This window comes from Pteropus medius, unplaced genomic scaffold (assembly GCF_902729225.1).
Source record: "Pteropus medius unplaced genomic scaffold, Ma_sr-lr_union100, whole genome shotgun sequence".
In the NCBI taxonomy this organism is placed as follows: domain Eukaryota; kingdom Metazoa; phylum Chordata; class Mammalia; order Chiroptera; family Pteropodidae; genus Pteropus; species Pteropus medius.
In genome coordinates, this window is record NW_024354875.1 from 23,936,895 (window position 1) to 24,008,983 (window position 72,089).

The 72,089-nt window shown below is 37.4% G+C and overlaps 1 long non-coding RNA gene across 1 annotated transcript; it reads right to left on the minus strand.

Annotated features, from left to right (window-relative positions):
- Positions 1–31,547: 31,547 nt before the first annotated feature.
- LOC120596870 (uncharacterized) lies at positions 31,548–49,371 on the minus strand. The gene is made up of 3 exons (XR_005651244.1): positions 49,290–49,371; positions 46,026–46,149; positions 31,548–31,654 (listed from the first exon to the last, which is right to left on the minus strand). It is a non-coding gene; the product is annotated as an uncharacterized LOC120596870 (long non-coding RNA).
- Positions 49,372–72,089: the final 22,718 nt, after the last annotated feature.

Below are 72,089 nucleotides of genomic sequence, written 5' to 3' on the forward strand. Positions count from 1 at the left end.
ATGCATACTGAGGATAATGAATACTAGTGATTTTCTCCAAATATGTACCCCATTCAAGACACGACTTCAACGGGTAAACAGTGCTGATGCATGATGTATGACTCTTGTTTGTGTTATACGACATTCAAATCTTTGCCAACACTGCTAGGGATTATCACTCATAAATACTAAGTGAATGTTAACTGTGCTCAAGGGGATGAACTAGAAAAGAAATGTAGAGAAATAATATCCTAAGTTTATAATCTATTTATTTTAGCACATTAAATGCAAAAGCTTTCATGCTGATGTACTTAAACTCTTAACTCTAGAGCACACACCAAAATGTTGTTTTGTGAAAATAAGACTACAGTTAGAGATCTCTCCTAGGAAAGCAGAGACCCTCACCTGGGGACTATGCATTTCCCCAGGGTGTGCTCAGAAAAAAAGAAAAAAAAAAAGATGCTTTTCTCGTTGCACTTGTTACAGAGTTCTTTGTTTATGTTTAACTATCTCATCAGGACTTGTTTTGACCAAGAGTCTCAGTTTATATGACATGTGATAAAGGAACAAGATGGAGATATGTTCAGAATAAATGGAATACTGATTTATCGTACACATACATTCGTATATACCCCTACCACCAACAAAATGAAACTAGCATTTATTATTTTCTCACCACTTTAATAATTTGGGGCTGAGTTATATTTCTTTCATGTAAATTTTTCAGGGAAAATATTCAGCCGCTCCACAGAAATTATTATTTTCCAGTTGTCTGACTAAAATTCAACTTGATGTATTAAAAATATTATCATAAACTTGTGAGAAGCTCTTGTGGATAAGAGGAAGTCTGTGACTGATTGTTCCTTAATAAGGACTTTGAAAACCATTTCCCCTATCTCCTTCTTTCTGTGTGGATCCTGGCCAATTTGCTCCCATGTATTAGTCTTATAAACCTGGCACAGTCCTTTACTCTTTCTAAGATTTAGTTGGTTTCTTTCCATGCAAAATAAGAATGATAGTTTTCCAAAATGCCTTAGAAAGTTCTAGATATCTTTTCCTTATGTCAGTTCCCACCACTACCCACCCCCACCGCCCCACTAAAATGTGATATCTTTGGGGGCAGGAATTATGCCATTTTCAACTTTATCCCTAGGTACTCAATAAATGTTGGCTGGATGAGGTAGTAAAATATCCATGGCATAGTAATTAAGGTTGTATCCCAATATTTTTAAAGCATTTTCTTCCACCAACCTATTTTCTGATTGTTCATTTGAGTTATTGCTATTGAATCGCTTTTGTATTGTCCTCTATACTTGTCTTTCCCAATGGAGTATGTTGAGTGGGAAACTCTCAAAAAGACTGGTTTTGGATCTTGCTTTTGGTCACCATCTCTCACTTTTAGTTAAGATTCATTTAGGCATGAACAATACTACTAGATGAGGCTTGTACAGGGTAGGAGGTTGGGAACAAGTACTTACTGATGATTATATTTGATCCATATTGATAATGAATCACCACACCTTGCCTATCATGATATGGTGGTGATCTAGAAGTTTGAGTAAGAAGTTGAATATTTAATTAGGAAGACTAAGATTCCCTTGACAAAACTGCAAAAAGATGTTTACTTCATGCAGATCAATTGAATGTAGGAAAAGCAATGGTAAATGAAAGAAAGTTTTATTAATGCGAAAGATAAAAATTAAGCCCACGCACAAATACTTCCATTACACCAAAAGTAAATAGGCAGGAACAGTAGTAGGTGTATATTTTTAAGTGTGTGGTTTGAACAGAATAACCTTCTCTTTTCTGATTAGTTGAAAGGACTTCTAGAGGTGGTTAAATTATCAAGTGCCATTTTAATGAGATTTGGGAGAGTGCCTGATGCCCTGAACGTAGAACTAGGGCTGAAAAAGGCAATCCAGGACCAGGGAGGATATGTGAGACGGGGAGAGATGGCCACGGCATCACAGATGAAGAGAGGAGTGAGAAGAACTCAAGGACCAGGTGTGTAAAGGAGAAATGTAAGTAGCCCAGGTTCGACACCTGGGTACCTAAGGAAGGAGAAGAGGCTCATTTCATGGTGCCATCTGGAATTTACTTTTCAGAATTCCGAGCACATAGAGGCAGACTTAATGTCCTTAATTTAATTTTCTGTTAGTGACCAAAAGGATTAAAGTCTTATAACGCGATAATCATGTCCTTTTTGGTGAGTGTGCCTCTAAAAGTACAGAAGACAAGATAGAGGCTCTTAAGAGGTACTGATGCCACAAGAACTTTTTTTTTTTTGAGACTTCAGAAACCATAAAGGTCTCCTTGTCATTTTTCAAATCTGAAGTGAGAAACTTTACAAAAATGCAATGGTAGAGGGACAGGGAATATCTTTTAATTTACTAGACTATAAGGAAGCAGTAGATTATTTTTCTAGTAGTGTATTGTCTATTCAGAGAAGTTTAAACTATTTGGTTTCCTTAAAAATTGAGAACAGAGCTTTGCAATTGTGTGGGTGCAGTGATCCCTGAAGTGGGGAGGAGAGGACCCATCCAGAGAAGAATGGGGAGAGTAGAAATTCACCTGCCTTCTTTGCTTTGAGTTTGACTTCTAGATTATAATCACGGAATGCAGGCAGCCCTCAGCAAATTATTGTTTGAACTCACTGGAATTCAATAAGTACATACAAACCTGGTGCCAGAGTACACCTTGACATCTGTAAAGTTAGTCTGTATTTTTTCTAGGTTCCACGGGATTTGGAGTTCTGATCTCTAACCTCAGATTTCCATTTGTGGCATGAAATTATCAATCTTCAAAGGTGTTTGTAAGACAATTTTACTCCTTAAAACAAAGCCCAAATGAGTCACTCTAGGCATTATGTAATATTCTTCTATTGGGAGTGCTTGTGATAATATATGTGAGCATGCTTTATAAACTGTAAGGTACTATCTAAATATAAGTGTTGTGGCTATTTCATGGTTAAACTAAGTTTTGCAATGAAAGGGGAATTGTGATTGAACTGAAGTTCTCAGTTTCTGCAGCCCACTTTCAATTAGGTTTACAGTTTCGTCAGTTTGCTATTTAATTTTTAAGTCATCCCAGGGCCAGGCAATTTTCTTGTACTCTTTCTTCAATACAGCATTAGGACAAATACTCAAATAAATTTAACATAAAAGTTGACATAGACAGAGGCAATATTTTTGTTTTGAGGACATTACAAGTCAGTTATTTGGGGAAATGCTTTTAAAAGATTTTGGAATCTTGTTAAGTCCATGGCTCTCACCAGCCATCCCCCTAGTTTGTCTCTCTCCGCTTCCGCTCACATCTTCAAGGAACCTGTATTGAAACACTCCTCACTGACATCAGTAGCTCCAGCAGGTCCTATGTGTGGTCAAGGGTATTAGTAGCCTAGATAGGCCTATGGTAACTTTATTTTTAAACTCTTAGTGACTTAAAAAATTAAGAAATACAATATTAGGGTTAACAAAATTATAGAATTTTTAAAAAGTTTACATTTAACAAATGAGTGCCCTTAATACACACGAATAGATACATTAACAACGTAATTTGATGCACTTAAGTTTGATGCACTGGGCATAAAGATGAATAAGAAATAATACTCCCCCAAGAATTGTCAGCCCAGTAAACTGTGAAATATCATATAATAAATAATTGTACATAAGATTCGATAAGGTCATAACAACCAGAAAGCACTTAACAAATAGTCTTTTTTTTTTTCCAAAGAGAGTGTCAAAACCTTAAACTGAAGGTCCTTCCTGTGTGATAGCCAGAAACAGGTGGCTGTCCTGACCCCTTATGGGCCTGGCTGCCTGCCACCCCAGAGACCCACTATCTGGGCTATTGAGGTTGCCAGGCATATATGCAGCCGTGCCCTTGTTCATTGTTATTTTCAGGGTGACAGCGTGATTTGCCATTTCTGAGAAATGGGAAAGCCCCATTGTCTACTGGCCCATCAGCAGTTCTGAAGCTTTTTTCAAATTGGTTCCCTCGCTTTGAAAGCTCTTTTCATGTTTCAAAACACCAGAGAGAACAAACTGACACTAAATTAGGTAATCTGTAAAGCACTCCTTCAGACTTAAAAAAAAAAAGTTGGTATAGCTGTTTTGTTCCAGTCTGCACAGATAACACTCAACATCCTAATGGAACTAAAACACATTACTGTCTAGGAGAGAAAAAGGGGAGGTGGGGGGGAAAGGAGAGAGAGAGAGAGAGAGAGAGAGAGAGAGAGAGAGAGAGACAGAAACAAGTAGTCTGTTTTCCCTCCAGAAAAACTTCATTTTGAGAAGACATATTTTCTACACAGATGCTAGTTCCTGCTCGCACATTGTAATACCTAAGTATACCTGAGAATTCTTTGACCTAATGAGGTTCCTCTAAAACCCATAATTCACTCCACATGCCCTGTATATCTCCTGTCTCACCATCAACTCAGAGCAATTGGAAGAGACTAAGAGATTAAATTCTGTAAAACAACCCTCATCATAATGGAAAATCCAATTAACTTTAGCTATAGTAGCCGCGCACCAGCAACAACATTGTAATTTTACCTTCTATAAAAATGGTTTAGTTGTTCGCTAGGTAGCATGTCAAAAATTAAACAATGCCAATTATTTTCCTTGTCCTGAGATCTAGCATTACCTGGAGAGCTGGAAGACTGATTACTGATATACATTTTAACTAGATGTAATTCCTGGAATCTTTGTTTTTTACCGTTTTATCTTTTCTGGTATGTCTTGGTGTGAGGGAAAATAATTATCACCAGGGAACCCAGCCTGAACTTCTCTTCAATAGTTTATAGATTATGAAATGATGTTGTTGATAATGTTGATGTCATTTTTAGCTTTCCTAAGTGAAAAGTGATATTAAATAGTGATATTATCATGCTTACTCTCTAAGCTGCTTTGTGAGAGAATAAGAAAGTGATTGTTATCCCTGCTTACAGGGAGATAAACTGGGAGGCCACAGCACTTGCTGAAATGTTCACATGTGATTGTCGGTAGAGCTGAAAACGAAAGTCAGGTCTTGACACCAAGCTCAGTGTTCAGCCTCCAGACCACGCTTTTTCACACTGCAAAGCTGACAAACCCTAGTTCTCTATTGCAAGCTTTATTATTATTATATTTTTTTACAGATCTGATTTAGTTGCATTAAAAAAAAAAATCCATTCTTTACCATGAAATTGTGAAAGATAAAAATGTAGTAAAAGTCCTAACTCTTGTCCCCTAGAGGGTTAAAACAGTATCACAAATACAAAGCAGAGAAATAATAACTAGCATATTAGACATCTAAGCAAATTATATTAACGTTTTTCCAAAAGTAGGTAAAATATAAATATAGGTGTGTATATGCATGCTTATAAGGTGTGAGAGTGGTATAAAACTTTAAGGAGATCTCGTTGGTTGGAGGTAAAGGAAAATCAGAGAAAGCAAATGAGGAAAGAAGGGAGGAGGGTTGGGCTGTACATTCCCTGTGGTTTCTCTTGATTTAGCCAGCATGCCCTTCCCCAGGCAGAGTTTCTCCAACTTAATGGGGTGTATAAAACTTACCGGAGAACTTTTAAAAATGCAGAATCATGGGTTCCAGCCCAGACATCCAGATTCCATGGGTCTGCAGTGGGATGCTAAAATCTGCACTTTTAGCAAGATTCCTGTGGCTGAGAGTCAAGCTTTGGACGATTGAGTTGGGAAGCAGTGCTTTAAGATCATGCCAGTCGCCAGGTTTAAAAGAAAGAGAGCACAAACTTGGAAGATATGAACAACGTAGGAGTCCACAAAGGGTGGTCTCTGTAAACTCTTCTTACACTGTGATAAAGTAGGACTGAAAGAAAAAAGGAAGAGAGAGATCTAGATTTTTAACTAATTCAGCTTCTTCCTGCACAGTGTACTTGGGCACGGTCCCATTTGCATGCATCAGAGAAAGCCCACTCGTGACAGTGCTTCGATTTTCCCTGCCCACCTCCTACCTTTCCTCTGACCCTCGTATTATGCTCCATCTGGGGCACAACTACTCTCATTTTTCACTTATGAATAATTTGGAGCTATATTTAGGCATCATCAGTCATTAGGTATCCACATTTCTGTATATATCTTATAAGGTTTTTTTTTCTTTAGAATTCTAGAAATTCATGAGAAAGTAAGCTCTTAATATTAGGTCACTTAGTCAATTACCTCCTTTCCTTCCTAATGCAAGATTATTCCCAGTAGTCCTGTTTCTAGTGTTCTGTCGCCTATTTTTAAATGTACTAACTGATGGTGATTCTGCCACTCCCCTCAGGAGACCATTATCCTGGCTCACCATTCTCAGTGTCAGGGGGCTTTCCCTGGTAATTAGCTGCAACTTGCTATTTCTTCCCCTTCCCATTATCCTGGGTTATCAATTCCCTTGTAACAACATTATTTCTTTCACATTAGTTATATATTTTTAGATAGTTTCCACGGTTTCACAAGCCGCTGTTAAAGAGTTGAGCTACTTAATACCAGCCCACATCTTAATTAGTCGCACTGTTGGAGAATGAAGATGGAGCTAACGGAAACGGACACTGAGTTCTGCTGTGTCTCGCCACATGCTGCATTACCTTGTCCACATTGATTTTATCACTCTGAGGTCATTCTCCTCTACAAAGCAGTGTCTTTTTAAGCATAATGTGTCTAGGTCATATGAAGGTGTACAAGAAAGGGCTACCTTGTTTTTTAAAAATAGGGATGAGACTACCTACTTAGTTAGATTTCTATGAATGTTAAATGATACCAGGTATGCAAATAATTAAGAAAAAAATCTAGCATACAACAAACGTAAAATCCTGAGGCATATCTGCATATATATATATATATATATATATATATATGATATATACATATATACATACGTCTATATATATGTCGATATATGTCTATATATATATCTATATATATATATATATAGATATATAGACATATAGATATATATATATTCGGAAGTCAAATAAACCTCATTCCACCTTTAGCTTTGTCACTTACTGGTTGTATGACCTCATCGATGCTCATGTGCAATTATTTATTATATAACACGTCACAGTTTGCTGGACTGAGAATTCTTTGAGAGAAGGTATTGTGTCTTAGTCACCTTTATGTCCAGTGCTTCAAATTTAATTGCATCAATTTAAGTTGTTTAAACTACCTGAGCCTGGGTATTTCCTTCTATGAAATGAGAGCATATTATTTATCTCTGTGTCATACACATTTTACGTCCTGGCTTACATATTTTTAGCCCACTTTTTTGCTTCAGCCATGGTTGCAGCTAGCACATGTGCATACAAATAGACTGATGACACCTCACCTCAGCTGCACCCTGAAGAATCCTGCCATCACCCAAGTAACATCTGCAGGAGCCTGGAACCTATCATCCAAGCAGTTCTCACCAGGGAGATTTGCTATCACAACTGAGGGAGGGACATCTTGTATTAGAGGCCAGGGACGCTGTCAACAACTTATAAGGCACAGCCCAAATGCCAATAGTGTCACTGTTGAAAATCCTGACCAAGAGAACCTACGAAAACCTCATCTGAGGACTATATAGATGTCTAACCAATGTACTATATACTTGAAACTAATTTAAATAAATGAATTTAAAAACAAAAAACAAAAAACCTCATCTGAAGAAGATGTCTCCTAAGATGTGTTCTTTCCCATCATGTTCAGACTCCATCCCTTTCACTGCTCCAGACTGGACCCATCAGAGGTTATTCCTTTGTTCTGTAAGTGCATGCACTAAACAGTTAGCAGAATCGTTCATTGGTCCCCCTACCCTGGAATGAGAGCTATAATGACAGGAATGTTTAGGTCACAGCACCACTGCAGGGAATATATGCTTCCTGCTCTGGGAGGAAATAGCACAGCTAAAGAAATGCAAGACAGAAACCAAAGGAACAAGTGTAGTAGTAGATCCTGAGGCTAGAGAAGGGAGAATTTATTAACATTGGACCACTCTCCTGTGATATGGGGTTCAATGTCTTAGCAAGGACAAAGTCTTAGTACACTGCTGGAATCATTCCTTGAAGCTTGGACTTTACCAAAGTAAATCAGGTATAGAACTGCCTTGGCAGAGTTTGGGAGAGGGGATTAAAAGAGGCAGGGAGGTGGGAATGTTGTAATGACTTTATTATGTTAAATCGAAGAACCCAACACCTGACTATGTTCTCTGAGGAGGTCCAGAGAAAACTCTTCCACCCAGTCTAAGGAATGCATGGTGAAGGGAAGCACCAACAGTGTGAAGAGTCTTGATTGCAGCTGTTGACAGCAAGAGGTACTATATGAGAACTGATTTCCCTGGTGTTACTGGAATTGATAAAATTCCAAAAAGCAGAGGCTATTTTATTTCTACAGAAACAGTGTTGACATAATTATTGAAATGTGCAGCAAGGCCAGAGTGACAATCGGAGTACCTTGACCCAAAGAGATCTGTGGTACTTATTAATAGGTCATGGGAGCAAGATGGATGAACAGCCAACTAGAGTTTTGTTTAATCCATGTAACCAGAAGTTCAAATCTGGCAAGCAAAAATCTGGTGTCAGCCACCACAATGGAAAATGACAAGCACTCACCAATTTTCTAGATCTAAGTCAATTCTCAGACCAAGAGCACAGTCTCAAGTCCCAGAGTTCATTGACTAATGAAGAGCTTAGGTCTCTTTAAGGAAGTATTCTATAATGACACTACAAGTATATCTAATAAATATCCTTTGATCCTTCCTCAAAGGAATTTGAAACTAGTTTCCAGGATAAGTACACACTGGGGAAAAGAGAATACTCAGACCATTCAAGGGCTGGTAAGCACAGAGTCTGCATTTACTTCGATAGCCAGGAATCCAAAATGTCACATGACCTTTCATTAGAGAGAAGTTTATATAAGCCAGGCAATGAATGGAATCCTGGCCCACATCCATGTCATCGTGGCCCAAGGGGTTCACAGACCATCGTGCAGTTATTGCTGATTCCCTTAGTGCAATCAAGATTGGTTCCTTAGCCAATGGACTAAAAGCCACTGTGTTTGGAAGTGACAAGGGGAAGTCCCTAGAACCCCAGAGCTACATCTCAAAAAGAATTGCAGAAATTAGCACCACTATCAAAGATTTGAAAGAAAAAGGGATACTCCCATTCAGTTAACCTATTTGGCCTCTGCAAAAACTAAGGGGATCATGGTAAATGACAATGGACCAAAATAAACATAATCGAGCGGTAATCACAATCACAACTGCTATATGGTATTTTACTAGAACAGATTATCACAGCTTCTGAACCTTAACATGTACCTTTTTGAGCAGACAAATATATTTTTCTCGACCCCCATAAATAATAAGAATCACAAGCAGTTTGCTGTCTGTCATGTAGAAAAGACAGTAGCATACATTGATTGTCTTATCCCCAGAACAGTTTAAATTTCCTGCTCTCTGTCAAAATGTAGTCCAGACACCTTCATTGTCTCAATATTCCACAGAACCAGCAAGACTACTGGTTGATAACACTGATGTCATCATGGTCATTGAAACTGATGAACAGGAGATGGCAAGTGTAAGACACATACATGCCAGAGGGTAGGTGATAAAACCCTCAAAGTTTCAAGAACCTACCACATGGGTGATATTTTTAAAGATCTGGTTGGTACACTTGGAAAATCTCCTTTAATACAAATGACAAATTGTTGCACCTACACTTTCTACCACTAAGAAAGAGGCACTGCAGTTGGTAAGCTTATTTGGATATTGACACCAGCACATACCACACGTGGCAATATACTGTGAACCATTTTTTAGTGTCTTGGAAGGCACCCATTATTAGGTGTGGCATATGTTTCCAGAGGAACCTGTAACAGGTCCAGACTACAGTCTAAGCTGCACTGATGTTCAGGTAGTATGACCCAGAAGATGGATGGCGCTAGAGGTATCCTTAGTGGATTAGGATGCTGCATAGAGTCTCTGTATATAAGCCTCAATATGAGACTCATAGAACAGACTTCTGAGTTCTAAAACAAAGCCAAACCTTCAAAGGCAGAGAAACTCTCGTTATTTCAAAAATAGCTCCTGGCATGCTTCTGAGCCCTAGTAGAGGCTAAGACATCAAGTGTGACTGTTCAGCTGGAGCTGCCTATGATGAGTTGAAATTAGGAGATCTACAAAGTCATAAGGTCATCCAGGAACAGAAGCAATCCACTGTATGACATAAATAGTACATTTAGGGTTAGGCTGAGCAGATCCAGAGAGACCAGGTAAGTTGCATAAGCAGGCGACCTCAACTTCCATGTGACTTTCCTCTGTTGCACTGATGCTTTTCCTCTGACTTATATCCTAGCTCTTATGGAGGCTTCCTTATGACCAAATTACAGAGAAGGAAATACTTGAGCCTGGTTCATGGGTGAATTAGCTCAAAATATTTATGATAACTGAAAATGAACTGCCACTGCAATACAGCCCCACTCAAAGGTGGCCCTGAAGGGCAGTGAAAAAAGGAAGTTTTCTCAGTGGGTGTAACTCTGAGCAACACAATTGGTTATACACCTTGTATGCAGAAAGAAACTGCCTAAAGCACAAATATACACAGACTTCTGGGCTGACAGAGGGCTTTGCTTATTTTATTGGTCAGGATCCTGAAAGGAGCACAGTTAGAGGTTGGAGACAAGGATGTTTGAAAACAGGTTTGTGGATGAATTTTTGGCAGAAGGACCCAAGCATGTATGGATATTTTGTGCCCTGTGTTAATACCCACTGGAGAGCATTCAAAGAGTGTTCAAAGAGATACTGACTTGTCCAGTGGATATCAGTCAGCTCTGACTTTACCCACCTAATTCTGGTGCAGTAGTCCCAAGAATGAAACAGCCTTTGTGGCAGGGGCAGAGGCTGCGCATAGGCCCAACAACATTGGTGCTCGCTCGCTCTCTCTCTCTCTCTCTCTCTCCCTCACTATGGCTGATCTAGCTACTGCTACTGCTGAATTCCTAAGCAGCCAGCTGCAGAGACACAATATGGTGCCTCAGTATAGAAACATCCCTCAAGAAAGCCAATCACTTGGTGACAAGTTGTTGACATCCTAGAAGGGCAGCAATATATCTTTGCCAAAATTTACAACTGCTTCGATTATGAGTTCGCCTTTTCTATCCAAGGTGCTTCAGCCAGTATCATCTGAGGACTTGAAGCATGTGTGATTTACCAACATAAGATCCCAATAAAATTGTCTTAGAACAAAGGAAACACTTACAGTGATGGTAAATGAAATTATGTGTGACTAGAGAATCCTCAGATCCCACCATATACTATATCTCTCTGAAGAGGCTAGCTTAGTAGAATGAAGGAATTGCTCATTAAAAGCCCAGCTAAAAGGCCAGCTTGAGGACTACATTCTGCAAGTTTGGATGCTGTCCTCCAGGACTATGTACATGCAGTGAACCTGCAGCCAATATATGATGAAGTGTAATTAGAATAGATGGATCTGAAAATCAAGAGGTAGAAGTAGGATTGGCACTTCTCATCATCACTACTAATGACCTACTTTCGGAATGTGTGCTCCCTATCCCTATGTCCTTATGCTCAGCTGGATTCAAAGCCCTGAGTCCTGGCACTAGGGGGTAAAGATGGAGGGTGGAAGAGGAAGCTTCTGCCAGAGAGCACAGAAAGGCAGAAAGAGTTCTATTTTGTCATTTGGGTCTCCTCAAACTGATGGACCAACAAGCAAAGAAAGGAGCTGCCACTCTGGAGGAGCAACTGACCCTGTTCAGCATCAAGACAACCTCCAAAAGTATTATTGTGACTATCTATTGAAATAGCCTAGAGCTTGGGTAGAATATTGAAACAAAGTACAAGTACTTAAACATGTCCTGGTAAATTTTCTGAAGCCCAAGGATAAAGATAAAAATCCTTCAAGCTTCTAGGCAGAAAATAATGATAATAATAATAATGGGTCACCTGGAAAGGAAAAACAAAATCAGACTAGTATGGAAAATCGCATCTATGACACTAAAAACTAGAAAACAGTAATGTTTGTAAAGGACTTAAGCAAGAAGAATGTGACCCTATGAATCTATAGTCATACTATCCGTGTGTGACATCAAGAGACAGACATTTTCAGATATGTAAGGACTTCAGAAAGTCTTACAACAGCATAGACTCTCAGAAAGGAAAAAAAAAACAAAAAACAGAAAAAACTGAGGGGGGAAAAAAATTCAATGAAATGAAATACATGGTACATAAGAAATAATGGTAAATATTGAAACCAGTATAGGTAAATCTAACTATAAGGATGATGTATCATTAACTTTTATAATAATTAAGAAAAATTCTTAAAATAGAAGTCTAATACTAAAAACATGAGATTACATATTTAACAGGCCTACCACAGTGCCAGGGACATGGTAGGTATTAAAAACCAATTTGTTTTCTTCCCAATCTGTTATTTCTTATTGTCATCTCAAAACACAGACATATATAAAAGAGTGCGTGTAACATATGACATATGGATATAGTTTAAAACATAATAATGATAGGAAATAAAACTGTCCTTTCTCTACCTACTTTAAAATATATCTGCCCATTTTTTCAATGTGCTTATTTTTATAGAGAAATCTGTTTTCTACAATAAAAAAACTCTCAAGTTCTTATCTACTTTTTATTTATTTACTTCTATTAGTAATAGTGCGCTAGAACAAATACCTGCTACCAATGTGAGCTGTGTGAACTAGACCCAGGGATTAGCTCTCCTTGCGTGTCAATTTACCCTTTTGTAAAATGGTGACCAAAACCCTTACCTTCCCCCCAGGAACATCATCAGGATGGGAGGAGGAGGGAGAATATAATTATTGTGGAAGAATATAATTATTATGGATGATGTGGTATATAAATATAACTACTGTTAAGGTTTTGCCTAAAGTAGAGGACAAAAGAACATATACTTAAGAGAAGCACCTGGTTCAACATCATCAATCCGTAGTCTGTTCCCAAAACTAATGCATTAATCCAGCAGAAATGCTTACACAGGATTGGTTTTCTCTGGCTAAACTTTCCTTAGTCTCTATGATCTGACATGTCCTATTTCACTCTCTTTACCATTAAAAACTGCTCATCAATACACTATTTTACTCTGTACTCCTTTTAAAAATTCAATATATGAATGAATCATCAATGAGTTAGAAAAACTGCTTGAAGGAAAAGCTAAAATATACAAACATATCTGTTACAGGGTACTGGCAATAAATTTTCAAAATAACGCTATGCAACAGATAGAATTAACTTTCTTTTTATTATTCTGGCAGTATGTCTCTGTAGAATATGGCAATGACATTTAGCAGAACAGAACAAAACTTTATTTTCTCCTTGTACTGGTGTGATGCTGTCAGCCTGAGCATCTTTTGGAATGCCCTGGTGCACTCCAAATGGGCTCTGTGAGCTCAGAGGAGGCAGGAACCATGGCCTACAGACTGCTGAAGTGAGCAGTGCTACAACCTGGAGCCACACCAGCCCTGCTGGAAAGAAAGCCTGTCCGTTTATCACATTGACAGCAAGGTAGCAAAGGGAGCAGCTGAAGCATCCTTTGCCAAGGACGGGCATAATGCAAAAAAAAACACCTCATTGCTGCTAGTGAATGAATATATTTCTGGTTCAATTGTTACACCATATCACTAGTCATCTAAAGTAATGGACAGTAAAGAATGACCAAGAGTGACATTCTCCAAACAAAGCTGAAAATAGGTTTATCTAAAGTGAGTTATTGAATTAGAGTCAGACTTGCTGGCCTCTTATAAGGACTAGAACATTGACTAGTATCTTATTTCCATCCCAGAATCTATTGAAGGCCTCACCCTAAAAAACACCTAAGGTCCTGTAGCCTTTTCCAGATCATGAGTCAAGTTTACCTGGCTTTTCCATACGGTTCAAACTACACTGGCAAGAAGTTATTACTGTTTAGACAGATTTCAACTAAGCAAATTTTGCAAGACCATACTGGAGACATTTCTACTGCCTCTTGGGAAGGTAGCTTCCCATACATTTTTAAACAGCATGAGAAACATTTGCACTATTTTAGTTCCTATTTCAGCATCACTACACAAAGCCATTTTGCTTGAGAAAGCCAATGTTATACTAAAATATTGAAGGTAGAGTAATATATAATCATTCCTCTCCATATTATGTTTTCCTAAAATCAAACACCTTTGACTTACACCCCATCACTATTGCAATTTTACATGTATTTATGTGATTATTTGGTTGATGTTATCCCCACCACTAAACTATAAACTCCATGAAGCCAGACTATGTCTCTTTTTGTTCACGTATTACAGTCTCTGGTACACAGAACATAAACTAAACATACTTATTGAAAGAATATAATTTAGCAGGATCATTTTCAATTATATTATATTAATTATTCATGATGTGCTAAGAATTGGATGATGCATAAAGGAACCAAGAGTTTAGGCTCTAATCTTGAGAAATTTCCATTCTAAGATTGTTCTAAGTAACAATGAACTACTAAGCACCCACAAACCCCATCTCAGTATTCCCTGTCCATTCCCTTCCCATTACATTTATCACCTGCTAGCATATTATACAATTTACTTTTTTTTTTTAACTCTGTCTTCTCTCACTAGAATGTTAACTCCAGGAGCAGAAATTTGTTTGTTTGTTTGTTTGTTTGTTTTAATTTTGTTTTGTTCACAAGATGTTGTCCCTATGCCTCATGGTTATACTAATTGATCATTTCTTCCTCTTTAAAAGACTTGCATATTTCTGATCTGGCCACGTTTCCTCTCTTACCTTAACTCCTACTCCACTCATTCTACTCCAGCCATATAGACCTCTTCCTTCATTATTCCTCAGACAGGCCAGACAGCTCTAGATCTGGTGTCTTGGCATTTTCCTTCTCTTCTCAACTGGAGGCTCTTGCGTTAGTAATCCTCATGGCTCTACCCCTTACCTATTCAAATATTTGTTCAAAAGTTACCCAGAGACTAGACTTATCAGGGTGATCACTTTGTAAGGTATATGAATGTCTAATCACTATGTTTTACACCTGAAACTAATATAATATTGCATGTCAACTGTAATTGGAAAATAAGTTAATTTTAAAAATACTTTGACAAAAAAAAAAAGGAGATAGGTGGGACAAGTATGCAAAATAAATATTGGTTTTGGTTAAAGAAAAGGCACCCTGATAGCAGAGTCTTCTCTAGTAACCTTATTTAAATTTGAACTCCCACTCCCTGCAACACACACATGCACAAACTCTTGGAATTTCTCATCTACTTGCACTGCTTTTTTCCCATAACACTCATGGTCTAATACACAATATTAGTAATTTGTTGTCTGTCACTCTCCCTGCTCACTCCCCAGACACACTGGAATTCTAAGCTCCACAAGGGCAGACATTATTCTCTCCCTTTTCAGGGACATATCCCTAATATCTAGAAAACTATGTTACACTTGGTACTCAATAAGTATTTGTTGAATATATGAATTATCATAAAAGCAATTTTTATACATGAAATACCAGATTTTAGAATGTTCTGCTTCAGTTCAGAAAGCGTACACACGATTATAATAAAATGTTTGAATTTCAAATATAAAGGTGAATATGAAATAAAAAATATAATTCAAAGCAGGTGGCTTGGAAAGGTTAAGTAATACAAGATATACATCTTTGTTTTTTGATGAATACGCTGCTAGAATTTAGGTCATTGATAAATTTTGGCTTGAGAATCTTTAAGCAGTTGTTTGCTATCATAGGTGACTTTGAATGGAGCAATCAAAACACACACACACACACACACACACACACCAGCCTTCTTGTACAAGATTGCCTCTGGTGCCCAGGGAAAATGAGAGGAAATGACTTTTAAATGGCTAAGGAAAGTACTTATGATTTATTAGTTCAGTGAAACAGCAGAACAGGCACCTAGTTAACAAAGAAGGCAGAACCAGCTTTAACCAGGTAGATGTTGACATGGAGATTCATTGACCAAATGCCTCATTACAGCTGTGTGATTATGAATGACCCTGAGAATCAGAAACCTCAGAGTAACACTATAAAATCTTCCTTTCCCATCAGTCTGGAGATAGAAAATTTGCAGAGAATAATTCTCTCCATGTGAAACTGAACTCAAAGTATATATCCTCCCTTCCATGCAGGGACTCTGGATTTGGATGGTGGAAATGGTTGTTTGCTTTCTGTACGATCAGCATAGAATCACATCACTTCAGAGCATAAAGAGACTTTCATAATCATGCCCTCTCATGACAGTGTTTTATGAAAGAAAAAAACTGAGCTAAGTCAAAAGCTTCCCAGCTAACTTGGAGGAAATATCCTAACCAGCCTCAAGATCTCTGAAGCCCAATCCAGTGTCCTCTCCCCATGCTGAAATGTCATCACTGATGTCCTAGTTAGATCTCCAGAGCAAGCACTCATTTCAGCCTGAATTAATGCATACATTCAAATCTCTATATGTATGTAAAAGGAAAGAGAGAGAAGAATATATATATATATATATATATATATATATATATATATATATATATATATATATATATATATATACGGAGACACTACATGGAAAATTAATATCATAAACTTCATTGACCTTGTTTGTTTTTTAATAAAGAGAAGAATGACAGAGAAAACAAAGTTTTCCATATCTCATAGCCCAAATAATTTCTGTGGATATTTGAATCCTTCTAGTTTTATTGCTTTTATGTCTTCCATTTTAATAATATATAGTCACTATTTCTTGACCAGTTACCATATACCATAGGTCCTGTCATATGCGATATATTTATTTAAACCTCACAACAACCCGATGACATAGGTTTTCTTAGCCCCATTTTATAGAGGAAGAGATGGAAGTTCAAGAAGTTTACTCAGAAAGTAATTTGGCCAAAGCCGAACAACCTGGGTGTGGCTGAGTTCATCCTCAAACCCAAAACAGTCAATCTCCAAGGCCAGTGCATCTCCATCTCTCTTCTGGTAAGTGAAACCCCAGTTTCCTTCCTCTTCCAAGATAGGCACTTAAACCTTATATTTATGAGCACAACTAACATGATCCCAATATCCCAATTACACTCACTCTATTTAGATAAAGATAAAGTAATATCATTAATATTTAAATAACAAACTTGATTGCAGTTTTAAAACCATTTAAGATGATTTGATTTTTCAGCCATGCATGTCACAATCAAGGTGAGCAAAGCCCTTCGGGCAGGGAGCGGTGCTTCCCCTGCAGCCAGTTGAAGAGTTTAGCCTCATGTGGAGAAGGAAGCACCTTCATGATTTTTCTTGTCCATTGCCTGCCTAGAAAGCCTTATTTCAAACAGAACAGATTGTAGATTCGCAGGGGAAGGTTGGCTGAACCAGGCACGACATCATGTCTCCTTTTGGAATGAACGGGCAAAGCTTGGAGGAGACTTGGTTGTGTTCTTCCACAGAGGTGGCACAGGTAAATCACCAGGGCTTGGCCCAAAAATGCGGCTGGGATTCCAAGCACAGCACCTCCTAGGCAAGGGACTTAAGGGCAAGCCAAAATGTCCATGGCCTTCAGATAATACATTCCTGGCTTCTACATCCTGCCTCCAGGTCAAGGAAAGATTTCTTGTCAGGATCTTTGGCAGCGAAATCATCTGACTTAAAGAAGTTCCTGGAGTCTTTCCAGAAGTAGCCAGAGGGCCAGAGTGTGGCTGCGGATCAACCTCCTGGGATCCAAACTCTGAAAAAGTAGGAGGTGACTCTCCAGAGCTCCACCCTCCCAGCTCTGGTCTGCTTCCGCGCTCGCCTCTTGGGGAAACTCGAGGGGTGGAGGGCCGTGGGGAAAAGGAAATCTTTGGATCTGCTCTTTACCCATTGTCCCATCATTCTGGCGACTGCCAGTCTCAATTTTTTTTTTAACGTTAAACACGTAAACAGCACTACTTTATTTTTCTTTACAGGAGATAATGCTCCACTATGAAGTGGCGGGGCGGGGAGAGGGATACATGTTTGTTGCTTCCAAAGGAAACAAGATGTTTAGTTTTGACTTCGAACTGAGAGGTTTTAGAATGTGCAAAGTGACTTTTGCCTTTCTTACTTAAATAACTCTGTTTTTCATTTTCCTATCTTCTCACTGACAGAGAATACAATTATTACCACTCTTTTTTGCTAGCTAGCTGGCTCTTTCTTATGAAAATGTGAACCATAAGTTGAAAAGGCTACTTTGGCCTGTCTATGGTGAGCTCTTTCAAGCCATAGGTCACTAAAATGCTCTTGGCAAGATTTTCTTGTAATTTCTGTGTTGTATTCTTCTCAGAAACCACAATCTATTCGATTGCCCCTACTGGACTGCACAACATAATTCATCCCAGGAGACTTTCTTTTTAATAGTTTTCATTTCAACTTATTTTATTTCTACTAATTATTTTTGAATGTATACGTATATGTAACCCACTGTTGATTCTCAGCAACCAAGAAGTCTCAGAGGTGCCACCATTTTAGACATTTTCATGCATACATATGGATCTAGTAAGGTCAGTGCTCTCAATTTTGTGAGATCAATGATCTCTGTTTTGAGTAATTCAGAATGATATTTTTGGAATATTTTTATAAATGGAAACATAGATGACAGTTATTTTGTATTATACAAGATGTTATCTGTACTTACTGGAAGTACAATATGGATGCTAATAAATATAGTTCACTAAAGTTCAGCATTATTGATGTTCTTTTTTGTTGTTCATTTCTTCCTCAAATTAAAATGCTTTGCTAAATATGGTCTTGTTTGTCAGCTTGTTTCTTAATCATTTATAATGTGGGTGTACATGTTCCTGTTTCTTATTTATTGAATTCAACCATAAGAATTTAAACATATATAGAAGCTAAGAGAGAAGATAAAACCTGTTAGTATTCATAAACATGTTGTCCTTCGAGAACTCATTTTATCAAATAATACTTAGAGCTTTGTGGAACAGAAAATTTCTTCCTCTTTATAAAGAAAATGAGTCACAAAGAACTCAAGCAAGTTGTTACATGGTCATTGATAAGATAACAAATAGAACTCCAAAGTCTTATTACTGTCATATATTATTTTCCACATGCACACAGATGGAAAGCTGTAGCAAACTTGGGTCAAAATGTAAACTTTCAGGGAGAATAATTTTAAAAATTTTAAAGCCTACATCTGATACTTTGTTCAATATATCACTGTGCTTGATGCTAAGAAGAAACAAAATGTTCCTTTATGTGGATATATTCTATTTCATTCTAAATAATTCATGCTCCTTAAGACACATGTGGACCAAAATTTAACTTTCCTTATAAAGTACACAGTGTTCCCAAAGCAAGTTGGGAACTGGCTTTGTGAGGCCTTGAAAGTTTCTGGAAGATTTCATCTGTGACACCTGCATGCTATACTTGGCCATATGGAAGCATACAATTGCCAGTGAAGATGTTTGGGAAAGTAATTGTTCTACAGGCTCCAAGCTCTGCCCTTCATAACTCACTTCTGCTGGATGACTAGTGTGAAGAGAATAGAAATGCCAGAATCCTGAAAGAAATCACAGAATATATCTATAATATATGAGACCTTAAATTTCATCCAGTCCCACTACATCAAAGTATCTTGCAAGCATCCTTGATAAGCACTTTAAAGTAAGATAATATCAAAAATTCAGGAAAGATAATGGCAGACAAACCACCATGGCACCTATAGGTAAAATGTTTTAAGCGAACCAAAGAGAATGTGCTTGCTTGGAATTCAGAAAAAGAATGCGAAAAGGGTATTGTTCCTCTTTGAAATTTGATACATAACAATTCTTTCAATGCTTCCAGTACTTTTGCGATTCAAGGGCAACTGTTAACAGATTTTGGATAGTTTCTTTCTCATTCATTTATTCAGTAATATTTATGTAATGCCGACCATGTGAAAGGTAATCTATCAAAGTTAGGATTAGCATTTACGACCACTACAAAAGTAATTTCTGTTCCCAGAAGAATTTCACTCAAATCTTTTATTTACCACATCCCACATAGGTGACCACAGATCATATATGTACACTCACTCCCACTTTCCAGAAGAGAAAAATATTCTGTAATAACTGAGACTGAAGGACAAATCTCATGAAAAAATGATAATAAATTTTAGAAATTCTTAATAACTCACTAGTTATTGTTATTAAACAGGCAGTGAAATATGATAGATATCTGAGCCCCGATATAAAATACTAGAATATTGATTAGTATAGAATAAAGAGAGATAAGACTAAAGAGAATGAGGAAATGAAATCATATGAAAATGTTAAAGTAGATGCTGAGGAAAGTTTCATTTATTAACCTTTAGGAAGATAATGAAAGGGTAAAGAGTGGAGAGAGGGAATTTTGTGAGGAAGTTTTCTCTGGCACAAGCTAAATATGAGTCCCCATCATCCTCTCCTTCCCCAGCAGAAGAGGTTGCTGACAATTTTCTCTCAGAATAGAGCTAGGCGCTTCAACAGGACCTCTCAGAGGCATATGTTCCCTTAATTTAGAAGACTTAGACTGAGAGAAGACTCACCTGAACTTCAAGAATCCCATGGATGCACAGATTGGGCTGCAGTAGGGGCATAAATGTACTTCTCTCCAATGCCAGATCCCAAGGCACGTCCCAAGAGACCAGATGTAGAGTTTGTGATAGGAATGCCAAAGAGGGGGCATGAGAAATGGAATTCTGCCTAAGAGCAGACTGTCAAGGTGACAGATCCACAGGAATAAGAGGCTGAGAGCAGAACTTTGGGGTGTATACATCATGAGTTCTCTCAGTAAGTATACGAGCCATGAGTCTTGGACCTTTATCATGAATTCTCCATTACTCTAACTTCCAGCCATTAGAGCCAAGCTCATCCTCGCAGGTTGGCACCTCCAACAACTGTGGAATGTAGCAGTAATGAGATTATCGAGAATGTCAAGTCAATGTGGCAGACTGAACTGACAGAAAATCACTCTCCTTCATGGAAGAGTTAAACTCTAGAAAAGCAAAACTTGGACACACAGCCAAATTTCAAATGCAGAGTGTGAAATTTTTGAGTGTGAATAGAGGAGCCAAAGTCATGGACGTGGATAGGAACTTAAACCAAAGCAGCTCATGGCTTATACCCTTAACCAATACTGCAGAACTTCACAGGGGCGGGAGGTTTAGAGCCATCACAAGCAGAAGGGTCAAAATGTCATTTCGTGTGTGCAGAGAGATAACAGAGACTGAGAAGATGTCCCTTTAGTGGCGAGAGATGCCACAATGCAACCGAGTGATATTTTCAAAGGTAAAAGAAAGTTATTAGCTCCCAATTAAACGATGTCAGGTGGAAGTAAATAAATACAAATACCGAGTTTACTAGTCATAGAAGTTTGCTAAAAAAACAACAACAAAAAACACCAAATAACATTATGCAGCAAAAATAATGGTAAATATAGAAGAAAAGAGTGAGTACAGGGAATAACGAGGAAATGAAGCTTGTTAGCATGTTGGTAAATCTAAATGAACTTCAGATGTAAAATAATGATGATATTAACTAATTTGGTGGTTTAGATGCAAGAAAAAACTAAATGATACTAAATGATACTAAATGATAATTTGGAATACAGGAGAGAATAATCATTCTAAGTCCTCACGTTGTTCAGAAGAAAGATAGATGATTTGGTCAACTCTATATTTTGTTAAGTCAGATATACATGTTAGAAATTTAAAGTGTAACTACTAAAAAGGATAAAAATAAAATGTATAATTATCAAATGAGTTGAGAGAATAAAGAAGACTTGACCTATTCAGTAAAACCAAGCAAAGAAAAATAAACTCACAAAACATAAAACAAGTTAGTACAAATAGGCGTTAATATATTAGTAACCGTAATAAATACAAAAAGAATTTAAATCACCTCAAATTAAATTTTATATAAAGAGAAAATAGCATCCAGCTATTTTTAAGAGATATATATGCAAAATAAAATGATACAGAAAGAAAAGGCCTGGGCAAATGTCGATAAAAAAAAAAAAAGCTAATGCTGTGATATTCAAATCAAGCAATACAGAGTTTTAAGCCAAGGCACTGATAGAAAAAGATACATCAGATAAAACACAACTCAACAAGAAAATAAAAGTCATGAAATTGCATGTACTTAACAACATAGCCTCAAAATACATAAAGTAAAAAATGATATAATTATAAGGAGGAATTTACAAATGCACAATTAGAATGGAAAGTTTTCATACACCTCTCTCAGAAATTGATACATCAGGCAAAGAAAAAAGGATTAAGAATTTATATAATATTCGAACAACATAATTAAAGAGCTAATTTGAAAGACATATATGTAGAAGTCTACACACAATAAACAAAAAGAAAAATATGTATTTTTTCAAGCAGAAATGATACTGTCTAAAATCTAACTGCATAGGTCACAAAGGAAATTTCAAGAAATACCAAAGGATCTATCTCATATTGGTATCATAAAAATAATCTAGTAGTTAAAGAGGAAACCACATGGGAAAAGTAATTTTTAAAAATTTAACTTATACAATAAAAGTTCCATATGCCAAAATGTGGGGATGTCTCTAAAGCAATAACTTAGCCTTAAATGAATTTAATAGAACAGGAAAGACTGAAATAAATGAGCTAAAGTTTCCATTGATGATTAGGGGCAGGGGGGAAATAAGCACAAAGAAAGTGAAAAAAAAGATTTAATTAAAGATGAACAGAAATGAATGAAATTGAAAACAAAATCAGTAGAGACGATGAGGCCATTGAAACGTTCCATCTGGCTCCTAAGAGCACCTCATAGTCCATGATGAAGGATGAAGCTGTCTCATGCCTCAGCTGCCACTGGTGTAGAATACCTACCTGCACTGCCTGACTGAAATACAATGTGAGCCACATATGCGATTTGAATTATATGGTAGCCACCTTTTTAAAAGTAACAAGAAACAGGTGAAATTAATTTTAATAATATGTTTTATTTAAGCCAATATATCAAAAATGTTATTATTTCAACACACAGTCAATATAAAAAATTATTGAGATATTTTACATTCTTTTTCCATACTAAGTCTTTAAATCTGATTTATATTTTATACCTGTAGCACATCTGAATTCAGACTAGCCACAGTTTGGTTGCTCAGTAGCCACATGCTGCTGTCTAGTGGATATTAAATTGGACAGAACAAATGTGTACGCAACTGGCATGCCATGTAATTTCAGAATTCAGTGGCCTTCGCAGGTACTATTTTATCACATATGTTTCTTAATTCAGCCTTTGGAACAGGATACAGTCTTGTACAAGCATTCATCTGCATTCTAGGCCCCACAAGATGGTGGCAAAGCTTCAGTTATCTCATTGCAAGTTTCTGAGTAAGACTTTTCCAGCCAGATGTAGTAGCATCAATTTATCAGCCAAGGTTCTGGCTACATAGCTGATGGCATCTCAAAGAGTCATCTACTTACTTTTCATATCAGTGTTTGCACGACAGGGATTCTCTACAGTCACCTCTATTCTCCAGAGTTTCATGTTGAAATAACAAAATGGCCCAGATCCACTTGAAGATAAATCGCTTTAATTATTAGGCAGAATGTGAAGCTCACTATTTCAAATATCAGGTCAGTGCAGTGCCCAGCGTTGCCAGTGGTTTCACTGTGATATTTCTCCAGGTGCTACTAGTGAGCTTTAATATCAATGAAATGCCTCTATTTAGGACTCGCTTTCTCTGTGGGATTTGTTCACTTCTTCCACAGGAAAAAAAATATATATCAGTAATAGTTAGAGAATACTATTATTTCCCACATCACAATATTTGCTATTTGACATTTTAGTCTAATTGTCAGCATTGCTTCTAATATCTATGGAAATCTCAGAGAATTATTTTTTTAGGCCTTAGACTCTTGCATTTTTAACACATTATATGAGATCACAGAAGGGAATATAATGGTTAGACTAACAAGCATATGGATCTAAGTCAGACTACCAAGGTTCGAATATCAGCTTTACTACTTACCAGCTGTAGTAACCTCTGAACCGAACCTCAGTTTCCTCAACTTCAAAACAGGAAAATGTTAATTAAAGTTGCAAAGAGAATTACACAAAATAACATATATGGTGCTTAACACAGTGCTCAGCACCCAGAATTATTTCATAAACATTAGTCAGGTCATCTGTAGGTTCTTAATTCCTTCAGACAAATTTCGGAGCATTGAAAAAAGTGACCATTTGACAGCATTTCTAAAGCTCTGAAGACAATTCTTCCCCCTTTAAAAAAGTGACCTGTTTTTCTCTAAAACCTTCATCAGAAATGTTTCTCTAAATGTGATGACACCAACTTCCTTTCTATATATTTATTATGCAACTGTGTTAACGTTTGGTTTGAAAATTCCCCCCACTCAGATCCTATGATCAAGAATCAAGCCAGATCAAAACTCTCTAAACATAATTGATATCAACTTATGTAGTAATCCAGTTTTGATATATCACTTTCGCTAACCTTATTCTGAATCAGAAGTAGGCATTCTAAGGCCAAAGATTGGGCAAAGTAGGCCAAAGTAAGCACTGTAAGTCCAAATTTTCTTTTTTATAACTATATGATTTTTTAAATAACGTTTTTGCTCAGCAAAAGGGGAGACTAAGTATCCCCTTTAGAGATTCACCTTTCTAGTGGGCCGATTCCCCCATCTTGCCATTTTGATTATACCTTCTTTCCCTGAGGGTCATGTTCATTAAAACTACAAATTTTATGCCCATACTATCTATCTGCTGAAGTTTTCAAATTCTGGAGCTGCAATTGCACTTTCAGAGACTTTTGCCAATTAATTAAGAGTGTGATATAAAACTAGACAAGTTTTTCCAATTTTTCCAATAAATCTGTTCCAATGTTAAAATATGTTCTTTTGAAAATACTGATTAATAATTAATATAGAGACTAGAAAGTGTCAGGCACCATTCTATTTTGTTTTACATTAATGTATCAGTCCTCATAATAGCCCTATGAGGAAGATATTAATTATTATTATTCTCACTTCATAGATGAGAAAAATAAGACATAAAGAAGTTGAGAACTTGCCTAAATTCTCATAGTTGCCAAGAGGTGAAGAGATTAAAATGCAGCTCTCATTCCAGAGCCAAAAATTCGAGCCACTATGACATATTCTGCCTCTCACGAGAAAAAAAAAAAAATCTTTAGTAGCATATCAAAATGAAAAAGAAGACTTTGTGTATTAAAAAGCAAATGTGTCACATTTTAACATATCTCTGGAACCAAAAGTAAATAACCTACTCTTAATTTATACATGTCTCAGAAACCATATGCCATATACACCACCAGGGACATAGGTGAGAATATCAAATAATTATAAAAATTAACCAAGAAGTCAACGGTGTTTCCACCATGGTTACTGTGGTACTTTGGTGCTCTTATTTACGAATTAGAAAGTATTTTTCTTCTTCCCACATTTCCAAGTTGTAAAAAGGTAGAGAAGTGATCTTCTGTTTTAGATGATGTTTACTTTTTTTTTTTAGTTGACCAGAAAATCATTATCCAAGCCCAGCCACAAATATGTGCTATAAAATAATTTATTTACCAAGAGTTCATGGGCAGCTGGATGGGGAAAAAAACACATTAATTATCATTCATGTGGAAATGCCCCCATAGACATACCATTTAATTAACAGAGAGGACAGTACTGGAAATGAATAATTTGAGGCAAGGCAGAGAGAGATATGTAAGATCGACCTTGAGGTGATTTAAGGCTGTTATCTGTAGATAAATGTAACAAGAATACATGAAATAGATCCTTGTCTTATGAACTCCTTAAAAAATAAAAAGGTCCCTAAAAAAAAAAGGCCCTTCTGAGCCTTTTCCTCGCCTATATTAAAAGTCATCTCCTATGAGCAGGAAGCTTGTTGGGTGCTGCAGGAACATCCATGCCCTCAGAGGCTAGAAGATCTCAGTGCTGTGAATTCAAACTCTGAAAAGATGAGAGCTAAAATTACTTTATGGAGCAGTTCTTCTGTCTCCGAAAAACCTTGAAATTTGTAGCTCTGCCAAGATTATAAATAGAAGTGATATGGCAGCAGTGGATTGATCATTCTGCTAAATGTGCTCATCCCATTTGGGATAGTTTTATGAAGCATGGCAGCAGCTGGGCCAGTGGTGGCTGCCACCACCGCCACTACTGCTCCTGCGACGGCTGCAAAATGCTTTCTTTCTCTTTTTTTTTTTTTCATTTCTTCACTGAGAAGAGCCAGAAGAGATTTTCGTAAAGCATAAAGAAAAGAAAATAAATTACAGCCCAAAGGCTGTTTTCTGGAGCAGTCTGAGAGACAATCAGAGTCTGAAATGAAATCACATGCATCCATGGACTCTGTGAAAATAAGCCAAAAATCAGAATTCTGGAACTTAGTTTGCATCATATGTTCTTGACCCTTAATATGATAAGCTAAATATCATATCTAGCAGAGGGAAAGGAGAGTTGGGGGCAGTGGTAGTTTTCATTTCTGACCTCGGTATTTCCTTGTAACCATCCATAAAGAAAGACAAGCTCATCTTCAATGGTCTTTCCTTTTTTTGTATCCTTCTCTTGACTTTCAGCATCTGTTTTCTTTAGCAGTCCCATAGTTCTTAATTTAATTCAATTCAAGTAGTATTTACTGAGAGCCTACTGAGCACTCAGTACTGTACTAGATATTTAGAGAAGAGAATGCACTTTAAAAAATAACATCTTTATAACAAACTCTTTTTAGCACCGGAATAAGAAATTGGGGTGAGGAGAAGGAGTTTCCTGACCCGACTTCTGTCCCCTCTCACCGGATTTTACTTTCACCTTGGGAGTCTTTGCCTTTGGTTTTCTCTATCACCCACTCCCAAGGTCACCTCTGGGAGTGATCCCAATGTGAGTAAAGCTTTCCCCATAGCCCAACTGAGATGCTTTCGACCAAGGTTTTCAAAAGTCCCAAGAATTGACAGGGAAAGAAACATTGATGTGCAGTGATTAAAACAATCCAGACTACAAAAAAGATCTTTTATTTCCTAATATTTTTTCAGCAAGCAAACCCGTATTTCAAAAAGAATCTTGCACAAAAACTCACAGGTAAACAGAAAGCCCTGGAGTTGCTCTAGTAAGTGAAGAAGGACACTCCACCGGGCTCTTATTTACTACTGACCTGCATCCCGGGGAGACCAGGACACCTCTCTATGTAACCCTAGGGACTCTCTGAGCATCATTTGAAACAACCTTAAGTAGAGATCTCCATGTGGCAGATACTATCTTTAACACATCTCATGACCACAACCCTTCAACACACACACACACACACACACACACACCCCCCAACCCTTTCTTCAATGTCAAGACCAAGAAGTACTCCACTCCTCCTTTCTGCACCATCAGTGCTGGTCTAATACATATGTTCTAACACATATGTGAGGAAGTATTTTCCTCACAAACTAAAATGGTCCCCATGTCCTGTAAGATTACAATGTTTTAGAGTAGACAAAAAAATATCCACTCATAAGGAAATCTGACTCGAAACAGAAAATAATACACGTGACAGACACTGGACTTAATCTTACTTTTCAGCTGTGGCTGGGTTCTTGGTGTGGGTATGACCTGTCCCAAATGTAGATCCATCTTAACATAAAATAATAACCTCAGCATTCACATGATAGTGAACTGATAGAGAGGAAGCAGTTTTCTCACAAACTGAAGTGGTCCCCATCTCGTGTAAGATTATAATGTTTTAGAGGATACAAAAAATATCTACACATAAAGAAATCTGACTTGAAACAGAAAATAAAAGAAGGCAGTATGAAAGAGGTTTCTAAACTGACAGTGAGCAAATTATGAAAGGTGTAAGTATTCGGGTGATAAGGAAGGGGAGGGATCCGTATTGGCTGGAGTGATTAGTGAATATTTAAAAGAGTAGTTTAGACTTAAGATGAACCCTGAAAGAGGGATAGATGGAAAGAAAGGAAAAAGTATTCCTGGCAAGCATCTAGCAAACTAAGGCATATTCTTCAGTAAATATTTGCATAGTAAGGAATCAATGCCCAAATAAACCTAAGCTTTACTAATAAAAATAAATTTCTAAGAAGAAGTTTAAGTTACACTAGATCCTTGATAGAGGAGAATTTTCCCACTGAGGAGATGTAGGTGGAACTTCTCAAATTACTTTCAGCAACCCAGAGCTACATCTAATCTCTGTGTGATACAATTTTCGCCCAAGGCATTTGAGAGAGAAATATGGAAAACTTAGTAGTTTGCATTCCAGCCTGTTGCCATAATAACTTTGAAACACTAACTAATAGGTTTCCCTTCTTCCTTTTACCTCTCTTCACCTCCTAACCTAGCTCTTCCAAGCTCATTGCCCAAGAAAGCGAATATGATGACACAAAGTAGAAAAGAAAGGAGTCTTTTCCTTGCTTTTGACTTACAAAAACCTAGATGAAAGATTTAGAAGAAAATGGAATGACTCCTAGGAAGCTGTCCACATCCATACCTCCATCTCCCATCACTCCATCCTCTCAAAGCTAGACAAAAATTCTCCAAGCTTTGGGAGAGGATAGGAAACTCGATGGGATGGAAGTGATATGAGAAAAAGGTCCTATGAGAGCATTGGATCCAATGAGAACTTAAGGACAAGAGTGCAACCAAGTTCAACATCAGCCCGGCCTAGGGACTGTGCTACCTGTCCTTCTCACTGGCAACTAGTGAGAACTTCTCTTCCACAGCATTCAATACATCAGCTATTTATGCATTTGAGCTCCATCTTTTTCCTCCAACTTATATGTAGACAACTGCTTAGTCCAGTGATTTTCAAACATTAATCTGCATCAGAATCACCTGGAAGGCCATTAAAACCCAAATAGTCAGGATCCTCTCCTAGAGTTTTGATTCAGTTGGTCTGGGTCAGGGTCTGATAATATACATTTCTAGCAAGTTTCCATGGGATGCCAATGCTGCAGGCCTAGGGACCATACTTTGAGGATCACTGCTCAAGGCCACGTAGTAAGACATTCATAAGCACAAAGAAGGGAAATGAAAATTTTTCACCTATATTTGAGTGCCAAAGATGAAATAGAAGCCCCCACATTTGAATTTGGGGGTTAAACGGAAGTAGCTTAGGATGTCCTTTGAGCTTGGGCAATGGTACAACCCACTGGAAAAAAGTTTGGAAACTTTGGTGCACTTTATTCCTGGGTATCCAAAATCTGAGTAGATCACACTGGAGAAAGACATCTTAGGTCACTTAGGTGCGCTATTCCACAAGGAGCTCTCCCAAGCAAATGGCATACGTGTTCACCGAGGGCCTGGCTTCTTTACAGCTAGGTAACACTTGGCAGAAGGAAAGCACTGAGATCTAGGTCTCTCTTTTCCTAGCATTCTTATATGGGTAACAAATATGTCTAATCTCAACTGAAATCTTGATGTCTATGACATTTTATCTATGAATCAAAATACAAGGCAACAATTGGTTGAGCAGCCTCTGGGGTTAGAAAGATTTGTCTTTGAATCTCAATTTTTTTCCTTATGTGTTGTATGAACTTAGGTACATTTCCGAACCTCTCTGTCCCTCAGTTTCCTTACATTGGGGGCAAAAAAATAGGTATGGTATCGAACTAACACTGTTCTGGTAAAGATTAAATAAAAAGTTGCTAAAGCATTTGGCAAGGGGTTGGCTCGTGGCACATATATATTGCTAGTTATTATTTATAACGGCTTAATATAATGTCTTTCACACAATTAAGTCTTCAATAAATGTTCTCTGGCTAGTTGAATTGTCACCAACCTTTGACTGTCTCGAAAGTAAATTGGGTGTAACTAAACAGCCCCCACTCCCATTTCCATGCCCACACCTTAACAATGACAGGACCAAGAAATTGCCCTCTGGTTTATACTGCCTGGGGCTTAAGCATGTGTCCCACTAAACCCACGTTCCAGATCCTGCTGATGAAATTTAAAGAATGTCAAGCAGCAGGCCTCTGCTGTTAAGGAGAGGAAATAAGGAGAGGCAAGCTCCCGGAGAGGTGGTCCCAGTAGGCGTTCAAAACCTCCAGTATTCTCAGCTCCAGTTTATCTCGGGTCGAGCCTTTGTTAGGATTAAAAAAATTTTTAAAAAGCCAAGCGGTCTTGTGAAAACCAGCTTCTCAGTAAACTATATAGGCACTTCCTGGTTACCCATGATATGAGAATAACCTTTAAACTATTTCCATTTCTGATCCCGGCTGGAAACAGGAAACGCATGGGGTACAGCTTTAAACAAAAACAAAAGGACCAAAAGATAAACCAAATTGTCCCAGGGTTCAGAAGAGGTTTATGCTAAGTGTTAGAAGGTTCAGACTTACCGAATCCTCCCCCAGTTTCTGCCATTCCAGAAATTCCTTTTGGGGGGTGGGGTGGCGGGGAATGAAGGCTTGTACTAAATTGCACAGCACTGCCATCTTCAGGACCACTGAGGAAAATTTCTCAGGGTCAGTCAGATAAATCATCTTCCTAAATGCTTCATTTAAATATAATCAGATGGTTAAAAATTTGACAGCAGGCAGACTGGAACAGATTTTTCTCCTGTTTCCAATGTTTGAAAAGTCAGCAGACACAGCTTTTTTTGTGGTGTATGCACATTTAAAAAATATTTGCTGATTGAAAAGCCATTTACAATAAATAGGACAGTTTAAATAGCTCGTACTGCATTGCCAAATGATGAGAATAACACAGACACAAACATATTGTTCTGAAAAAAATTCCTTAAAAAGAAAAGTATGAATCAAATGATGTAGAAGTGCTGTTTGAACAGATGGTGTGATTAACAACTAGCATGTTAGCCATCTCAGGAGCTTACAGAGAAGTAAACAAATGCAAGGGGGAAAATCACTTTATTCTCCCAAAGAGTGTTTAGCTTATTTCATTAGGAAAATTTGAAAGTCTGCATTCTGAAAGCTGGATATCCCTAGTGGGTATTAGGAATAAGAAGTGAGGAGAATCTTTTTGGAGAAAGACCACATCAAGACAAATGCTGATGCTCCCCTGTGGCCATCATGACACGTGAGAAGTTTAGGCTGTTGTTTTCATCCAAAATCCTGGAGGCAGGATGATGCCATGCAGAAGGCACTGGTCTTAGAATAAGAGGGCTGAGTTCTCATCTTGGCTCTAGCACCAGCTGCCACTGGCCTTGAGGCCATCCTTGCTCTCTCTGAACGTCAGTTTCTTTGTTCGGAAAAATGAGAGTAAGAACCAAATGAGCTGTACAGCTGTGTTTCAAAAACTTTAATGTGCATCTGGGGATCTCATTAAAATGCAGATTCTCACTCAGTGGCTTGGAGTAGGGTCTGAGAGTCTGAATTTTACAAAATCCCAGGTAATGGTGATGTCGCTGATCCACAGCCCACATGTTTACTATCAGGGCTCTGAAATCCCTTCTAGCCATTATGCTGTGTCATCCTGTCATATGCTAGGCGTGGCTCAGAGTCATGTGAAAAAGACCAAATGTCCACCTTCCAAGTATAGGACTCAGAAATGTACATGGATAAAAGTGTATAAAGAAACATGCCAAATGTTGAAATGATTCGAAAAGTAAATCAAGTATTTATTTACCTTATGTAATAAACAGTTTGAATTGACTTCTGTGACCAGGTGAGGTGAGGGGAGAATCCTGGGAATTAGATGCGGAGACCAAATATAGGAGTCTGAAATGAAAGGAAGGTTGGGAGAATGAGCTGTCACCCAGAAGCCACACACAGTATTCAAGATTCATCCTGAAACTTCATCAAAATTAAAAATGTTCGCTCTCTGAAAGGCGCTGTTAATAGAATGAAAAGACAAGCTAAAAACTAGGAGAAAAAATTCACAAATCACATATTTGACAAAGGACTCGTATCCAGAATATATAAAGGATTCTCAAAACGCAATAGTAAGAAAACAATCCAATTTAAAAATGGGCAAAAGATTTAAATAGATACTTAGTCACAGAGGAGATAGGAATGGCAAATAAGCAAATGAAAAGATGTTCAACAAAGATGTTCAGCCACTAAGGAAAGGCAGATTAAACTCATGATGAAATACTATGATACACTTATTACAGTGGCTAAAATAAAAAAAAATATTGACAACACCAAGTGCTGACGAGGATGTGAAGAAACTGGATCACTCATATATTTCTGGTAGAAATGTAAAAATGATTCAGCCACTCTGCAAAACCATTTTTAGCAATTTCTTATAAAGTTAAACAAAATTACCATGTGACCTAGCAATCCCACTTATTTTTACCACAGAGAGATAAAATCTTGTATTCACACAATAACCCGTACAAGAGTGTTTATAGGCATTCTATTCATAATCACCAAAGACTAAAAACAATCAAATATCTTTCAATAAGTGAGTAAATAAACTGTGGTACATCCATAAAATGAAATATTACTCAGAAAAAAAGGAGCAAACTATTGATACACACAACGTCTTGGTGAGTCTTGATCAAAGGCATTATGCTGAGTGAAAGGAACCAGTCTCGAAAATGTCATACGATATGATTGCATTTATACGACACTCTCAAAAATATAAAACTAAAGTGACAATACATATCGGTGGTGGCCAGAGGTTAGCGGTGGGTGGAAGGCTTGAGTACAACGGGTGATAAGAAGGTTTTGTGGGGAGATGTAACTGTTCCACACAAATCTGCTCATGTGTTAAATTTCATAGAATTATGCCCCCACAAGTCAATTTTACTGTATGTTAAATAATGTTTTTAAAAAACTGATTAAAAAAAAGTTGAATCATTAGCTTTTCTAAAAAGCTTTGAGCAGAAGTGACAAGTTTTTAAAAGTCTGATTAATAAAGTAAATGTTTCCCAGCCACCACTACAATACTTTACAAGTGAACATTTAGAGTTAGCTGCCACTTTTCTAGTTCATCACATAGCCTTGAAAGATATTCCTGTACCCGAGTTCCAACAGCTTATCATTTTAAGTCTACGGTACCCTTTCTTTTTTGATGATATATAAGATGTCAAGTAAGTCTTTCCCTACAAATTACAGCTCAATCCTTCACACAAGTCAGTGGCGAATCCAGAAGGCAACTCATTACTGACAAGGCCTTGGCCTCCAAGAAACTTAATATGCTTATAAAAAAATAACCTGTCATTTGATTCTCCCATTGTTTGTACCACATAACACATAATACTCCCTCAGAAATTTCACGAAAAGAACATATACTAAGAATTCCTATAAAAGAGAGAAAAAAGGAAGCAAGCAAGCAAGAAAAGGAAGGAAAAGAAAAAACAGGAAAGGAAAGGAAAAGAAAGGAAAGGAAAGGAAAGGAAAAAAAGAAAAAAGAAAATGACAGACAAATGGCTATAAGAAGATATTCACCCTTATTAGTAATTAAAGAACTGCAAATTAGGGCGAGATGCCATTTTTCAACCTATCAGTTTTGTAAAAGTTAAATAGAATGATGCTATACAGCACTGAGGAGGGTGTGGGGAAATGGGGCATGGAGGCAGACGGATCACCTTTCAAGAGGTCAGTTTAGCAGTATGTAGCAAAAGCCTTAAAAAACGTGTATCCCCTCTGGATGGCAATTCAACTTCTAGACATTTATCCTAAGAAATAATCAAGCAAGGATCTTCAGCTTAATGTTGTTTTAACAGTGAAATACTGAGTTGAGACTCTAAAATCCCTTTTAATGAGTGGATAAAAATACTCTATCATTCTCCAATGTACTTACTATATGGTGTGCAGAACATAACGTTATAGTCTGAGAGCATAATATGATTCAGAAATGTGTATGGATTAATGTGCATAAAAAAATACCGATAGCTAAATATTAAACTGACTTTAAAAGTAAATAAAAATTTTAAATTATGTAACAACATAATCCATATATCAAAAAGGTAGATTAGCTAAGCTACATAATGTCCAGACGGTAAAAATCATGATATGCGTCTATATTTATTGACATGGAAAGATTTTGTTTTTGAGCAAAAAAATGTATCTAAAATAGTACTATCTCTTTGTTACAAAAAATTTACAAAAAGAAAACGTGTGTATGGGGGTAATGTAATATAATTCAAGGGATTACATTACTTTTTTCATCTACACATATAACTTTTCTATGCCTACATAGTTTGCTGATTTCATGTATTTACAAAAGATCTTATTACTAATTTCAGAAAACTTTACAATGTACTTCTAGAATTATTTATTTTGTCACTTAATTTCTAGTTCACTCCTGATACTTGGTCTTTTTTACTTATCTGTGGCAAACAATTTTTATGTGTTCACAGTAATGTTTTAAGTCAGCCTTTAGGCTTTTTAAAAAGTTACTTTAAAATCTATTTCAGCCAACTTTTTCTGATCAGTGACCAAATTTTATCTAAATGGGTGTTTGAGACTTTATCCCACCTGCTAAAACACTGGACTTGATTGTGCTATGATTAGATAAAAGAGCACTCATTAACACCTGACTAAACCAGTTTCTGTTCATGAACCAAACACTCCATGCCATGTGGAGTTAGTCTACTTTGTTAGAATTGGTCATTTGTCTCATCCTAAAATCCCATCTCTGCATTTCACCCTGAATCAGATAGCCTGATAACTGATAGGTAAATAATTGAAGTTTTTAATATCTTATCTGACCCACTATTTTGGTGTCCCCAGTTTCATTAGGAACTGTTAGTACCATTTTTCAGGCACTTTTTTCTGTTTTTATTATTTTTAATATTTTAAATTATGTCATTTCTGCTGGCAGAAATTTCAGAGAGAATACTAGCTTAGAAAATTTTTTGCTGTCATCTCAAGTGGTAATTTTACCTCACAAAGAATGATAAGCTCCCTGAACTCATGCCTAGATACACCATTTGTTACCCATCTTTCTCCAATTCTAACAAAAACACTTATTTCACACTGTCCCCTCCATCACATCCCACCAAGCATTTCATTTTATCTAGTTAATGGTGTCCACATTTTTATATTTTGACCTGACTTTTCTCCCAATTCCTACAAATGTCAAATGGCTTTCTACTGACAAATTAGACATCATTTTCCTCAAATAAATCATTGATTTCTCTTCAATGACTTAGCATCAAATTTGCTCCAATGACTCTAGCTACTTATGCGCTTTTCTTAACTCGTTGATTTCTCTGTAATTTAGAAACTGCTTTATCAACTTCAGAAATTTTAAAACAGTTCCTGATATTCTTCCTTTCTAATCTAGTCTCCGTGTTCCCAAAAGTCCCCTCATTAACAATAATAGCTACAGTTATCAACTGCAATGTACCAGTCACTTCTGAGATCTTATATCTTATCCTGATAAGAGCGTTGTGGGGGAGACAATTGTTAATCCAGTTTTATAGATGAGGAAATGAGGCTCAGAACTTTTAGTAACTTGCCCAGGGATGCTCAGCTAGTAAGTGACAACTGGAATTCAGATTCAGTTCTCTCTGATGCCAAAGCATCTTCTTTCTTTACACCACAGTGTCTTCCATGAATCTAACAGGCCCACCCAGGTGCTCATGTCTGACCATCTTATCTGGTTCATGCCACCGTCCCAGTAGCACCAGGGACTCTTAGCTTCCTGCCTGTTACACTAACCTATGCAAATTGAGACTGGCATAGGACTAATCATATGTAAGTTTCTCTCTAATTCCAATTATTTGGCTTTTTTTCAGCTCCTTAAAGAGCCTCTCAAAGGCATTACTTTTTTTTCCAAAAACTTAATTCCACTTCTAAAGTCTTATGTGGTTCCTCAAGCTAATACCACTTTTCCCTGCTTTCTCAACAAAGCTGGTTATTGATTTATTACTTTCTCAGTGTGGCAGTAAATCAATACACCAGGAAGCAGTTTGTCAGATAATCCAAAAAATACAGAACAATTATTTTCTTAGGGAGTAAAAACCAGGGCTTCCTGTTTGAAAATTGTGGGTGATCCCACCTTCCCAGCCCTTCTTTTGTTCTGGAGCAGAAAAAACTGGTCCAGTGATTACTCACATCACATTTCCAGCTTTACCATTCCCTTGGGCACTAACTTATTTTCTAGCATTTGAAAAGATTGCACCCCCAAGGTTTAATTGCAATTAGAGAAACAGGTTGGAGAGAACATCAAATTGTGTTCCGGGGGAAAAAAAAAAAAATTTTTTTAATGTGGAGTAAGGGAACTAGATGATAAGAAAAAAAAGTTATTAATTTCCAAAATACATTTTACAAAAACACAAAGCTAATAACTTATACTTGCTGTTCATTCTATTTTTGTTATTTGGCTCTTGACGGGCAATTTATTTACCACTTTCTAAAGTAATCACAAAATCAAACTGTTGCTTGGCCTGTGCTCCCTCCCCAAATCAGTTCTGCAGCCGCCAGTTGACAGTTCTGACATGCGCAGATAGCCCCCCGATTGTGAAATGCTGACCTACGGGTAATCTGAGATATTGACATCTCTTCTCTGAACCTTTAGGGGTAATGTCATCCCTTCCGCAAAACAAATCACTTCTGTCTTAGCCACCTAAACTTTCCATGGGATCCTTTCAGCCTTTGGGGCTTTCTGCGTTTTGAAGAAATAGCTTTAAAGAAATCATTATTTTCAGGCATTTTGACTAAGGAACTTTTCGTGGGTGGGTGTAGAAAATATAAAGTAACTCTTTTAAACATACTGAACTTGAGGTCAAATTCATTAACCAAACATCTTTAAATTTAATCGCAGATTGAGTCTTTGCTTACTCTTCAGAGCTCTAATATCTACCAGTACATGCTGGAGTCCTGGCACCTTGAAGTGATACCCTCCCTCACATATTGTGTGTAGCAAATTTTATACTTACTTTTTAAGAATTTTATCCTGCTATATTGTTTTTTATATCAATAAACTACTTTCAATTCTCTGTGGAATAATGAGGGTATACATAAATAAATTAAATGTGTACAAAGGATCCTAGACCAGGAACTAAGATCTGCTATTAATTAGCTGTGGGATCTGGAACAGGTCACTTAAATTTCCTGCAAAATTATAGGGTTAACATGAAATAATCTATATGGTCATTTTTCTCATTTTGATCTTGGTGTAACAGCACTGCCAATCAAAGGAACAGATAAAAATAAAAAAATATCTCAACTACTAGGGCTGATATTCAGTTGGCAGTTAACATCCATTCCCACTCCCTTCTCATGTGCGTTTCTGTACTGCGAAGTTGTAAAGCTAAAAATGGCATTCCCCAGTCTTGCAGCTAGTGTCCCTGATGTGAATGAGATTCCACAACTAGATGCATTTGTGATTTCAAAGTTGGAAATGAAGTAGAAACTATCTTGGTGCCTTTTGTGGGAAAGAATGTTATAGAAATGCCAGGGTCCAGTCACAGCTTCGTGGGGCAGGAGGCAGCTGTAAGGATGGTGGCTACCATACTTGTGCTCTAGGCCCAGTCACTACATTCTGTTGGGGTTGTCAAGAAGCATTTTTTTCCTCAGCTTTTTTTTTTTTTTTTTTTTTGATTAAAATGTAGTACCTAGTAAATGGAGGTGTGCTCGAGGTTCTGGATGTCTCAAATGAAGACCCCTTGGCCACAAAGAAAACATTTGTGATAGCAGTGTTTGTGGCTGCCTAAGCTGGGCTTTCTTCAGCCTGTTTTGTGTTTTGTGGTTGAGATTGCAGCACCTTGAGAGGGTCATATATGTGGTGGTCTGGAAGTCATTGCTTATGCTCTGCTAGAGCTTGCTCCTCTGTTCTTATAATGGTTTTGTGAGTATCTAGCTCCCTGAATTAAATCACTTTTTCCTTAAAATACTGAGGAGATCAGAATATTCCACCCTAAAATATGCTACACTGGCATAAGGATTGGTTTGAGCTGAAGATAACTGGGAAATAACAGATGCAGAGAAAGTTCTCTGCTCTCCCCCTTTATGCCTAAAGCCAGGATATAAATTTTTCTTTGTCAAAGTGTTCCCTCTCTCCTCTCCAGTACCAGGAAGAGGAGACAACTCTTATCACTGGAGAAAGTACCAAATTGAATCTGTGCAAACCTTACTGAAATAACCCTTATCTTGCATTAGTTTGCTCTCACATATTTACTTTCCCACAATTTACCACCCCTAGATGCCCAAACATTTTTCCTTGTCACTTCTCCACAAATGTGTGTCTTTTTTATTAAGATGGCATATGAGCTCTAAGCCTAACTTCTTCTTTAGGGGTCACTTCTTTTCTGTGAGACTCCCATGTATACATCAAAATTAAAATATCAAATAAAATGTGTATGCATTTCTCCCGCAAATCTATCAGTTGTCAGTTTAATTTGCAGAAGCTCAGTCCCTGAACATAGAAGGTAGAGAAAAAAGTTTTTGCCTACCCTACAATACTGAGAGTGGCTTTTGATTCCTTTCCTCTAGCCTATATTTATTTTCAAGTTCTAGTTCCTTTTTCCTTAGTTCTTGTTAATTTTTTTTTGTCTAAGTATATTTTGTTTACATGATGTCCAACGTGGCTGACAATTGAAAAATGTAATCAAATTGATCCTGTGAGAGCTTGTTTTAACACTCATTCCAATTCAACTTCTTTTTTCCCTTCGAACCAAGCCAAATGTTCTTCCAGGCTTTAGTGTTGGGTGTGATTACCTCCTGATTGCTCTTTTGTGCAGTAGCATGCACGCTCCCAGGATTTTCTTTGGAAACTATGCATACTATTTCTTTCTCTATTTCTTTGTCTCTGCTATTTTGAATATAGGCTTTTCCCCTTCAAATATCTATATCTATCAATCTCTCTATATATTTATGAAATATATTATTTATTATATATTTTTAACTTTTTACTTTGAAATAGTGTAGATTCACTGGAAGTAGCAAAAATAGTAGTAAGAGAGTCAGTGTATCCTATATTTTAATATATACTTTTTCCCATCAATAATATTTTAGTTACTAACTCTCTAACTTTTCTAACACAGATCACTCCACACTATTTCCCTCCTCAAAATCTGAAGTAGAAAGTGACATCATTGAAAATGGCAGAGTAGGAAATTCTAGGGCTCCATCCTTTCATAAAAACAACTAATAGATATTGGTGATGGTTGCGCAACGTGAATGTAATTGTACCATAGGAGTTTACACTTAAAAATAGATAAAATGGCAAGTTTTATGTTATATATGCTTTACCATAACTAAAAAAATTGTTAAGACTACTTGAGAGGGAAAAAAAAGCAACTAATAACCTGGCAAGAATTGTCAGAATCAACTTTAGCAGAACTCTGGAATCTAGTCAAAAATGTATAAGAATCAGAGAAAACAATGGTAAAAGAAGCTGCTACCCTGTGGGAAGAGCACTGTGGCATTTTGTGTTGCCCATCAGTTATTCCCCACTCCCCAGGGCAGTGGTAGCCATGAAGATTGTAGCATGCACTCCTGGTATAGGCTGTCAGTGGCAGAGGAAGCAATATTAGTCTCAAAGTATTGTGGTCGTGTGTTTCAATTTCTGTGGTGGTTTCCTAAAGGGCCAGTACAAGGGCCTGCCTTTGTTTTGCTATACTCAGAGCATTCATAGGGCTGGAGCAACTTCCAAGGCAGCATTTACCAAAAGTGTGTAAAAGCAAAAGTATTGGTCACAGGATCTTGGAGAAAGGAATAGCAGTTAGGACAAACAATAGACAAACTAAAAAGCCTGGGAAAAAAGAGATAGGGAAAGGAAATACATGGGAGGATAAGGGCTTTTAAAAGCTCCTACATATACTGGGGAATTGATAACACCACACACATTCCCAGAGCTGAACGAATGTTCGAGAAAGCCCTGGGAAGACCCTAAGCTTTCACCTCTGACTGACCTTCAGGCTCTGAGCAAGTAAGAAAAGGCAGAGTTATAAATGACCTGGCTAACTGTTCAAGAAGTAAACTCACACAGAGCCAATCTGCAAAGACTGGAAGAGTTTTGGTTTTTTTTTGTTTTTTTTGTTTTTTTTTTTTTTCTTTCTCCAGGTAGCCAAAAAAATTCTGGCAAAATACAGGGTAACCACCAAGCTAATAGAACACAGATTTCAGGAGCTACACATGACAAAGAATACACACTTTGTAAAACTAGTTTAGAAAAACCACTAACCAAGCAAAACACAACCAAAAACAAGCTGCATCAGCAAAACTCAGGGAGGGGAGAAATTCTTATTTTCACTTTATAATATTAATTATTATATAATCACATTATAATATTTAAAATGTACAGTTTTCAACAAAAAAATTGTGAAGCACACAATAAAACAAGAAATTATGGCCCTTTCACTGGGGGAGGAAGGAGGTAAAGTAATAGAAACTGTCCTTGAGGACGCACAAGCATTGGACTTACTAGAAAAGGATTTGAAATTAACTTTCTTAAAATGCCAAAAGAGATTAAGGACACCATGGTCAAAAAACGAAAGGAAACCAGGAGAACGATGTTTCACAAACTGAACTACAGATTCAATGCAATCCTTCTCAAAATTCCAACAGCATTTTTTGCAAACATGGAAAAGCTGTTTCTAAAATTCTTACAGAATTGCAATAGCCAAAATCATCTTAAAGAAGAAAAACAAAGTTGGAAAAGTCATATTTCCCACTATCAGAACTACTACAAATCAACAGTAACCACAACAGCGTGGTATTGGCATAAAGATAGACATGAGATTGATGGACTAGAACTGAGAGTGAAGAATAAACCCTTAAATACATGGTGAATTAATTTTTTTATTAAAAATTATTGAGGTGACAGTAATAAAATCAAATAAGATTCAAAGGTACAATTCAGAAGTATGTCGTATATACTGCATTGCGTGTTCACCATCCAAAGTTAGATTTCCTTCTGTCACCAAACATTGAACCTCTTTCACTCCTCCCTACCTCCCCTGACTCCCCTTCCCTCTGGAAACCACTAACCCACTGTCCATGTCCATGAGTCTCTGTCTGTCATGTTTGTTTGTTGCTTTCAGTTTTATATCCCATATATGAGTGAAGTCATATGGTTTTCGACTTTTTCTGTCTGACTTATTTCACTTAGCATGATTATCTCGAGGTCCATCCATGTTGTCCCAAATGGCAGTATTTCATCTCTTCTTATGGCTGAGTAATATTCCATTGTATATATGTACCACAGTTTCTTTATCCAATCATCTATCACAGGATACTCCAGTTGCTTCCATGTCTTGGCCACCGTGACAATGCTGCTATGAATATTGGGGTGCATATATTTTTGCAAATAAACGTCTTAAGGTTTTTTTGAATAAATACCCAGAAGAAGAATTGCTGGGTGATATGGTAATTCAATTCTTAATTTTTTGAGGAACCTCCATACAGTTTTCCATAGTGATTTTACCAATTTACTTTCCCACGAGCAGTGTATGAGGGTTTCTTTTTCCCCACAACTTCTCCAACACTTGTTATTACTTGTCCTGTTGATGATAGTCATTCTAACAGGTGTGAGATGGTATCTCATTGTAGTTTTGATTTGCATTTCCTTAATGGCTAGTGAAGTTGAGCATCTTTTCATAAGTCTGTCGGGTCTTATATGTCTTCTTGGGAGAAGTGTCTGTTCAGGTCCTCTGCCCATTTTTTAATTGGATTGTTTGTTTCTTTATTGTTGAGTTGTGTGAGTTATTTATATATTTTGGATATTAGGCCCTTGTTTGCAAATATATTCTCCCATTCAGACAGTTCCCTCTTTTTCTTGTTAATGGTTTCTTTTGCTGTGCAGAAGTTATTTTAGTTTGATATAGTCCCATTTATTGGTTTTTGTTTTGCCTTCCCTTGCTTTTGAGGTCAAGTTCATAAATTCCTCTCTAAATCCAAGGTCCATGAGTTTGGTGAATTAATTTCAACAAGAGTGCAAAGACCATTCAATGAGGAATGAATGGTTTCTTTAACATAAGATGCTGAGAGTTGAATATCCACACACAAAATAGTGAAGCTGGACACTTAACTTCACACCATATTAAAAAATTAACTCAAAATAGACCAAAGACCTAAACATAAGAGCTAAAACTATAAAATACTTAAAGGAAAACGTAAGGAAATTTTAATAACCTTGGATTTGGCAATGGATCTTAAATATGACACAACAAGCACAAAGAACTTCAGCAAAAAAAAAAATAGATAATTGGACTGTATCAAAATTTAAAATGTGCATCAAAGGACACTATCAAGAGAGTGAAAAGATAACCTACAGAATGGGAGAAAATATTTGCAAATCATATTTCTGATAAGAGCCTTGCATTCAGAATATATAAAGAACCCCTACAACTCAACAAAGAAAAGATAATCTAATTAAAATATATAAAGGACTTTAGCAGACATTCCTCCACAGAAAATATACAAATGGCCAACAAGCACATGAAGAGATGCTCAACATTACTAATCACTAGGAAAATGCAAATCAAAATCACAATAAGAAACCACTTCACACCCACTATGATGGTTGTAATTTTTTTAAGTGGAAAATAACAAATGTTGGTGTGGCTGTGGAGCAATGTGAACCCACACACATTACTGGTAGAAATGAAAAATAGTTCAACCACTGTGGAAAAGAGTTTGGCACTTCATCAAAAAGTTGAGGATGTAATTACCATATGACCCAATAATTCCAGTCTTAATTATAAGTCCAAAGAATTGAAAACAAGTATTTAAACAAAAATTTGTACTTAAATGTTCATTGCAGCCCTATTCGCAATAACTAAAAGGTAGAAATAACCCAAATGTCCGTGAAGTCATGAATGGGTATTGCGGTATATCCATATGAAGGAATATTATTCAACCATATAAAAAAACGAGGTACCGACTGATAGATACTACAACACGGACAAGGCTCAAAAACATTATACTAAGCGAATGAAACCAGACACATACGATTACGTCTTGTAAGATTCCATTTAAATGAAATATTCAGAATAGGTAAAACCTTAGACACAGAAAGTAGTTTAGTGGGTGCCAGGGGCTAGGGGGAAAGGGGATAGAGAGTTATTATTTAATGGGTACAGGATTTCTTTTTCAGATGATGAAATGTTTTGGAACTAGATAGATGTGATAGTTGCACAACATTATGAGAGTACTAAATGCCACTGAATTATATATTTACTTTAAATGGTTAGTTTTATGTATGTGAATTTTGCCTCAATAAAAACAAAACCTGAAGCAGCTTTCCCTTGTTTTGTCTGCAGAATAAAGTGTAAACTCCTTAGTTAATATGACATTCACTACTTTTCATTATCTGGCCATCTCTCTCCAACCTCATCTCCTGCCACATCTCACACTCACCAGGGATGTACTGGCAATTGCTTGAATCTTCTACACTCTCACTCATCTCCATGCTTTCGTACATGAAATGTCCTTTCTTTCCTGTTCTTTTGCTTAGCTAACTCCTATTTCTCCTTCAAGATTCTGCTCAGATTTACCTTCTCTGGAAAGCATTTCCTAATTCCCTCCCCCAGTCTTATTTCTTAGCTCCAGCTGGAGTATAGATTTCTAACCATGGGTTCCCATAACACCCTTTGCATACTGCATTTGTCACACTGTCTTCTAATTATCTCCCCCTCCAAACTGTGAGATTCTTTCTCAAGAGCAGAAATTGTGCCAGAAATAGCTCCTGGCAGTGGTCCTGGTGCACAGCACATGCTCACGAAGTGTTGAATTGTTAAACTGAATCACAACTTTCTCCGACATGATTTTTGCTCATGTGCTTCACTGTTTGGGCACCAATCTTCTTCTGTTTCTTTACTTCAGACCACAATCTAATAAAGTCAATGCACTCACCATTGCAGATCATTGATCAGTAGGAGCCCCAGAAGATTGTGTGACTAGATCCTGACAAACACATGACCTCTGTAGAAACAGTTCAGCATTCATGCCCTTTCTCTGGTAGTCAGTAATTCCATCTTTACACAAAGGGAAGAACATGAGGGCCTTGGAATCCAAAGAATGAAGTTCAAGTTTCTATTGCATCATCCACTTGTGCAACCTTGACCAAGCACCTATGACCTGTGGGATTCATTTTCCTATCTGTAAAATGGGGATAATAATAACTGCGCTGCCTTATTCACAGAATCACTTTAGGTTTAAAATGAAATCAAACAATGTATTCATGTAGATTGTACTGTATAAATGTAATAGGCCTCAAAGCTTTTCAAATACATTCATAATAAAAATTTAGAATCAACCAAAATTGACCACCTTGCCAGTTTCGGTCAGCAATTTTTCACAGAATATGTATATATAAGTAAATGAAAATTCTAACACGATATAGAAATGTGCAGCTCCGCAGTCTTTGAGTTTCTATCAAAGGAGACCAACGAGTAGACAGAGAAGTCTAAAGTTATGTTCATGTATGTTGTGCTCTACTCATGGGTGGCTCAGAAACGTAAAGCAACTAGAATAAGTTTTACCCCACATGCTTAAGATTCTTCTGCAGAGTCGTTAGGAAAGGTGTATTATGAGAATCTATAGAGAAGGAAGAGAATAAATATCTGATTTATTATAAGTTGTTTTTGTTTTTGTTTTTTTTAAATAGCACATGTATATATATATATTATGGTCTGCTGTTATGATCTGTTGTTCCTAAAGCGTGATTGTACTGGTCAGTTTTTTTCTTGCCATTTCTCATCCATTTCCTGCCCTATTCTCCCAGGAGGCCCTGTCAGCTGCCTTGCCCTCTGCCCTCCAGGCGGGTCTGACCTTCAGGAGTCACTGGCTGAGCTCAGAGGGTGAGGACAGAAACTGATGTCTGTTTCCCCTGCCAGTGGCTGCATTCCATGGCAGCCCATCTTCTACACCTTCAGTTCTCAGACTCACCAGTCTGTTCCCTGTGGAGGGTGCCTTCTGTTTCCTGGAAGGAACCTGACTGACACAATAGTCATCTGCCCACCACTGAAAATAATATGGGAATAAAAGAAATACTGCTTGGATGCTTCCATTTCTTGCTTTAGTGTGTCTGCCTCTTAGCAATTCCTCTACTAAAACTTGTAATATTTCTGTAGTAAGGGTTGAGAAGGGCAACACTGGAAATTTCCGTTATAAGTCCATTTCAGAAAGATCACAAGCTTCAGTGGAACAATAGATAATTTCTCCTGGTAACTGTTTTGAACTGACAGTTAAACTGCACCAGGAGCAAATGTCCAAAGTTGCTCTTCTCCTTACTCGTACAACTGCCCTCCTCAGAAGAAAGCTGTGTGACTGTGACTCACTTCTATTCAATTTAATAAACTTGCTTTAAGAGTCTTCAGTGATTTGTTGGTGTCATTAAAAAAAAAGAAAAAGAAAAAAAGACAATCTCTAGAGATGGCCATGTGTGTTCTCTATGTAAGATTTTACTTGTATTCTTTTGTTTAAAAACACTCCAAAGTCCCTTGAGATGATTACTGATACAGAACATTTTCAAAAAGATTCTTTAATTCTTGGCAATAAAAGTAGCTCACCTGATCTCTACTCGTTTTTCAAAATGACTTGAGTTTCCTTGTTACTTGCACCCTCACATCCCTCCCTTTCCGGTTGCTGAATGCTCATAGCAGTTCCCTCAGGCATGAGGATGATGTCGTCTGTCACTTCTAAGTAACACTGCTAAGAGTCATTCTCTAGAAAGGCAGATCCTTCTGGGAGTTAAAGGTAATGAATGCCAAAATTGTTTTTCAGATGTTTGGGGTTTAATGAAACATGGGATGTGCATTGCCAGGTAACACCAATGTTCATTTTTAAGCTTTCCTTATGTTATCATATATTTGCCTAAAACACTGCCTTATGTTCCTTTGTCTTTCTGTTTGCCTACATTTCTGTGCAATATTCCTAAGACTCCAGACTTTAAAAGCCCATTTTAAAAATAGCCACCAACCAAAGAAAACATTTTTTTTTTCTTAATCCTCAGGCAATTGGATTCAGGTAGGAGCAAAGAATTTAATTGGAGGCTTAGAAGTTATAAGGTTTATAGGAATTTCAAACATGGCTAAGTTCTATATGATTGAGAATTCCTTTGTACAAATGTCCTTCTCATATTAAAATAACAGTTTATTTAGTTAAAATAAAATGAATTAAAAAAAAAAATGAACAGAGGAGACCGGAGCCTTAGCTCGGGCCTTGTGTCGGCCTGGGAGATACTCACTCAGGTGTAGGCCTTGGTGGTGGGTGCTCCATGCGCCTCAAGAATATTCCTACAAAGAGGCCACCACCACAGAAGGACACGAGGTAGGCAGGAATCCCAGTAATAAAGAAAGGGCCTCATGACTCTAAAATGGAAAAAAAAAAATCAGTTTGAGATATAAATAATATCTATATCGGTTATATTCAGAGCCAGAAACAGCAATGTTGTTAGGTGAACAGCTATTCTCAGCTCTGGGCCCCTAAGAACCTGAATTTTGAAGGCTGATGGTTTTCAGTAAACAGGCATTCTCTGGGTTTCTGTAGTAACCATGGAGGTCATTGTTCTCTACCCACCTCAGAGGATCAGAAGACAAGATTTATTTAGCCCTAGCTCTGGGTAAAGTTGGCAATGAACACTCCAGTAGTGTAACAAGTGTGCGTTTTAAGAGTCTCCTACCACCCCGGCCTTGGGAAAATCTACAAAGTCAGGAGCACTCCAGACAGAGTGAGCCCACCAAAGCTAGGTCCACATAAAAAGAATGTTTCCCAACACTATTAGAAGGGCCAAGCAGGAATGCAGCCTAAAGTAGTTTATTTTTATCCTCTGTATTGTGTGTCTAGGAGAGGAGCGTGATCAAAATGAATTTTAGTTCACTTTAGCACGGAGCCCTTCTATATTGCCATGGCTAGAAACATGCTAATTATAGTCATGAAGACCACTGAAGTCCATATTAATGCCTTTCAACCATATTATATTAGAATTAAGCAGTTATTGAGCTTATAAAAATGTGTCTACTGAGCACTCTATCAGGTATTTGGATGGAGGAATTCAGATAAATAATCAAATAATCAAATATGGACCCAGGTTTGCCACCTGGCTGAAAAAAGCAACCACAGTCAGATGATATGGTTGGGAAAAATAAGTAAGTTCATGCTCCGAAATACAAAATAATACAGTATAGTTTGACTCCATTGGCGCTAAGGTAGACAAACCTCGTGAGTAATAAGAATGGGACTGAGATCATCAAGATGCCCCTGTCATCTAATCATTTGGCAATGTAACTTGTATCTCCCTGGCAAAACCCAGCCACCCTCCCCCAGGCCCTTCCAGAGAGTTGCAGGTTTACTCTTCTTCATGCTGGCTAGGATGCTTAGTTGGAGTAAGTGGTATTTTGAGCTTAAAGGCAGACATGACCTTTAAAAAAAATAAATAATTCGACTCTGAACCCAATGTCTTTAAGACCTGATGTAAGTTCTTCCAAACTAAAGAAACAGTTTTCAAAGTGCGTTTTAAGAGTCTCCTACCTCAAAATCAACTGGGTAGATGTTAAAATTCAGTTTTCTGGGCTGTACTGCCCCCTGAGACCTACTAAACTGTCTGATGGAATAGTTCGTGATTCTTAATTTTAATAAGTATCTCAGATTAGTATTATGTCTCCACAACCAACAATTTGAGACCTACTGGTTAAGGGCCTGTGCTGATATTTTGGGTATCTTCCTAACTCTATTTTGCTAATGAAATCTGTATTAAGAACCATCACTTCCAGTTATGTTATTCTCTATATTGAAGAAAATCTTAGCCCCCAGGCCATGGATTTCTACGAAATCCCCAGTTGGTCTTCAAGGCATACTTAAAGTCTCTGAATGTATATGCAAAATGGTGTGCAGACTTATGCTTTTTTCTGGGGGTAAGACTCCATATTTATCTTCAGATTATCAGGGAAGCTCAAGGACATAAAACGGTTGACCTACTGCTTTATAGGACTGATTATATGCAAACTCTAAATCCCCATTGTTGAACTTAGTTTTCCCTCTGGAGTCAATACACACATAGATACTGAGCAACTTAAGCAACAGAATTCTCAAGCTAAGTAATAAAAATGAATTGACATTGAAATGAATAAATGAACTGAACATCCAGGAAGATTACGATGCAGTGAACACATATTCCCTCCTCACAACAACTCTTTAGCTCTTTAGAGCGGAAAGTAGCATTATTTCCCTCTAGGTTTCTAATCACAATAACAATAATTTATTGAATACTTACCATTTTCCAACTACTATTCTAAGCAATTCACATATAGTAGCTCATTTAAATCTTACAACTCTATAATGTGGGGTCTATTATTATCCCCATTTTACGGATGAGGAAACTGAGACTTTTCATGAAGTCCTCTTCACTCCTAATCTCTTCACTCCTAATAACAATAATAACAATAATAATTATTATAGCTAACTTTCATTGAACTCATTATGTGCCAGGCACTGTTTTAAACACTCTTTTTATAGAAGAGGAGCCTGAGGCTCAAAGAAGTTAAGTAACTTTCCCAAAGTCCTCCAGCTAGCAGTAGTCCGAGCCAGGATTCAAACCCTACTCTTAGAGAGCCTACCCAGCCATTCTTTCTACTGTCATAAGTTCTAGCCTCCACTTTACTGAATAATCATTGCTTCCATGGGCCTTAGTTTCCGTGGATGCCCATCTCTGGTCTAATGGATTTCTTTTTTTTTTTCCCCTGGTTTAAGCCTCCATGGCTTCTGAGAGTGGCCCCAAGTTTCCACAAGCATTTCCATGGCCACTTTGTGCTGCACATGGGTCCTGTGTGACAATTTGCCAGGCCACCCTCACTCTGTCCCAGTTCCCAGACCACACAAGGTCACACCAGTTGCTCGGAGACATCGGAGCTCTCAGATGCTTTTTACAATCGCAGACACAATAGGACCTGACAGTCCTGCTGGCTGGCAGGAGAACTGGGCCGTATCACATTTCAAATATTGCCTCTGCATAATGTTCTGAGACCATTCAGAGCCTTGTTAAAAAAACACAGTCAGGACTCTCCTTGGGGCTTGGGTTGTTGATTTTGTTAGGTGAGATCACTTGAGGAATATAAAATGCAAGAGAAAGAGTGGCAAAAAGAAAAAACAATAGATGAATATATAGGGTCAAACAAAAGTCAGGAAATGGTGGAGGAACTGCCTGGCCACAAGATTCTGCTCAGCTAAAACCCAGGGTTTAAAAGCCTAAGGAATTAATCAATTTCTACTTGTTTCAATTTCTTCCCTATTGTAAAATGTTTACTTGCACGGTGGCTTTTAATTCAATACGTGTGTGTGTCTATGAAAGAGGCTAAGTTATGACTCTCTTAAAAGACCTGACAGTAGCCGTGCTCCCATGCTCAGCACGCCCTGCAAAGATTTCGTGTTCAGAGCACACAACATTCGTATGCCTAACCAGCTATTTATCCTGGGCTTTTAATGTTATGCAAGACTTTTTCCTTCCTTTACTCACCACTGAGTGACTGTGCTGATTCAACACTTTATAGACGCGTAAATTTTCCTTTAGAAGCTGTGCCGAGAATGTGTGCCTCCTTGGGCCAGTTTCTTATTGAAATCAGATGACGCAGAAAATAACCTCTCAACATTTCAGGGAGAGGCTGCCCCCTAGTGAAAATTTTCAGCTATACAGTCAACCTACAACTTTATTGTTGCAAATACTGCAGAGGTTTCTTGACAGGAAGGAGAAATGTCCTTCAGTAGCCGAGGATGTGACAGCATTGTGTAATTTAACCATCAATCAGATGTTGCTTTCCTTTCAACTTCCTCAACTTATTTTGGTATGTTTCAGTGTTCTGTAAGGTATTCTTTGATAATTCAAGATGTCTCTGATTTTTAAATATATAGAGAAAATATATTATTTCCTAAGCCAATAAAAATATCTTTATGGAACTAAGTGAAAGCTACTGATGGCTGTGTCCTTTTCTTGTTGTTTTTACAGTGATCAGTATGTATATATCTATTTCCATTTATTTCATTTGGCTACTTCGTGGTATTTTTTCCATCCAGGATAACTACACAAAGTAAATAATCTTCAGTTTTAGAAGGTGACTCTATCAGCATTCCAAATACTTCAGTGTTCAATGCCTATATTTTAAATTAAAATTTGAATTTGTCCTCATGAAGATCGATGAGATAATTGAGACGAAGCATTTCTGCATAGAGTCTTACATGGTTAGCCTTAAAAGTAGTCATTACTACAATTCTTACAGAATTATTCATTTTGGACAAAAATGATTTTGAATGTTAAACAAGAATACAGTTAGGGTTTTGTTTACAGGTTATTTCTACGTTGCTGTTCAGCTGTGAAATAGTTTTCATAACAAAGTTAAATATAGTCTCTCCATTAAAAGTTAGTATTTAAAAACTTGAAGCAGTGGCAAACTTGTCCTTTGTTTTTTTATTTCTCCATCCCCAACCCCTCCCATCCATCTAACATCTATAGAAGGGATAATATGCTGTCTGAATTAACCTTTTGGAAACTTATAAGACTTAAAGGTGAAAAATCAATGACTGTGAACAATTGCTGTGATATCTGGGTGTTTGGAAACTCCTCTCTGCTCTTCTACCATCTAATTGTGCACAGATGCCACCAAGATTAGCATCAAAGGGCACTCTTCGGTTTTTTTGCTGGTTCTTCCGTGGATTTTAAACTCTCTAGAATCAAAGTTCTTTTCATTTCTCCTTCCTGTACACTAATGAATACTTTCCATTTTGTAGATAGCTGAGGACTAATTTGTGTGAAACTCACGACTCTATGAGATAGGTGTCAGTATACTCTCTTTAGAGATAATGAGACTTGGCTCAGAGAAGTTGGGTCAGTTTCCCAAGGGTACAGAGCTCATTAATAGCCATCAGAAATCAAGCCTGGGCTAATTGAGGCCAAGCTCTGTGTCTTTCTTATCAAGGTTGCTCCACATCCTGCCCTTGGCTGCTTGTTTATTAAGTCTTAGAGACCTAAGTCATGTTGTTTCTGTTTTAGGAGAGAAAATTACATCAAGAAAGAATAAAAAGCCAGGAAGTACATACAAATGTCAGCATTTCTCCACTAAGGCTATCTATTCAGATGTTCTAAATTAAGGAAAGCAATTTTCATTGATCCTTGAGAAGAATGAATGAGAGCCATCCCTAAGGAAGGGAGAAGGCCTGGTAAAGACTCTCTGCAGTGATCTCCATGAGTTTGGACCCAGCCACGAATCAGTCATGAAAATGAAATTTCTCAACTTACACAAAGATATTGTGATAATGAAAGAGAAGGGGACTTCAGATAGACACTGCTCAGAGCAGATGGCATTGTGGGAAACAACAAACACATAAACTGCCCCTTATGGTATTACTGTATCATGGGAGCTGAAAAAAAGCTGCTCCAACAATAACCATAAACTGTGATCCAGATTTGGATTTGAAATTTCATGGCTGAGGGAATATTGACAATATTTTTTCTTCCATTATTAAACTAAGTGAGTTTTGGGTTTGTTTTTTATTTGTTTGTTTTGCTTTGATTTTTTTTTTGGTCCATTACCTACACTTACACTCTTAAAATGAACAATAAGAAAAAGTCTTTGCTTCTGGAAGTTTTCGAATCCGACTAGAATGCTTAATCTGCCTTTTTATAAATATGCAAGGTGATCTGTTATTATTATTATTTTTAATATTTGAATTCACTTATAAGAAGCAGTAGTGATCAATTAAATAATTGGCAAATATTCACTTGTTCTTTTTGAGAGGAACTTACTTCCCTTCCCTGTTGTTGTTGAACTTAACCATGTGATTTGCTGTGGCCCATGGAAGGTGAGTGGAAGGAGAAGTATGCCAAGCCCAACGTAGGCCATTGGAGGCATCATGTGTCACTTTTCACTCCTTTCGTTCTTCTATTTTTTAGCTCGAATAGACATATTTGGGCAGTCCTGTATCCAATCCTCAGTTTTGAGCCAAATCCAACTAAACTCACCTGCCAGGATTAGCAAAGCTCCAGCTGACCAACAGAAAAAGAGAATAAATGCTTATTAGCAGATGCCACTTAGCTGTGGGGTGGTTTGTTATGCAACACGATTATGGCATAGTTGATCAATGCAAAGCCTAATAACACACAGTAAAATATGCATCTTAGCAGACTCCACATTGTATAAACAATACATTTACCTCTCAAGTATCAGGCAATCAGGTTGAGTTTTGTCATCTAGTCCACGAGTAAGAATGGAAAGAATGCAAAGCTGGTCCCTGACTTACCAAAGGAGATGCCCGAGGGCCTGTGCACTAACCTTTATTCAAAGGAGAAACTCTCACTAAAAGGCTATGTATTATTATTCTAACAAATTCTGTCATTTAATTTCCTAGCCACTTTACAGTAGGCAAAGAGAAATTGCTAGAAGCAAACTTGCTGGTAATAACACACTATTATAAATAACTATTTTAAAATAAAATATAGTCTTATTTCCAGGAGGACTATAATTTAATTATCTGAATTTTTATTTCCGTGAAACAGCTTATTCCTCTGAAACATGATTCTAGATAAATGAGGAGCCCTGAAATTCACAAAGCTATTAGAGGCCTTTGCCAATCTCCACCCTAGGACTGGCTAGACAGGCCCTGGGGGATATTAATAATCTTTTCATCTCCTAAGACTCCTTGATATCCTGTAATGATTCATTTCCACATCTCTCAACTTTATTTTTATGAACTTCAAGTTTACAAGAGCTTAGTAATTAGGTCACTTCTATACTCTTGTAATCCCAGCTTTCATGTCACTGGTCCATTGGTTGTTAGAAAATTTGAAAGCCATCGTATTCGCTCGCTTGCTTGCTTGCTCGCTTTATTTATTTATTTATTTGTCTGTTTATTTATTCATTCATTCATTCATTCATTCATTCATCTATTTATTTAGGGGTGATACAATAAGGGATTTTTTTTTTCCATATCTGCTCCTAAACTTTAATTCCTTCTGTGAAATCTGAGGCATCCATCTTGCATTTGCTTATGGAGACTTCAACTACATGAGCAGACATTAAGTTTTCAGTCTCAGATCCTTGAACATCTATTTCTACAATCCTTTATTCTCTCACCCAAAAAGGAAAAAAGGAGCCTCAAACTGGCAGGTGGTGTTACAGATATTACAAAAGTTCAATGTTCTGTAGCTACACTGGTAGTTCTTAGGGTCAAATTTATAGACTTTCAAAACCAAGGCAGAAGTACAGCAATGAGTCCTAGCAAAATTACTGATATCTTAGTGCCATTATGACTAAATAATACCTATCATTATTTCATTTTCAAAATATATAATATAAGTGTAATTAAAATATAATTAAAAGAAATTATGAGCAATTATGACATTTTCCAAAAAAGGAAGAGAAATAACATTTATTGTGTGCCTACTAAGCACTTGGTACTGAATTTGATTCCTTCAACACTTATCTTATTAAATGTTTTGAGGCAAGAATTACTACTCCCATTTTATGGATGATGAACCTAAAATGAAAAACAAAATGACTTGCTCAAGGTCACATTTTATAAGCGACAGTACAAAAATTTACACCCATTCTCATTCCCATTATATTATTGTTGAAAAATAGAAATGACAGGGAAGCTGTTATATCTTTTTTGAAAAAATCAAAAGGATTGTCCTGTAGAAAAGAGAACAGAATTATTCTTTTAAGGCCAAAAAATGGGATTTACAACAAAGCATGATTATAATAAGAGGCAGATTTGGATTCAATATTAGAATATTGATGAGCCTCCCTGAGAGTTCTGAAACTGATAAAAAAAAAAAAAACCAACCTACTTAAACACAAAGCTAGATATCTGAGAGTTGATAGGACTGCATTTTGACAAGCTACCTTCACCATTTCCCTGCACTACAACAGCAACAGAGGGATAGAGGTTGCACCATCAAGGGCCTGAGGCAGACTTACGGAATCCTAGTGCCTTCTTCACAACATGGGGAACAAACCAATACCTTTTCCCAAGTCCACATGTTTGAACATAGCTCAGAGAGGGCTGGAAAAACTGTGGAAACTTCACAGTTAGAATGAAGAGAATGCTGTGTATCTAGGCTAACAGCTATCAAAAGGTGATCCACAGACTCTTGGGGGTCACTGAGACCTTTTCAGGGCATCTGTGAGGTTTAAACTATTTTCACAATAACACTAAGCTTTGTTGGCCATTTTCACTGTGTTGACATTTGTGCTCATGATACAAAAGCCAAAGTGAGTTAAACTGCTGGTGCCTTAGCACAAATCAAGGCAGTGGCACCAAACTGCACTAATTGTCTTTGTCATCATCATCATCATCATACGCTCATATTGTTTTTAAAATGCCAGTTTCACTTAAGAATGTCCTTGATGATACATTACGAGTCATTAATTTTATTAGATCTAGTCCATGTGATGAAATGGAAAGTATATCAAGCCTTTCTCCTGCATTTCCAAGTACAATGATTGTGTCAAAGAACAGAATAGTGCAAGCTGAACTAGTTGTGCTTTTTATGGAACTAGTTACCTTTTTCTTGGAACATCATTTTTATTCCCATGAAAATATGAATGACAAATTATGATTATTCAAATGTGAATATTTGAGATGCTTGAGCATTTTCTTGAAAATGAAGTGAACCTCGTACTTGAAAAAAAAATTGACAGAATTTTTGCCCATGATGCAATTCAAGCTTTCAAGCAAAAACCAGGAATGACTTTATTTATTTATTTATTTACTTATTTACTTACTTACTTACTTACTTACTTATTTATAACGGTAAAACATATATATATTTATACTGTGTATTCACCTCCCATAGTTAGAGTTCTTTCCATCACCACATATTTGATCCCCTTTACCTCATCTGCCTCCCCCCTCCCTACCCTCACCTTCTGGTAACCATTAGTCTATAGTCCATGTCCATGAGTCTGTTTGTTTGTCCTGTTCGTTTGTTGCTTTTAGATTTATATATTCCACATATAAGTGATAGCATGTGATTTTCAACTTTTTCTGGCTGGCTTATTTCACTTAGCATGATTATCTCAAGGTCCATCCAAATGGCAAATGGCAGTATTTCATCTCTTCTTATGGCTGAGTAATAAATATTCCATTGTATATATGTACCACAGCTTCTTTAGCCAATCTATCGTAGGACACTTCGGTTGCTTCCATGTCCTGGCCACTGTGAATAATGTTGCTATGAACATCGGTGTGCAAATATCTTTTTAGATATGGGTTTTCAAGTCTTTGGGGTAAACACCCAGTAGAGAGATTGCTGGATCATATGGAAGATCAATTCTTAGTTTTTTGAGGAACCTCCATACTGTTTTCCATGGTAGCTGTACCAATTTGCAGTCCCACCAGCAGTGTATGAGGGTTCCTATTTCTCCACATCCTCTCCAACATTTGTTATTACTTGTCTTGTTGATTATAACTATTCTAACAGGTGTGAGATGGTATCTCATTGTGGAAAAAAACAGGACTTTAAAAAACTTGTATCTACCACTGTGAACTTGATAGCTACTCAGTAATTAAAGATTTGTCTTATGAAATAGGTGATATTAATAACTTGACCTTTGATGTTGTATATTGAAATATGTCAACATTTAGAAGAGCTTTATTACTCAGTGAATCAGACCAATGCACGATATTATGAAATCATGTGTGTGTAGAAGAGCCATTCAAAGTACAAAATAGGTCAATGGATTTTAATGTGACAAAAAAAAATGAAAAACTTATTGCTAAGGTTTTTGATTCTACATCACAACTAATCTTTAAGAAACTACCACTTGTTAAGTTTTGGTATAATATTAAAGAAAAATATAGACAATTACCTGAAAAAGCTATTAAATATTTCTTTCTTTACCATCTGCACATCTGCATGAGGCCAGATTATCTTTATATACTTCAAACAAAACAACATATCACAGCAGATTGAATGCAGAAATAGATGAGAATCTAGCTGTCTTGTATTAAGCCAGACAATAAAGAGATTTGCAGATTTTTTTAAGCTATTTTTTTTACTAATTTTTTATTTTGTAAAACATGGTTATTTTCATAAACAATGTTATTTACGTTATCATGAAATGGTTTTTATTTAATATAAATAAATATTCAAAATTCTCCATTTTAATTACCAGTATGATAAATATTGATAGATATAATTCACAAAAACAAAATTATTGAGTTGCAATAATTTTTAAGAATGTAAATGGCTCCTGAGACCAAATGTTCGAGAACTTCTGGCCCAAGCTGATGATTTGAGATAAATGGGAATTGGACACCATAGTAGGTACCAATGAGAAAGGGGCCTTGCCCAGGAACCTTGCAGGGCTGTGTATTGCAATTGGTCAACACTGTATATTCGCCAGAAACAGACACTTCCCAGATGCTCTTATACAATGTAAGCACACCTGGCCTTAAAGCTGCCACCAGAGAGATGTATTTAATGGAAATGCTGAATTTAAAACAAAATGACTCAGAAACCTGGAATTGACCAGATTGATTTTTCTGTCACTGTAGAAAGAGAATTTAAGAAAGACTCTCCTATTTAATCATTGAGAAACAAAAAAAGTTACATTGTTTGTAGTCCCAATTTTGAAACATCTTGGCCACTGGGATCACTAGCAGTCCCCAAGTAGAAGCCGAATGACTACTGGGTAGAGATGATATCAGGGGCTTTCTGCTCGAGGAAAACTTCAGACTTAAGTTTCAAAGTTCTTTCTCAAATCTTCAGAATTCTATATGTTCTCATGTTTGATGTTACAAAAACCCTCTGTGAAATAGTTGAGGCATGATTATTCCCATACAGAAAGAGAGACCAAGATGCACGAGGCACTAGAGTACCAGAGGTGGTCATGGCAGCAGATTCACCAAAAGTCCCTTTAATTAAACAGAAAATGTATGATCAGCTGTGGAACTGCAGTCTCACAATCATTTCATTCCCTCTCACTTCAACTGAGCAGATGTTCAATCCGTGCCTATGAAGAACAGAGAGAATATTAAGGTGAACCACGATGCTCTCCACCCTGGGAGACTCACTTCAGGTTGGATGGAGGGTATGATCCACTAAAAGTGAAATCACATGCTGTAGAAACATAGAGCAAAGAAGAATTGATTCTGACATTAAGAGTTAATATCAAGACTTCCAACCCTCAGTTCCAAGTCAAATAGAAACATTTGATCACTTCTCTATAAGTCTCACCCAGTGGAGAGGCTGGCCACCGAGTAGATTTGGAGACACACAGCAGTACTCATAGAATTTAGCAAAACACAGATCTTTCTACTCTGTGTCCCTGGGGAGCTCTCCACAGGACTTCATCTCAACCCATCATTTATAGCCCGCAATGACATTGGTGCCCAAAGTAATTGGCACAAGCGATTATTTTTCTTTACATGCTCATGAAAATTGGCAGGAAGGCAATGTATTTTGCATGAGGAAATAACAGTTTGTTAAACCAAGTTGCTCTAGCGGTAGACATTTTTCTAGGACTTCTGGCTTTGTGACCTTGGCTGATGAGTGAAGTGCATTCTTTTCCTGGGATGAGTTACTACTTCTCAAGTTCATCTCCCTACATGCACCAAGGGCAACCAATCACTTTGTATTCTTAAAATATGCCTTCTGGTGGCTTTGTCCCACCCAAAGGTTGTTATTCTGCTGCTTTTCCATGTGCAATTAATATTAAAGCCATGAGTGCTATAGATGACTGATTGTATTAAGCTTTATGTTTGGGTTCTAGACACAGTAAATAAATCACAAATTTTTCTTTTGTTCACTTAGGCATAATTTGTGTTAGGAAATTCAGTCAGTCATCTAAAAATTCATATATATTTTGCAACAACTGTTACATTTTATATATTGATTATCCCCACCAACCCAACACAGTCTCCCTTGGAAGAAAAATAATACACTGTGTGTCAGTAAAACCGTAAAATGAAAAACCTATGTCCATGGTTAATAGTATACCGAAGAAAACTATGTATATCTGAAAAGAAAAGGAAGAAAGAGAAAAGATAATACAAGCCTTAGTGTTTGACTTTAAATGAATATTTGATTCTCCAAAGGTGTAAACTATGGTTTAACAAATGGAAAAGAAGAACTTTTGGGAATGGTGCCCTCTTTCTCCTTCAGATGTGTGAGAATCTAAATGGTTTATTTATACAAAGTGCTATGTATTGATTACATTATGTTGAACATTATGTGATGCAGTAACCATTAAATGTATTCTGATTTCCTCTGGTTTTGTTTGGTTCCAAAATAACCTCTCATTTTTCAGATTGTCATGAAGCAATGCCGTCAAAATTGAATTATATAGTTAAACTATAACTGAGAATTTTGCTCCAGCCCAGAAAGTAGTCCACAAAGACTGTGGTAAATGATATTTGTGTAAGTAACAACATTTTCATACTACAGATGAACTGAACAGAAATTGGAGGTCTTTATCCCCTAGGCTAAGGTGCTGCCACACTACCACCCTCTCAGGGCATCATGGAGCAAAATATCTGAGACACAAAATTCCCTTGGGAGGACCTGGAAGTATTATTACTTCAGTTAAAGAGAATGGAAGCTCTGGAAAGGTGGAGCCCATGTTTAATTCTTCATTACTTTTCCCCCAGAGCCTAACAAATAGTATATAGGTCTGATCTCGGAAGCTAAGCAGGGTCGGGCCTGGTTAGTACTTGGATGGGAAACCACCTAGGAAGACCAGGTGCTGTAGGTGTCAAACATAAGGGATTGTAAGCTGACAAGGTCCTTGCAATTTGTGACGTCAACCAAGGGTCACCTCACCTAAAAAAAAAAAAATAGTGTATAGGAATTGCTCCATAATTGTCTGCTGAGTGAATAAATGAAAGGAAAAATTTAAATGGCAGGACAACAAAGTGAATTGATTGTTGACTCTGATGGTAACAGAAGAGCAGGAGGTAAGGCAAGCAAGGTGTTCTGAGCCCTGTGCAACAGAGGCATACCAGTGATACAGTGGAGAGTCCTGATGACTCTCAAGAGCCAGATTTATGCATCTTTTACCAACTCCATATTCAGTGACTTGAAGCTGGTAGTTTGAAATTGGCCGTGGTGGAGGTATTTACACCATGAAATCAACAAACACCACAAATCAGGCTTTTTTTTTTTTTTAAAGACAGCCAGTTTACCAGTGCACCACTGGTTTAGCTACTAAACTTGTTTTAGCTCGGAATTATAACACTAGGAAGTTCTCTAAACCCTGACCAAAGCAAGGAGTGTAAGAAGGAAGCTGGGCCAGGGGTGACGAAGGGATTTTCTATCCTCTTTACAAAATGATGGAAGGACTTCTGATTTATAATTGAAAAATATAGTATCATCTGAGAAGGTACTGTAGGGGTGGAAGAAACTTTCCTCTACCTTCAAGGCTCTATTAGCTAGACTAATAATAACATAGACATGAGACAGATTAACAAGAGAAAATAACCAAATTTAATACATATATGCACATGGGAACCCAGCATGTATGAGAGATTCAGAAAGAATAGGGGAGATTCAAAGGCAGAAAGGGAAAATGAGTATACAGCACATTCTGAGTTAAGAGCAAGTAGATGTCTAGAAAATAGAAGTTTGCCCTGCCTATAGATAGGTTAAAAAAAAAAAAGATTATCTCTGATAATCTTTTATTATGGGCAAGGCCCCTAATTCAAATTCTTCTAGATAGGTAAGAGGATGGACAGAAGTTTCTCTTGAGCCCACAAGTGTCTCAATTGCTTTTTTTCTCAAAATAATCTACATACCACTGGGGCACATCTTGGAGTGGCTTTTTCTGAACTGCTACAGTCTTATTTCCCTTTTTGTTTGTGAGAAATCATAATCTCAATTGGGATTGGGATCCCAGCTCCTCTTTTAGCCCAAGTTCAATATCTTATTCATTAATAGAAGAAATATTTGTTGAGTGCTCACCACTCACCAGGCATAAGAATAAAAACTAAGGTTGATCGTTTAAAAAAAAACAAATTTTCACTCCCCCTTTATGTACACCTTTTGTAATATGACTTTTCAGTTTCCTCATAAAGAAACAAAGTCTATTTTGTCCACCCCTTGAATCTGAGCTGGCTTTGAAATTTGCTGTGACCAACTGAATTCAGAGGAAATGAGCATGCTAATTCTGAGCTTAGGTCTCAAAACGTCTCGCCATTTTCACCCTTCCCTCTGCCAGGGTAGCCTGGTGGAGAATGAGAGAACACATATAACAGAGCCAAGTTATCCAAGCCAAAGTCATTGCAGATCATCCACCTCCCAATCCATCCCACAGCTAACTGAAGACACGTGAATGAGCCCATCTGAGATCAGTGAGCCTCACTCAGCTCAACGGAATTGCGTCTAGTCAACCGAGTAGATTCTTGTGAAATAATAAATGATTAATGTTGTTTTTAAAAAGAACTTATTGAGGTGAAAATCACATAATATAAAAGTAACCATTTTAAAGTGAAGAATTCAGTAGTATTTAGAGCATTCACAATATTATGCAACCACCACATCTATCTAGTTCCAAAATATTTTTGTCAGTCCAAAAAGAAACTCTATACCCATTAAGTAATTTCTCCCTTATATCCCCCTCCCTGCAGCCCCTGGCAACTACTAATCTGCATTCTGTCTCCATGGATTTATCTATTCTGGATATTTCATATAAATAGAGTCGTACCATATACAATAGTCTCCTCTTGTTCATGGTTTCATTTTCTGTGGTTTCAGTTAACTATAGTCAACCACAGTCAGAAAATATTAATTAGAAAATTCCAGAAATAAACAATTTATAAGTTTCAAATTACTTGCTGTTCTGAGTAGCATGATGAAGTCTCGCACTGTCCCACTTTGTCCCACCTGGTTGTAAATCATCCCTTGTCCAGCGTATCCACAATATATATGCTACCCACCCTTTAGTCATTTGGTAGCCATCTCATTATCAGATCAACTATTCTAGTATCACTGTGCTTGTGTTCAAGTAATTTATTTTACTTAAATGGCCCCAAAGTGCAAGAGTAGTAATGCTGGCAAATCAGATATGCTAAAAAGAAGTCATAGTGCTTCTTTAAGTGAAAAAGTAAGTACAATACAATGAGATATTTAGAGAGAGAGAGACCACACAATTTTTATTACAGTATATTGTTATAATTATTCTATTTTATTATTATTTATCATTGTTAATCTCTTACTAGGACTAATTTATAAATGTCTTCATCATAGGTATGTATGTGTAGGACATAACATAATATTTATAGGGTTAGGTATTATATGCAGTCTCAGGTACCCACTGGGGGTCTTGGAACATATTCCTGTGGATAAGAAGGGAGACTACTGTATGCCATTTTGTGTATGACTTCTTTCACTTAGCATAATGTTTCCGAGGTTCATCTACATTATAGGTTATATCAGAATTTCATTCCTCTTTGTGGCTGAATAATATTCCATTGCTTGCATATACCACGATTTGTTTAGCCATTCATCTCTTGATGGATATTTGGGCTGTTTCCATCTTTTGGTGATGTGAATGCTGCTAGGAATTGCATGTACATGGACTTGTTTGAGTAACTGTTTTCAATTCTTTTAGGTATACATCTAGAAGTGAAATTGTCATATATGTTCTATGCTTAATTTTTTGAAGAATGTCACACTGGAAAATGTCAAGCCGTTTTGCACAGTGGCTGAACCATTTTATATTCCCACATGCAATGTACAAGGTTCCAATTTCTCCATATGCTTATTTCCCATTTTTTTTAAGTTGTGGCCATGCTAATGGTTGTACAGTGGTACCTCATTCTGATTTGATTTGCATCTCCCTAATGACTAATGACATTGAGCATCTTTTCATGTAATGGTTAAATTTTGGAGTGGTCTATTATGTAGCATTATCTAACTGACAGAAAGAAAAAAAAAAAAGCAAAATCAGATTGCCCTGCACTCATGGGGCAAACAGTCTAGTAGAAGTGACAGACTATAATCTAATAATTGTACAAATAAAGGTAAAGTTAAAACTGTGGTTAGTGCTATGAAGGAGAGGTCCCTGGTACTGATATGGAAGGCTCCTCTGAAAAAATGACAGCTGAACTAAGACCTAAAGAATGAGTAAGACTTAACCAGATCAAGAAGGGAATAAAAGGAGCATGTAAAGATGTCTATACTGGAGGGAGCATGGCAGAAGGGAAAGGCTGAATGGGGGCCAGTGTGACCAAAAGAAGAGAAATCCAGAGGACTCAAAAGATACAGGAATAAAAAGAGACAGGAAATATAGGTAGAAGCCAGACCATGTAGGCCTTAAAGGTCAAATTAAGAAATTTTACCTCTGTCCACAAAAAATGGGATGTCATTAAAGGTTTTTAAACAGCATGGCAACACAATATAAATTTGTGTTATATTATATTATGTTAAATTAGGTCATGTTTTTAAAAAATCACTCTCATTACAGGGAGAAAAATAGACTGGAGTTGGGAAATCATCTAGATTATTTTAGTAGGGGGAAAAGCTTCTATTTGGTCGTAATGACAAATACAGATAGATGAGAAGATTCAAAGATATTTCTAGAAATTCAACTGCCCTTAGATATGGATTGAATAAAAGGGAGAACAGGATATCAAAGATGACACCTGGGATTCTGGCCTGAGTAAATGGACGTAAGATGGCTCTCTTCACTGAGACGGGAACACATCAAAAGCTAAGTTTGGAACAGACAATCCAGAGTTTGTTTTTAGACATGTTGAGTTTGAAGTGTCATCTAACTACAGCTATTAGGTAACAATTATACATATAAGTCTGATGCTTAAACAAAAAGTGAGGTTAGCAATACAATACAAATTTGTGAGTTATGTATATGATGGGGATAATTGAAGCCATGGATGTGAATGAGAGCTCATAAGATGAGAATGTATAATGTCAACAGAGGAAGGCCAGAACTGAGGGTTCAGTTGTCTTTGTAGAGGAAGAAACTGAAAAAGGTACTAAAACAAGAATCTGGTTTTAAAGGTAAGTAGAAAGCTGGGAGTCACAGAAGACATGAGGAAAAGGCAGCAGTAGTCAGTATTGCAAATGCTGATGAGAAGCCAAGTCAAATAAGAACCAAAATACGACTAGATTTGGGACAATCATGTATTGATGACCTCTGCAAGAGCTATTTCTATGGAGGGGGCAAGAGCCAGTGAAGCAGGTTGGGAAATGAGTGGACGATGAGTAACTAATTCTCTAGAAATACTGTGTTAGTTACAGTATTATCTTCCTGACCTCATCAACTCCGACCACTCCCAAAACAACTGATCAGAGTCCATTCTGAGATTTCCTGCCAGACACTCACTCTAAATCCAGCCTAGCCCAGACTTGTCTGGTGGCTAATGAGAACTCCCACTCCCAGACTCATTGAGTAGAAAACTGTCTATGTCCTGTGGAGAAAGTAATTTTGAAATATTAAAGTATGAAGGGACATTAGCTCTAAATAGTAATTTAGGCTAAATACAATCGGGCTAAAAAGGTCATAGAACCCTCCCCCTACACACCTCAACCAAACATTGTTAAATCAGATAAATTTCCTTAGTGTGCCAAAAATTTCTGGACTCGTGAAAATTTCAGCCAAGTGTGAATTGAACTGATTCATTTAAAAAACATTTCTTGAATCTCACAACATTATCTCCTAAGAGGGTGGGATGCACAGTAAAATATAGCCCCTTTCCCTAAAGAATTAATAATACAAAAAAAAAAAGATAGGGAAATAGACTAGTGGTTATTGTGTGGCATAATAACCATTCTGAGACAGCAAACACAGGGAAGTGACTAAATCAGATTGGAGTTTCAGTGGAGGCTTTTAAGAAGATATCATTCTCAAGAGGTATTTCGAATGGCGAATAGAAACAGGAGAATAAAAAAAGAGTAGAACAATGAATGGCAGTGTAGATAGAGAGTACAGCCTGTGCCAGAGCGCAGGGGCATAAAACAGCGTGGGATATTGGGGAATACAACATAGTATATTGGGAGTGTGAGAAAAATGAGTCAGAAGAGGTGAGCCAGGGCCGGAACATGAAGAATCTCGTGTATTAGGTGTTAGTCAAAAAAAATGTTTTTTGTTTTGTCATAAGAAAACAATTCAAATAGCTTAAACCATGAAATTTGAAACACAGTGACTCAAGTTACTAAAGAGTTCAATAGGTCAATTAATTTCTCAGCATAGCTGGATACAAGATTTAGCTGATATCATCAGGAATCTCTCTTCAACTCCAGGTCTAACTCTCATTGGCCTGAATTAGATCTTATGTCCATCCCTTAACCAATCTCTAATACTCTGATTAGCCAGGCCTGGGTCATGTATCCACTATTAGTTTCACAGAATTCAGTCAAATCCACCCAAATTATGTGATGTGAAAGTGGGGCAGGAAAAAATAGTAGATGTCCACTCCACCATGCAAAGGGCTTTAAAATTTATCCTAAGGACAGAGGAGGTCATTGAAAGGTTGTAAACAGGGCACTGGAATGATCAGGTTTTCATTTCAGAAAAAAATCTGTGCAGTAGCTATAAAGCAAATAGTCAGAAGGAATTCAGACTCGAAGCGATTAGAACTTCTGCAGTTGTCCAGAGGATGGTGGTTAGGCCTACGCAATGGCCGTGAGGACAGGAAGTCATTTTGTTCCCTTCATGGGATCATTAAAATCCCATCAGCCAGCCATAATGATGTGGGGTTATTTTCCGCTTTCCACCTGGATATTAGGCAGTGGGAGTCTAAGATATTGGAGACACAAGTCAGAAATTGTTCTTTTGTGCTGGCAGCCACTGCTAAAGGAATAGGACAGATTTTAAATCCGTCGGATCCGTTGCCCCTGTGAATCTGTGTGTACCCAGGACAATTCAACCATACATGCATAAGCTCCATGTTACCAATGCAAGATTCCTCGATGTACAAGACCACAGTGTGTTTCTCCACACACATTTGCAGTGTTATGTTCTGATTTATTCAACTGGAGATAGAAGTTGAAGCAACTGACAGTCATTGCCTGTCCTCCATTTGCCCCCCGACTTTCAGTTTGAGGCATCGCCCCACACAACACTGCTTTAGATTTTCAGAAAAGGTCCACACATGATGGTCTTAAATATGCACAGCATCTTCAGCTTACAAAATCACTTTCTTATGTGTTAATTCATTGAATCCTTTCAGCAACTCCATAAGATACTCAGTAGCATCCTTATTTTATAGATAAAGAATCAGAAGCACTGAGAGGGCAAACAAATTATTCAAGACTAGATGGAGGAAGAGGATGGCTCTTTGGGCTAGAATCCTATTTCTTCCTTGAAAACCTACTTTTGAATAATAGCTGTAAGCAAAGACTCTGGAGCCAGATTCCCAAGTTTGAAATCTTAGTTTGCTACTAATTAGCATATTGTTTTAAGCAAACATTACTGTACATCTCTGGCCCTCGGTTTCCTCAATTGTAGATAAAAATTTAAAAAGAAAAATCTACTTCAGAAGTTGTTGTGAGGATTAAATGAGTAAATACACACAAATAAGGTGACCTTATAATTTATCGTCCAAGACAATACACTTCAGAAGGTGAAAAGGAGCACTAAAAATAAGTAAAATACATATTATTTTTAAAATATTTATTTACTGACTGACGCTTTTTTTAAATTTATCCAGTGATCTATAAAATAGTTCTATTCAAAAATTATTTCATAAACAATTTTTTTCAAAAAAAAACCCTATCAGTATACATTAAAACCAAAATGTTTAAAAAATGTCTTTATATTGATTTTCTGAATATTTGAAAAAAATGATACAAGAGGAATGATCCTTCTTAGTATATATTTACATACTTTAATCAGTTTCTTTGCCATATTTGTCCCTGAAACCTGTCTTGCAGACTGTGTTCCACAGGTCTTGGCACATCTGGCTGGTAACTGCAAAGCCAGTAGAGACAGCAAATGGAATCCTCTTCTTAACTCCACTCAACACAGAAGTTAGCTGCCCCTAGTTGCTTCTGCCCGGAAGCACTTCATTTTAACAGCGAACATTCTCACTGCAGACCATGAAAAGTAAGTGTTCCTTATGTTGTGTCTGAAAGGGGTTGGAAAAAAAGAGACAGGTTATCACGTTGATTCTGTCATAGGTTAGGCAAAGCAATGACAGAAACTAATTTGACTTATATTCATGCAACTATTAAAAAAAATACTCTTTAAAAAAAAAGAAAAATTGAAGATCAATGCTAAACTGAACAAGACGGGACTCTCCTGAGCAAACTGGCCACATAGTAACCCTAAAAATAAAGCACCAGAACAGGGTGAGGCATTAAGTATCAGTTATTTTTATCAGTGTCATTCTCATTGTTGTTATCACTATGGTACCACTCTTATACATTTACTATACACAATGCGCTATGCTTTATAAACATCATCTCATCTAATTTTCCCCAAATTCCCACCTGTTGCATTCATTTACTTAATCTGCATGACCCTGAAAATCATCTTCCAATTTCTATTCCTATAGTATTTTTAGTATGAAGCACAATGTATTTGGACATAAGCAGCCTTCTCACTGGGTGCTCACATGGAAAGAGGTAGAGAAGAGGCTCTCTATCTCTTCTTGTAAGGGCACTAATCCCATCATGAGGACCCAAACCCCATGACTTCATCTAAACCTAATTATATCCCAAAGGCTTCACCTCCAAATACCATCATATGGGGGGTTAGGGATTCAATATATGGAATTTAGGAAGACACAAACATTCAGTCCAGAGCACTAAGCCACATGCTCATGCTCTGGTTGCAAGGAAAGCTAGGAAAGCAAGTATTTGGCATTTTTAACTTCTTTGGTGATAGGAAAACTTTGCCTCATAAGGTGAAAATTTCCCCAACATAGGCAGGGTGTTCAGGTGTTGGGCAATCAAAAATCATGACCAATGCCTACTACAGCTAAGCTTGCAATTTAGAATCCTTCTCAGAACTGAGCACCATCAAACCCTGAGGTCTTGCTGACATCATAAGTTATCGAAGTGATGCCTTGGGGAAAATTTAATTAGCTAATTAGTCTTTTGGCAAGGGGTTCAAAGTAGTCCACAAACTCACTGATAAACTTAGAACAAAAGATGACCATAACTACTGTAAAGTGCTCTGGTCTCTTGACTTTAAAGCAAAGTAGAAAAAAATAATAATAATAGGAGAGAAAGTTTCTCTGTGTCCATTAATCAACTGACTGCTTCCCAATAGTGACTGTCCAATTAAACCTCAGATCTTTCCTACCAAATCCCCTGATTTCAAGGATGCTGAGATTATAGCAGTCAGCATATGGCATTTTTAGTAATACAGTGCTAGGAAATGATAATAAAAATCCCAAGGGCCATAATCCAAAGAAAAGTTGAAGAAGAACACAAAACATACAAGTTGACCCTGAACAACTTGAAATGAAAGATTTCAACTATCACTCATCAGGCCAGCCAAGGCTACAATACTGACTGAGATATATGCCCTGAACAGGGAGTTGGAAATCATCCCCAGACACCTGCCTAGGGCTCCTGCCGAGAGGGGCTTTTTGTGGTTCCCATGCTGGACACTGAGAACTCACTGAATATTTATGTACCAAGCACTTTGCTTGGTACTTTGATGAACAACCAAAGTGAGTAAAATGCCATTCCTAATACCCCAAAACGTAATCTGTAGGTGATGAGACATCAAGAATTCAAACATGATAAATGCCCTAAGGGTTGTGCTAATCACATGAAGATTCAGTGGAGGGAGAGAGCAGGGAAGTCAAGAAAGACAAATGGCAAGAGAAAGAGAATGCAATGCCTGCAGCCTCCTTCACTACTGCAGGTTCCTTTCACAGTTAAAGACAGTTAAGGCTAGAACTGACCCTATACATCATCCAGGACAACCCCCTCTTTTTTGCACTTGTACAAAGTAAGTGAGTAGCACAACCAGAATTGGAGCCCAGATTTCCTGACTCTAAAACCTGTGCGATCCCTGTATAGCCATGAGACAACTTAAGGAAAAGTAAGTTTTCATCTCCCTTCCTGTGCCCTAAACGTCCCTTATGTCCTTATGCCCCAAATGCGTAGAAAGCTTATGTGATCTTGTCACTTGGTGGTGTGGCAGTGAGCTGTATATGTTTTTGGTGAGGAAGGTGATCACGGGGACACAGGGACTCCAGGGGACTGACCTGTTACCCTGCAGAGATGACTGCTTAGCTTAGCTGAGACACTGACAGACCCACTGTTTTAAGAAAACAGACCCACTGTTTTAAGAAAGCCTCTCAGCACACAGGTGCCCAGGGACAGTGGGGAAAGTCTCGAAGATTGCCATATCTGACCCAGGGAACTGAGGCTCTGAAGTCGAGATTGGAAAATTCGTCCTGAAATTAAGCCTGTTTGGCTGTAGTTCTGTCTGAGCAGGCATGAATTCAGGTGTCTCAGGTTCATGATGTCATCAAGTGACAACTAAGGACACAGTATGAGACAAGCTTGAGAGCGGCATGGAAAAGAATGGGAATGTCACACATCTTGTCTACAGCCAAGAAATCAGAGTCACAGAGGCCTAATCAGACTTTGAAATGAGCACTTAACTGAAGGGGAGAGTGATTGCTCCTTGGTTCTGTTCCCCCCACTCTGGCAGCAGCTTCTGCCTAGTAACTAGCTGGTAATATTCTATATTACTTCCCTGCCAGAGTGCTCCAGAGCATCATATACCCTTGATATGCCCATGCTCATTTTTCTTTTTCTGTACTTTCTGGGCATGGTATTTTTGTTCTTGTTTTATTTTGTCTATTATTTTGGGGGGTCCCAAAAGAGTTAATTGGCCTTGTTAACTAATCTAGTGAATTCATCTCTTGATTTTCAGATATTTTTTTCCCTTTAATGAGTGTCAAGACCATGAACCAGCTATTAGCAAATATCTTGACTTCAGGCTGGAGTCTCTGGGTCTTCATGGGATCGCTATACTACTTGTTATAATGTAGCAGACATAGGCATTCACGTGTCACTTTACTGGCATCGAGACTTTCTTATGGGAACCTGTTTCCTGCAAAGAATGGGCCCACTGCAGATCTTTGTGACTGGTTTGGTCTTACTAGCATCTTTGCTGCAATCAAGACCAAACAATTCTCAATGCATCATAACATGCTCCAATTACCCCACCTGCCAGTTCCCACATCCTTAACTATTATAAACTTTGTGAAGATGACTCTATAATAATCTTCATCATGTGCTGAACTCTGCATAGCTTGTCTTTTTATGGAAGACATAACTTAACTAAGCATCACAGTCAAGTTTCCTTTCATATTGACCAGATCGAGTTCAAGAGAGAAGGGAAAAGCAGACTCTATCTGAAGCCCAAACATTCCTAAATTGTGACGGCTGATTATGGTGAGAGAAGAAGCTGTCTGAGGCAAAAATCAGTCATCGTGGCACTTTCTAGATGCCAGCACTATGCTGGATGCCTTGGAAGTGCCACATAAAAGGATGATTTTGCCCATAAATCCTTTGTACTTTTGCCCCAGAGGCAACCAACAGGCAAACTGAGCCAAGCAACTTGGACTCAGGAGGCCACGAAGACTCCTGGCTCTTTGTCTGGAAAGCTGAGTATGCTTCAGTTTTCTCTTCTGTCAGCTCCTCTCAGGTCAAATAAACTAGAAAACACCACGCCTTAGAAACTCTAATATCTAAAAATGCAAGAATGGTTTGTAGAGGACATTTCTATTTCAGTTCATGACAATTAAGGCATTTCCCTGTCACTTGTGATGCTTCCTTCTTGTGAAGAGAGTATGAGCTGTGCTCAGAATCAAGACGAGATGATCGGGGATACTTCACCTCTTTCCTCCAGATTGCCAGGCAAGCGCTATTTATTTTGCTGGCAAAAGAAAGTATACAAACTGGCAACATTCTCTGCATGAGCATTACAGTTCTCAGTCCCCACTTCTAGGCCTCCAGGGACAGCTTGTTCAGCATGAGAATCTGCTTTTTTCATGTTTTACAGAAAAAATTAAAACAAGAGAGATTTGGATTAGATAGCAAGTTAGAGTAAGGAAGAATTTCCTAATTAGGACTTTGAACACTAAAACATTGATAAGGTGTTTAAAATTAAGGTTGATAATGTTGTCTCATGTGCAATGAAACCAGATGATAGAAGGAAGAGAAGCATGCATTTAGATGTTATTAATGTGTCATGTCCTCACACACTCATGACTGTGAGGGAAGTATTACTTTCCTACTTTAAAGATAAGAAAACAATGACTTTTTCAAATTTGTACATTTTAGAATAAAAAGTCAGAATTCTACCTAGAGCTGACAAATATCAAAAATCATGATTTTTCCAACAGGGCAATTAATTCAAAGAAAACCATGATGTCATTTCATTGTAGACCTCTGATTCCAGAATTCCATTCTTTAAACCCCATGTCTAGCATTATCAGACTCTTTAATTCTTTGCCAATAAACAAATATTTGCCCATATAAAGACTTTGCCTTGCTGAAAAACCATCAGAGATTTTAAAATTTCTTGGGAAATAGAAACACTTTAGAAAAACCAAAAGAAAATAAAATAACTGTCCAGGTAAAATCTTTGCTGGAACAACATCTAATGGGCTGACATGGGTGACAGGCCATGGGGGCAATCTCCTGAAAGGTGTCTAAGTCCCAGATGGAAGGTTTGTTTGAGAAGAATGGAGAAGAAATGAGGATCTGAGCAGAGATATTGAAAATCTCAACAGATTGGTAGTAATCCTCAATTCTACACACTGGTATAAATGGTGACAAATTCTCAGTAACCTTGTCTTGTCAACAGAGTTCTTAGGAGGTCAGAAATCAGGTTCCATAAACTGAAGCAGAGGTTCTCATCATCAGTGGTCACATTACAGCTCTCTTAAGAGAGGATTTAGAATAAAGAGGTGTGGTCCCAAGTCCATCTCGGTACAAACATGACTTTCTTGTGTCATCTCAAAGCAGAGATACTCTTGAAAGTAACGCATTATTTAAAATCTCTATAAGAGGACTGGCCTTCATGATTGCCCATCCCCCTCCAACCTCATCCTTGATTGGATTCCAGAGATGTTTGACTGATGGGATTCTCTCCTGGGCAAATATGTGGGCACATGCTGTTCCCTCCCATTCCCTTGCCCCCAGCACACATCGCTAACTGGTTATAGTATTCTTTCCTAGTGAAGCCAGATGCAGCCTCAGAATCCTTCTACGCGCAGCTCCAGGCAACCACCACCAATCATTTAGAATTGGCATTCGGATGCTTTAGTGTGGCCTTCCTCCCAGAATCTGTGTCATTCATTATTCAGAGAAATACCCAATAGAGGTTGAAAAAAGGGCTTCGTTCACTCTACCTTAAGAAAAAAAAACGTGAATAATTTATTCAAGCATTCGACAACAATAACAATATTGTGTGCTTCTAAGTTCTAGGCACTGTATTATCCTTTACAGATACACAGAATAGTAAGACATAGTTATTACTCTCAAAATGCTCAGTCTAGAAAGAGATAGACAAGCAGATTTGACAGCCACACCTCAATCAGCAAGGTCAAAATGAGGCACAGCCTTTATCTACTTACACTCATGCACACACACACATACTACTTCCATACCTTCCCACCTAACTAACTACCTGAGGAAGTTTATCCTTCCTTCTCTTTATCCATAAAGTATTAGTCTTGCTTCAGAAAGCTACCAACTAACTAAACAAAAGGTCTCCTTGGCCTCAGACTAACTGGAATAAACAGAAACTGGGGAAAGTGTGCCCCCCTGATAAACACATAATTTGGTAAAGAGTTCCATTTGGCTTTCCAGTCCAGACATTCTCCCTGGACTTCTTAAAACTTTGCTGAGAAAATTTTTCTCAGCCCAAGTATTTTGGATTCAGCATCACTAAAGCAGTCTTCTCAGTCTTTAAAGTGGATATGAATCACTTGTGAATTTGTTAAAAATGCATATTTTTATTCACAAGGTCTGGGACTTATTCCCTGTCTCTTAACTTTTAGTCCATCCCTTCATTTTTTTGTGCTACATTTGGAGAAATTTAGAAAGTTGGTATTAGAGTGCAGAGATAAATACAAGGGCTCTCCTTGAATTTAAGACTAATTGTGTGACTTTTAGCAAATTATTTATTCTGTCTTTGCCTTGGTTTCCTAATAATTAAATTTTTGCAAGGATTAAATGAGATAGTACATATTAAATGCTTGAATAATACCTAGCACATAGTAAGTATTCAATACATATTAGATAATATTAGTATTTTTTCAGTTCAATTTTATAGTACACTAATTCACTCCAGTTATATTCAGTTCATTTTTCTTGGTTTTGTTA